The following is a 72,089-nucleotide window of genomic DNA, read 5'->3' on the forward strand; positions in this document are numbered from 1 at the left end:
CCAAGAAACCATTCCGAGGTATTCGCCGCCAGTCGTAATCGGTGATGAAACTAACGAATCTCTCTGCTATCCAATCACCTTTTGCATCGTCTGAAAACAACAATATCTTATTTATACAACCTAAAAGTATCCGTGTTTTACAAGTATTGTTCTTTGTCATATGATGCACATAAAAATAAAACAAAAAACAAAAATTTACAAGGAAAATGACAAACGAAAACTGTGAGATGTACGACCTGTTTTAGAACATCGGGTTGCAGGTCTTTAATTTTGCAATAAATAAGTAAGTAAACAAATAAATAAAAATCTCAGTAATTCGAGGAAACAGTAACAGCCGTTCTGTAAATGTAGTCACGGAACCCTAGAGCTCCCGCTTACAGCTATGAAAGTCATTGACCAGAGACCTTCTCCAGCAACCCTTGTTATCAACCATTTCTTGTACAGAAACCAGCCGAAGAACATTAAACCTCAAATTGTCTGTTACTGAAAACACATTATTCAAAGGTTGGCCTTATTCCACCGCGGGAGAGCGTAGAACATTTATTGACGGCCGTAGTTTGCCTTTAAAACATTTTATTGCTTCTATAAGAACTATCTCATGGTATAATGAATGTTTATAACATTCTGTTTGACTTCCATACAGTTATGAAGACACACTGAAAAGCACTAAAATTTAACAAACATAAAATGAAAATGTCTCTGCGAATAAACTGGAACTATAGCGGTGATAAAGCAGAGGTTCCAACGATTTTGCTATTAACTGGCACTTGGATGTCTAGACTGTCTGGTGCAGAAATTTTGAATACTCCCAGTTGGTAAAGAGCTACACAGGCGTCAAAGAACGTGAGTGGTTAACGTGGGAGTTTACTATGTTGAAAACACTCTCCATGGTCTCTTAGAAAAATTACGTCTCGTAATCGGAGAGTTGATCAGGTATGTCATTCAGAGAGAACACTGGTCGCTGCTGATCAGAGAGAGAGAGAGAGAAAGAATATTAATACTGAATTAGCTGCTGGAGAGTCCCACAACTAGTCTGGCTTATTGTGGACAATAGTGCCCTTAAAGTTGTAGAACCGAAAGCTTGTTGAAACAAGTATTGATAGTAAACTTCCGGTTCATGATAAGCACGTAACTAAAACTGATGGTACGGACAGTTATTCCTATGAGAATGTTCATAATACTGACTTAGGCATTTAGTTGGGAAACCGACTCCTTATTGAATCTAAGTGACATTAGAGCTTTAAAAAACAGGAGGAAAATAATAAACAGTTGGAAAATAATAAAAAAATACATAGTGTAATTTGCTTGAGTAGTCAAGATATACACTGACTAGCGCAAAATTCAGTTAGCCTTTCTCCACTCGCATTCCTACTAACGAGTCGGTATTCCCCCGTAACTCATTTATTCCTTCCATTACTACAGCTTTCTTATCACCGAAAAATATTAGATTATCATCTCCCATTAGATACTGAACTATTCGTCCAATATCCTCGTATACTATATCCACAGTTCCTAAATCTGCGAACCTGTGGTAAGTAATTTCAGTAGTATCCCAAATACGTGTTACATGGGCGTTATTATTCACAATATTTACAAACGGTCTAGCAGATAAGTCGCAATTTCAACGAAACTCATAGTGAATGATGTTATGACAGATAAAAAACACAGAGAGATCCGGTGAACATGTTACAAACTTTCAGGTATGAGAGAGAATAGTAAATCTATCAATATGAGGTAACGGAACCTGTCCCGGAAACGACCCAGTCGATATTTATAAGCGAAAATGGTTGTCATACATCTGACAGTGTATTACAAGTAACTGTACTGTTATTGCTAGGATTGTGTGTTAGGCAACTTTGAGAGGTGGTAGTATGGTTGAAAAAGAAGAAAAAATGTGTAGTAAACGTGGACACTAAAACGCATACCTTACGGAACTGTAAGCCCTTCTTCTTGTATAAAAACTAGAAAAAAAGTCCGGTATATCCGAATGGGCACCATTCCAATAGATGTGTTCCGAAGTAGTGAAGATGAACAAGTGCTCATACCGCTAGAGGTATGCATTTTTCAACCCTTCTTTACTGGACAAAAACATACGTTTTTCATATTAGGTGAATTGTGCTGATACCTACTGTCTGGTACTTCATATCAGCGACCTCAGTAGTCATTGGACATCGTGAGGGAGGAGAATGGGCCCCTCCGCAGAACTCACAGACTTCGAACGTAGTCAGGTGATTGGGTGTCACTTGCGTCATACGTCTGTACTCGAGATTTCCATGTTCCTAAACTTCCCTAGGTCCACTGTATCCGATTTGATAGTGACGTAGAAACTTGAAGGGAGACATACAGCACAAAAGCGTACAGGCCGATCTTGTCTGTTGACTGACAGAGCCGGCCAGTGTGTCCGTGCGGTTCTGGCCGCTTCAGTCTGGAACCGCGTGACCGCTACGATCGCAGGTTCGAATCCTGCCTCGGGTATGGATGTGTGTGATGTCCTTAGGTTAGTTAGGTTTAATAAGTTCTACGTTCTAGGCGACTTATGACCTCAGAAGTTAAGTCGCACAGTGCTCAGAGCCATTTGAACCATTTTTGACTGACAGGGACCACCGACAGTTGAAGAGCGTCGTAATGTGTTATTGGCAGATATCTATCCAGACCATCACACAGGAATTCCAAACTGCATCAGGATCCAGTGCAAATACTATGACAGTTAGCCGGGAGGCAAGAAAACTAGGATTTGATGGTGGAGCGGCTGTTCATAAGTCACACATCACTCCGGAAAATGCCAAACGACGCCTCGCTTGGTGTACGGAGCGTAAACATTGGACGATTGAACAGTAGAAAATAGTTGTATGGAGTGACGAATCACGGTACACGATGTGGCGATCCGATGGCAGGGTGTGGGTATTGCGAATGCTTGTGTAGTGCCAACAGTAAAATTCGGAGGCGGTGGTGTTGTGGTATGGTCGTGTTTATCATGGAGGGGCCTGTATCCCTTATTGTTTTGCGTGGCATTATCACAGCACAGACCTGCATTGATGGTTTAAGCAACTTCTTGCTTCCCACTGTTGAAGAGCAATTCGGGGATGTTGATTGCATCTTTCAACACGATCAAGCACCTGTTCATAGTGGACGGCCTGTAACGGAGTGGTTACACGACAGTAACATCCATGTAATGGACTGGCCTGCACAGAGTCCACACCTGAATCCTATAGAACATATTTGGGATGTTTTGGAACACCAACTTCTTTCCAGGCCTCACCGACCGTCATCGATACCTCTCCTCAGTGCAGATCTCCGTGCAGAATGGGCTGCCATTCCCCAAGGAATCTTCCAGCACCTGATGGAACGTATGCCGTCGAGAGTGGAGGCTGTCATCAGGGCTAAGGGTGGGCCAACACCATATTGAATTGCAGCATTACTGATGGAGGGCGCCATGAACTTGTATGTCATTTTCAGCTAGGTGTCCGGATACTTTTGATGACGTAGTGTATCTCTAGAAATTTCCTACCCCACAATCTGAACAACAGCAGTAACACTTTCGGCTAGGTCGTTTCGAACTAGGACCCTTACCTCAGACATACATTTATCCCCCTTCAGCATCCATGAATGTTTGTAATATCGTCACGTACTAACACGCCTCAAAAGTCTAGCGAAATGCGAAGAGACCTTCTCCGTACCGTCACTTAGTCCAGGGGCTCTCCGTTGAACCTTAACATACTTGCAATGGTGTCGGGGGTGAAGACACCATTAGATGCCAGAAAGGTCGCTTCTGTCGTACAATGGCATGTGAAGCAGCAGTGGGCAGTATTCTGGCAGTATCATGGCGAAGGCGGAATCAGAAGTCAAACAGCAGTAATATTTTTTATTCTGCAGTTCTTCCGTAAAGTGGTGACGATTGTGGTATTAGTAACAGCGGCGTGCTGTACTCGCTGCAGTTCCTACGTAGACAAGGCTCAGAATGGAGCCCAACAGGGTCCCTGTGCGCCCGTCATTGTCAGCAGTAGCCAAGAAAAGCCATCCAAACATAGCCGGCCAAGAACGAACAATTCCCATTTATGAATCGACACTTCCTTGTTGTTGCCCAGAGTGACGTAGCGCGTCGTGGACGGTGTGAACGCAGCTCAAGGCAGGCATCACAAGCAGCCAGTGAGCTTACGCAAAAGTGGCAGTGAATCTCGGCCCTGGCTCGCATATGCCCAGGCCTGAACCCAGGATTCGTGGGGGCGGCTATAGCGCTGGCACCTGTTGGAGACCCGTAACCATCAGGTCTCAGCGTCAGCTTGTAGACCATCGGCCAGCCGATGACGCTGTCAGTCGAAGTTGAAGCTGTTTGGCCTCACGTATTACTGTCGGTAGGCCTGCGGAAGGCATCGACTAGAGTCGTAACTCACAGAAACGGTCGTAGTACGATTACAACAGCTGCTAGTGGCTGAGTGGCGAGTATTTTAGGCCTTCTAGCCAGCTACAGTGGAACAGGGATGTACTGTGTGTTAAACACTGTCATTATTCGCTCACACCAGTGACAATAAGTCATAGGAAACAGCAACACTGTAAGATATGTAGGAGGATCCATCGGGAGAGCTTAACAGGGAACTTTCATGGGAGAATGAAATGAATTTCCAGATACCTCTTTTGCACAAGGTATAGGTAAAAAGCATTTACAATCTGCCAGGAATCGCGAAAATAAATTAGATAATCTAATCTTTATCAGCTACCATAAAACTATTTCTAACACATCAGTACAGTTCCGGAATTTGGCATTGTTGGTGGAGTTCAACACAATGTACGCATGTCGGAAGCCACAGTCACTGTATTAAATCATGAAATGTATTCGCAAAATTTTCATTTTTTAAGTAAATTTTATAGCTGAGTTGGTACCGTATTCGCAATTAGCGAATAGGCTTCTCCGTTTAATGCAGCTATATATCTTCAGTAGCGTCCATTCATTCGGACTTGCATGCACGTCCGAAGGAACATTGCACCGAACTTCACAGATATTGCAGTAATGTGTTTCACGCCAAAGCCAAGGCAACCTGACCATAAAGGTAAGCAAGTCTGTATCTACGCGGAAATCACATACTTGTGCGAGCACTGTGGGAAGCAGACACTGAATAATACGGAAATCTCTATTGTCCGTAAAGCTTGCTCGAATAGCTGAAGCAGTTACAGTGACCGCTCGCGTAAAGCGGGAAGTTCGGATTCAAGGCATGGCAGCAATTTTTATTTGTTTCCAGTACATTGCGTATCTGTGGTGGCATTTCATAATTCGTTATTTACAACAGCCTAAATGGCGCCGATTTTACTGTTGGGTGGACAGAAATAAAAATTTTATCTAGTTTAACCTCGTGGTAAGTACTGTTCCAAACATAATGTAAATATTTTTATAGTACCTGATGTTCAGATGACCGGGACCGGTGCGTCATTAAAGATTTATTTCATCGGCAGCTCTTGACAGTACTCAAACATACTTTACGAAAAGGAATTCATCGGCGGTAGAAGTATTTTACAAAAATGTTGTTCGACAAGGAGCATCGCTCGTCCTTCCCGGATGTCAGTGGTAAGATTCGCGTATCCTATCTGAAAGTGAAGAAGAATTGCAAGATTGATTGATAACATAAGGTATAAGGAGGTTCTGTACAGGATATGTGACGTGAAGAACACGTGGACAGCATGAAAAAGAATATATGAGGCGATGAGAGGATGTATCAAAACATTAGGGAACAATTTCATTGGTACTATAGGGGGTTGCAAAGGATGAAAACTGTACAGGAAGGAAATTATTGGCATACTCGTACATCTAGAAAATAACTGATGATGTTTGGTGGAAGTACTACTCTGAAATGAAGAGGTTAACACAATGAGGGATTCGTCACAGGCCGCACCAAACCAGTCAGAACACTGTTGGAGGCATCAGTCTAATGCGTTTGCCTTCAATCTAAGCGAAAACTCCGTTGAAACGTGATCAATACAGGGAGTTGGGAATTTTTAAATTTAACTATTTGACATTATATATCTGAGGAAAACTGTCAAGCCCAGTGTTTGTGAAAGTGCGTTAGTTTCTGCGTGTAGAGAACGAAGTCTATCTCTTCATTTGCAATGAACGTGTTTCGATTGGGTACAGAGCTGTAGTAGTTAATATTATCCCAATTTGAATTTTTAGCTACAAGACTCATCACCTACAATGTGATAAGGAATCCTAAGTTTAAAATAGAGCTGCACGTTCTTGCTCTCGGACTAATAGTTTCTTAATGAAAATCCAGAACTGTAGCATTGTGGGGGGTGAGACAGAGGAAATACCTGCAGCTCCCAGCAGCTCCTTTGTGCGCCGCTACGACACGCAACGCCCAGAGGCGGCTTCCGCCTTCCCGAGCTGTCTCTGCCACACTCCGGAGAAGCTCTCATTTTCTCACGTCACTGCTCCCTCTTCTTACTCACCCCTTCAGCTTTCGTTTGCCGCGCACTCGAGTTTGGCACCACTTTGCTGTGCTTTTCACTTTCACTCTTCAGGCGGTTAAAATTCCCTCCCGAGCGTCTGCAGTGCTTTGCTCCAGCTTTCCTTAGGATCCGTACGACCAACAAGTTGAAAGTTGGTTCTCTTAACAACTTTAAACGATTCGTTCAAAGTGTTAACTTTATAACTGTATTCCAAGACATAGAGGCGAAGCCAAGTTTTTAGTGTTTTAAACAGGATCAAACGTCATTGGTGGAGTAATGTCTGAATGAAACTGGAGATAAGATTATTCCTTTCTCTGTAATAGTCCTCGGCATTTTGAAAATAACCTATATTCGGTGGTAGCAAACAATAAACTGTATCTGATACTTTCCTTCTCATATGTCAGTGCTGGTAAGACTTGAGAAACAAAAACTTTCTTTCTCGTCTAGTCAGTTGCAAATTAGTTCAACTTCAGTTAACGTTCAGTTATAAACTGTAATTTATATTTCACCTCTGAACCTATGTATTCATCGCGATTCCACCATACTTCAGATACCATTTGTCTAACCTACACAGTCAATTTTTTATTTTTATGCGTGCAAAATACCTGCGTGCCAACTCTGCAATTTAATTTCTCACGTGTATAATGCAATACTACTTTCATTGTCTTTCTGCGCCGCCACAACTTTCTCTGCCACATTCCTTTTCCCTCACGTTGCCACTGTCTCTTCTTTCTTACTTACAGTTTGTTATCTTTCTCTTCAGCCATCACTGTCTCCTCGTCCATAAGTCCGAATGGGTGGTTTGCCACGGGATTTGATCACTACACTCGGAATCTTTAATACATGGGTATAAGGTAAGTTGGCAAATATTTTCGTGTTAAGGTTCGCCGATCTGGGGTAAGGGTCAAAATGGTTCAAATGGCTCTGAGCCCTATGGGACTTAACATCTATGGCCATCAGTCCCCTATAACTTAGAACTACTTAAACCTAACTAACCTAACGACATCACACAACACCCAGTCATCATCTGGGGTAAGGGGTGGTGGGGAGGGCTAGGGAGCGGGTCAAGAGCCCCCAAATCCTATGTATGGCCTCCACTCATCTTTTTATGACTTCCATTGTCTCTTCTCTCTTCTACCCCCACTGCTGCTATCTCCAGCCTTCTCCTCTTGTCTTTTGCGGTCATAGTATCTCATTGATCATCATTATCTCTACTCTCTTTGGCTCCCACTGCTATTGTCGTCATCCATCTCTCTGTATCTTTCACTGCCACTTTCCCCCTCTCCAGCTATCATTGTTTCCTTTCTCCATCTGTCCCACTGGCTCTGTCTCCTCACTCTGACACCGTCATACTCTCTCAGCACAAAAAAAAAAAAAAAAACCGTGACTACGTTCGCATGCCAAAATATGTGGTGAGGAAAGCGGACTAAGAATTGAGACAGCTATTACCCTCTTTTCTGTCAGGGACTTTTAAAGAGGATCATATTCACCCTTTTTGCTCTCCAGCTGGAGAGTTTTTCGACTGGTCCCTTTCTTTTCCCTGTAAGAGCAAGGCTTGCTGCTTATACATGCACTTCATATACATTACTTCGACACACAAACAAGAAACAAGTACATATGATACAAGATTAACACAAATTTGTCTCCCATGCAACGCAACATCACTTTAACTTACTTCGTACAGTACAGCATAAAATGCAGTTTTCATTTGCAAATGCAGAAAATTACACATGAAAAGTAACTTTTTGTATGCTGTAAGCTGCTCACGCAGCCAGGTGGCACCACCGAATAACACAGAGGCAGCACGCCGTCAAGTTTTATTGGTGGAAAAATACGGACTAAAACGCAATTTGGTAAACGCAAAACCCTTGCGATGACCCTTTCCGTGTGATCATTACGACAGTTAATACTACATTTAATTCTCAGACCGTATTATTACGTGCGTGTTTTACGTGCATAAATACGGTAACTTTGAACATCTGAAACTCGGTAACAAATAATGATGTTGAGAATAGTTTCAGTATCCCCGAGAATATCATCTGAAGAATATACGGTAAAAATTTCGCCATTTGGCCATCGCAACGATCAGCATGTTTTGTACCCCTAATTCATGATTTTTCCGGAGTTCCTCAGGAACCGCCCAAGGAGGAATGGTGCTTTTATAAGCCTTCTAGGATCCACCCTACATCACAACTAACGCAAAATAATCAACGGATTTGCTCAATTTGCCTGGTGTGGAGGAAGGGTATAGTATTTGAACTCTGAATTTGTGCTGTAACGAAGCTACATTTTTCGCATTCTCCCTACAGGAATACAAATGTTCGCTAGGTTAAAAGCCATGCCAAACACTTGACCCGTTATCTCTGCGATCAGCAGGCCCCGAGATAATACTCCCTGGAAATTCGCATCTTGCTCGAACTGATTTTTGGAATATATTGGTACCAATCACTAATTCTTATACCTGTGTAGTCATTACATCAATAAAAGCCATAATCGCTGTATTACATATCTAAAACGTTATAAGAACAGCAGCCACATTCCTTTTAGCAATTTCAGTAACACTGGTAGTGTATATATCTTGAATGTGTGGAGCAATGAAATATGACGGGAATTTTAATTTCAGATGTTCCATGCCCCGAGGACATCAATATGTCATGGTTGCGGCAATGAAGTGTTACGTATCGTCGTTACAGTCAAATGTCAATCAAGTACTTATGTCTTAACCGTGATTTCATTGGCACCCATTTATTGTTTGACTTAGTTGATTGTATTTACAGACTTTAGTTATAATAGATGATGTTGTTCCTGATACGATCGCAATCCACGACTATAATGACTTTCTTAGTAGAATTCTCGTCGTGAGTGCAACAAATGATACTTTTCATACAGTAGTGAAAAAATAGCAGCACACCTAGTTAAAGGCGAATTATTATCAAACTATCAACCGATATTTACGTTATTGTACAAACTGCTTAAAGTAGTAAATATCACAATACAGAGATAATGGAAAGCTAAAGGAATTTTTCTGCAACTATAAAAATTCCACACTGTTCCCTAAAAACAGAATGGTGTAACCGGCGACCATTGAAAATCAAATTAACAGTATAGTGACAGTTACTGTCTATCACCAGGTACTATTCATCTGCATATTAATAGTTTGCTTTACTGTCACCATAATAAGAGCATCACATCAAGTATTTACACTATAAAGAATGCCACGATGCCTCGCTAGTTACGTAACGAATGCCATTTTGTTTTTAGAGGCAAATAATATTACTTACAGCTCTTGTGAAATTATTTACCACATAATTAACTTTGTATCACTGGTCTATTAAAAATACGTTCAATGAAAATGAATGAAGTACTATAGTGTTTTATATAATTGTCCTTCACCCCTGAGTGCGGTGTTTCAAAATTCCATCCAGTCATTTAGAATTAGCTTTGCCTCGTTTCATTTGGGGTGATTCACTGACTTCCTCAGTCCAAGCTTGTGCTGCGTCTCTCTCATGTCGTCGATTCAACACTGAATCCTAATGACTCTTTTTGATCGAACCCTCTACGAAAATATTCAAAATATTTAAAACAATATCATTTTACAAACTCAGCACATAACAGCCTCGTTTCTCAGTAATCAAATGAAACTGGAAGATGCTGTGCGGTCGTGTATTTACACATACACTCTAACACAAATGCATACGAGTACGCTTCTTCAACGAAGTGTTCATTTGCCTCATTTGTTCTGGGGTTCTCAGGGTGCAATTTTAGTTTACCACCACTTTGTTAGAATTACCGGCAATGTAGGTTTTCACCATGGAGATCCAGTGTCACTTCCCATTAAGATGATAGCTCTGTACTGGTCACAAATTCGCTTGCATCAATTATAGATCTAAAGAGCTCATCAATATTTCACTGACATGAGTTTAACGCAGAACACCATTTACCTCTTCTATATAATTCACTCTGTGGAATCACTTATCTGTGAGTATGATGTTATACGCTCTACTCGATTTATTGGTGCACATGCATTGGAAATGGTTTAGAAGTAAAAGCACGATTCAAACAGCACGAAAATTACATTGGCTCAACACTTTTATAAAATCAACACATTCACCTCATGTTAAACACATTGACATCATAATAATCATTTAGCAGTCATTTAGTTAGTTACATGTTCCACAGTACATATCAACGACTCTTTTATCTAAATGAGGCAAAACAGTAAGTTTAAAGGATATTTGAATGTGATAAGTGTCAACATTAAAGAGTATATGGTTTCTTAGAAATACTCATGCATCCAGCAGGGAGGAAGCAATTGAAGGAAGCTACTTCGTTTGAATGAAATGTTATTATTGGGAGAGCTGCATGTGAGGTGTATTCAAGGGTTTATGTGGCCCCTTCAAGTTAAAGCAGCTGATCTGATCATATGATTCTGGAAGCGGACTTAGTTAGTCACGTTGAGTTGGCGCTGAAAGAACTTTTCACTTTACTATGAGCCTCATTTGATCTTTGAATTTTGTGAGCGTTGGGTGCAGAAGTATACTCACGTGATTGTTGATGGAACTGACAAACCGAACTGGGCTTCGACCTACCTAATTTAAATCAGCAAAAATGGGAGCAATTAGAACAGCTGTGCCAAGAGTTTCGCGATGTTCTTGCTTATCTGTTAGCGTTGGCAAAGCGTGGTGAGTCCAAGATACAACTGATTTATAGTACCCCAGTGACACAGTCCCATTACAGCCTCGCCCCACCGAACATGAAACTTGCTTTGTCAGACATTTTATGTTATTGACCAAATGATCAAAAGTTTTTGTCATTGCATATTGAACTACTTCCTGAACCACTGACAGCTTTAATAATGACTAATACAGTTCCTTTCACCTCTTGTATTATCGGAATTGACATCGCTGTTCTTCTCACACTGTGATGAATTTAATTAGCAAATGGATGTATTATAATGGTGCCTAACTACCTGAAGAGGTACTTGCATGACGATTCCGTGTCTACGCCACATATTAACCTTATTTCTCTCTTTTGTGTGATCAGTACTTTATTTCTAAGTGCTGATCTGCCCCAGATCCCATAATACACTATTGAATAGAACCAGCAATTTCACGAAGAACAAAAGTAGGTGGACATTGATATGCTCATCAAGAAGCACCTTTCCGTTCAAGTTTTTGTCCGTATTCATCTAGAGCAGTCTATCCTGGATACATACTCGAGCTCATATGCTACATCAACTGTTGATACAACTTTGTTGTGGAGAATTTAACATAGTGCGTTTTATGGAAGAAAAAAAGGAAGATTAAGATTTAACGTCCAGTCAACATCGAGGTAATTAGAGACTGAACAGAAGCTCTGAATGTTTCAAGGATCGGAAAGAAAGTCGGCCATGCCCTTTCAAAGGAACCATCCCGACATTCCTGTAGAGAGTTAGGGAAATCACGGAAAACCTATATGAGGATGGTTGGTTTTAAATGCCGTCCGCTCAAATGCAAGTCTAAAGTGCTAACCAGTGCGCCATCTCGCTCAGTACACATAGTGCGTTTTTTTCAAAATTAACGGAGAGTCTGTTTCCAGAGAACAACTAAACAATTCTTTTAAAAACATCATAACAGTCTCTTGTGTGGCTTTCTCTCTAAAGGGATTTATAAAATAACACTAGCATCGTCTTCAAAATGAACCACACCCATTTGTTGTGTGTTAAGTGCAAGTTTATTTGTATTTACAAGCAGTACGAGTGAACCCAAATTTGTTAAGTGTTGAACTGCGTTTATGATTTCTTCAAAGTCAAAAAATATTCTATCATTTCACTTTGTTTGAATTTTTCAGAAAAACACTTTGCATTCTTCTGTTTGTTATGTATGTATGTATGCCGCTAGAGGGAGTGTTATAGTGGGTTGAGCTGTGACTGATCTTTGCCCCTTGCTAAAATAATTTTTAATTTATTTGAAAAGAACATGAAACATTTATTTGCGCAGACTCGCAGTAAATTTAAGTAAGTCGTGATGCAGTTACACTTGCCAGAAGGACAAATAGTTTACCATTAAATTACAAGCTTACTCTGTGTAAGATTAAGAGAACAATTTCCCAAAACGCCCAGATACCGGAGAAATAGTTTAATACCTATAAAATAGACGATACATGAGGTAAGAATGGTGTTTCGAAATTAACATAAATTAAAATTAAATCCACATTAGACACTTCTTTAGTAATTCATTTCACAAAACTATTCCCGAAAGACAATACAAGCGTTGCAAGTGAAACTCTCTGCATTAGGAATCTGCAAAAGGGTTCCAACAGAACAGCAGATATTTAATCAAATACGGAACGGTTAAATATTGCGTAATAACTTGCTCACAAGTGTGTAATTAATTTTTGTGAGACACGAAAACAATAGTGCAAGGAGATAATTCAGCTTAAAGTTTTAAAATGAAATACAGATAAATCTAGATAATTACACCAGACCACGCAGGATCACATCAAATGGGAGCCTGGAAGAAATACACAAGCTCAGTAATGAAACAAAGCAGTAGGCTCTGCCAGAAATATCGACTCTTAGATAATGTGTATAATAATGTATTTTAATACGACAGTATGCCATCTTAGGCAATTTATAACACTTAAAACACTTGATATGTTACTTTGAAGCCGAAATCATGATGTGTAAGTGTAAATGTAACACTGTAAAGAAACAACAGTGTAATGGGGGTTCAAAACGTTTCTTAATACAGCTGTGCTGTAGAAAGCGTTCCGAAATAGTCAGATGAAGGCTGGTAGTTAAATACTGAGCGGGTTGATTACAGAAAACATGAGCGAAAGTTCAAGTGAATTCAGCCTGATAGGGTCCAAACGAAACGGTAGCTGGCGAATCTGCATATTGTATCTGGAAAGTTCAGACACAGGAACACAAATTAGAGTGAGTACTCGTAATACAGTGTCTGCCGATGAAGCTAACTTACACGCATTACCTACAGCAGCCGACAACTAACTTATTATAACATTAGTAAACACACAGTCAGTAGAAAACAGTCCCATCTTACAGCACTCTCACACAGGCAAATTCGCTGTCTCCAGGTTTTGTTTGAGGAAAACACCAGCCAGCTAGCCCTGAAGGAAACTGCGTCCAGTCACGCCGTGTAGTATTTTGCCATCTCTTCCTCCTTGTTGCAGCTGCCACACTACTGCCGGCGTGCAGTCTAATCCAACGGTCGTTTCCCCTCTTGGTGCCTGCCCGTTCGCCCCCCAAAACCAGACCTCTCGTCCGCTCTGTCTTCTCTCGAGCCTCGCGGTGGCGCCGCGTCGCAGTGCCCACGTCGCAGCGCCGCCAAGGAGCTGCTCAGCCATCACTCCTGCGCCGGTAGCACGGATTTGAAACAACCGCGGCCGCGTGACATCTTATGACGACACAGTGTGATTCAAACAAGCCATGTATAAAGCCATCGGTTCCATAGAAGGTACGTTTTTCTGTGAGAGTAACGTAAGCTACACAGTAAAACTCCTTGGAAAGATCACGAAAACTACCAACTGGCGATATTTTACTTTTGAAGACATGCAATATCGGTACTCGGTGAGTGAGTTTATAAACAGCATTCTCAATCGAGCAACTCTTCTGGAATACAGACTGTGATACGCTATGTAAATGGTTTCTACTTAAATTTTAGACTGATTTACCTATTCTTTTTGGAAGAAGCAGCCAGCGAGTAAAGTGGACCAAAAAAATATGGGTCTTTATTCCTTCCTTTCTTATAAAGAGGTTTAACAACTGCAAATGTTAATCTACTTGGAAAATTCCTCGTCCCACTGAGGACTAATGACATTATCATTAAGTTACAACAATATTTAAAAATTTTGTTTGAAATTGATGTCCATCGTTTGATCTTTCATTTTCTAGAAATGAAATGATCGTATGGCATTGTTGGCTGGGAGTCCCCATTCATGGGAGTTGTGCCGCCGTATTGCAAGTCCTTTTTAGGTGACGCCACATCGGCGACTTGCGAGTCAATGATGATGAAAATGATGATAAAGGACATACAACACCCAGTCCCCTGCCCGGAATAGAACCCGGGCCCCTTGCGTGGTATGCGGTAACGCTACCGTTATACTACGTTAGAATTTTTGTACTTCTGTTACGAGGGCCACCCAGAAGGTAACGCACCGCATTTTTTTTTCTTGAACCATTCTCTATTGAACATAAAGAGAATTACAAACATGAAAGAATGGTGTTTTATCTACACACCCTATTTTTCCATGCAATCTCCATCGCGTTCTATGGCCTTCCGACAGCGCGAAACAAGGGTATGTATGCCCTGTCGGTACGAATACTTGTCCCGGTGGCGGAGACGGTGCTTCACTTTGTGAATCACCTCCCTATCGTCCTCAAAATGTCTTCCACGAATGACATCCTTTAAAGGCCTTTAAAGGCCCAACATCAGCTCGCCGCAAATGTCAGGTGTGACAGGTGGATGGTCTCCCAGACCGCTGCAATTCATGGAGCTCCGCGGAACCGCCTTTTGATGACCTCATCCTCCGTGCCCAGCGACTAACGATACGTCTGTCGGCAGCAGATGCTCCAATGACTTTGCACAAGCGTTTGTTAATATTCCCCACAGCATTTCTCTGCAGTGAGAAATTCAGTGACCGCACGTTGCTTTAACGTACAACATCTACAGACGCCCTTTTGAAACTGTCCCGCAGTTACGCAATCTTTAAGTGACGGAAACGTGGCGCGCTCACTCAGAAGACTTCAAATAATACATAAGTAACGTTTCGCATTCGTAGCGTTGTTTTCGACTGAGGAAACAAATGCGCTGTATGACTTTCTGGGCAACCCTCGTAATTACAGTGAATGATATTGTGCTACTTCTTGCTGCTTAAGGTACTGTGTCTAAGTGGGCTGTTTAGGTTTTTAAGTTGGTAACGCCCTGACTGCGTTGTGTGCAGTCAGTGGCTGGTTGGACTCGTTGTTGGAAGTTATTCGCCAGTGTAGTGTTGGGCAATTTGAGGTAAGCCGCCAGCAGTGGTGCATGTGGGGAGAGAGACTCCAGAGATCCCAGAAGCTAATATGAGTGGACGATATGGACGTGTGTCCGTTAGAAAAAGAAATTTGTTAAACTGGATGTCATATATATATAATGACTTTTGAACATTGTTAAGGGAAATGCATTGTTTGTTCTCTATCAGAATCTCTGATTTGCTAACTATATGCCTATCAGTAGTTAGTGGCTTCAGTAGTTAGCATCTTCTATTTAGCTTGCAGTATTGGCTCTCGCTGTACTGCAGTAGTTCGAGTAACGAAAATTTTTGTGAGGAAAGTGATTCATGATGGGTTTAGGTTTATGTTAGTCAGGGCTATTGTTTTGTAGGGATTATTTAAAGTCAGACTGCGTTGCGCTAAAATACACTACTGGCCATTGAAATAGCTACACCACGAAGGTGACGTGCTACGGACGCGAAATTTAACCGACAGGAAGAAGATGCTGTGATATGCAAATGATTAGCTTTTCAGAGCATTCACACGATTTTGGCGCCGGTAGCGACACCTACAACGTGCTGACATGAGGAAAGATTCCTACCGATTACTCATACACAAACAACAGTTGACCGGCGTTGCCTGGAGAAACGTTGTTCAAAAGGTTCAAATGGCTCTGAGCACTATGGGACTCAACTGCTGAGGTCATAAGTCCCCTAGAACTTAGAACTACTTTAACCTAACTAACCTAAGGACAACTCACACATCCATGCCCGAGGCAGGATTCGAACCTGCGACCGTAGCGGTCGCGCGGTTCCAGACTGTAGCGCCAGAACCGCTCGGCCACCAGCGGCCGGCAAGAAACGTTGTTGTGATGCCTCGTGTAAGGAGGAGAAATGCGCACCATCACGTTTCCGACCTTGATAAAGATCGGATTGTAGCCTATCGCGATTGCGGTTTATCGTATCGCGAAATTGCTGCTCGCGTTGGTCGAGGTGCATTGACTGTTAGCAGAATATGGAATCGGTGGGTTCAGGAGGGCAATACGGAACGCCATGCTGGTTCCCAACGGCCTCGTATCACTAGTAGTCGAGATGACAGCCATCTTATCCGCATGGCTGTAACGGATCGTGCAGCCACGTCTCGATAGCTGAGTCAACAGATGGGGACGTTTGCAAGACAACCATCTGCACGAACAGTTCGACGACGTTTGAAGCAGCATGGACTACCAGCAATGAGACCATGGTTGCGGTTACCGTTGACGCTGAATCACAGACAGGAGCGCCTGCGATGGTGTACTCAACGACGAACCTGGGTGCCCGAATGGCAAAACGTCAATTTTTCGGATGAATCCAGGTTCTGTTTACAGCATCATGATGGTCGCATCCGTGTTTGGCGACATCGCGGTGAACGCACATGGGAAGCGTGTATTCGTCATCGCCATACTGGCGTATCACCCGGCTTGATGGTATGGGGTGCCATTGGTTACATGTGTCGGTCACCTCTTGTTCGCATTGACGGCACTTTGAACAGTGGACGTTAAATTTCTGATGTGTTACGACCAGTGGCTCTACCCTTCATTCGAACCCTGCGAAACCCTACATTTCAGCAGGATAATGCACGACCGCATGTTGCAGGTCCTGTACGGGCCTTTCTGGATACAGAAAATGCTCGACTGCTGCCCTGGCCAGCACATTCTCCAGATCTCTCACCAACTGAAGACGTCTGGTCAATGGTGGCCGAGCAACTGGCTCGTCACAATAAGCCAGTCACTACTCTTGATAAACTGTGGTATCGTGTATCCTGATTTCTCAGGATGTATGCTCCCAAATTGCGTGAAAATGTAACCACATGTTGGTTCTAGTATGGTACGTGTGTCCAATGAATACCCGTTTATCATCTGCATTTCATCTTGATGTAGCAATTTTAATGGCCAGTAGTGTAGTATGTGTCAGTTTAGAAATTATCAGAATAAGCAAAGAGAAAACAGTCTAAGTACGTTCAGTTTTACTCAGCTCTTTCAGTATCAAGTAACGTAGTAGTTTTACCAGCACAGGCTTTCTTTAAATTCAAAGAGGAAGTTTCATGTGGAATGATACTTCTAAATTATTATGTTGCTTCATCATGTGAACCATTTAATCCATGTTTGCAGCTTCATTTTGTTGTGTCCTCGACATTGGACGCAACCGGAGCCGGCGCGCTGAGACAGTTCTGGACTGGCACGACGGGTGGCGCTTTGAAGTTCGTTGCCCACCACAAGCGCGGACCAATAGGCAATCTCCACACCGCCGCCAATGAAATTTTCTTCGTTGTGATATACGGCGGCTACAGGTAGCAACTGGAGGTTTATGTTCGGCCTTGGACTACGACAGTTCTGGTACGGAGTTCCCGTGTTGCGGTTCATAGTGGGGACCAACCTACGAGACTAAGTCTACAACTAGAGTCGCCTATAGCCTCCGCATAGGACAAGTGCTTACCCCAGGGATTGACAGTGTGGCCCCGAGGACAGATATTCTCGTGTTGACATTGTTTTCAGCAATACACGCCTTGACAGGCCTTTGCTTGGATGTCTCTGTCCGCAAGTACATCCAACGAGTTGGTGTACAACTTAGGCAACGTAGTGCAGTAATGTGTGTATTTGTGTGTAATTTGTTTGCACTGTCACATTTCCTCCATCCACCTCGGAGCATCTTAACCTAATACGACGTGTGCTAGCCATTCTACCCAGTTGATCCAAACACATCACATTTATGAAGTGATTGTTAAATTTACTTGCAACTAGTAAATTTTCATGCGTCACATTGCCATTTAGTTTAATGTCAAAAAGGAGAACACTTCTTAATGTTCTGTAAAATTATATTTATTTTGTCACTAAGCGGCTTTCGGCTTCTCAGGCCGTCTTCAGGGGGCAACTGAATGTCGCCAACACAAACAAGATGTGCAACGTACACAGGTACTTTTTGTACAAAAGATAAAAAAATGGAGCATCACTTCCAACACATTTTTTTTTTCTCAGTCATCGATCTTTCGATTGATTTAATGCAGGCCGCCACGAATTCCTCTCCTGGGCCAACTTCTTCCTCTCCCAGTAGCGCTTGCTGGATCTGTTGCAACTGTCTTTCCCTAGCCAACTTCTTCATCTCACAGTAGTACTTTCTGGATGTATTACAACTGTCCTTCGCTACAGTTTTTGCCTTCTACATCTCCCTCTAGCACTATGGAAGACATTCCCTGATGTCTTAACAGATATCCTGTCATCCTACTTTTCAACATTCACCTGTAGTCATACATCGCAAATGATTGGATGCTTTTCTCTTCCAGTTTTTCCACAGTTCATGTTTCACTATCATATACTGCTGTGCTCCAGATGTACATTTTCAGAAATCTCTTCCTCACATTAAGGCCCGTGTTTGATACTAACAGACTTCTCTTGTCGAGAAATGCCCTTTGTCAGTGCCAGTCTGCTTTTGATGTCCTCCTTTGTCCGTCCATCATTTCTCATTTTGCTGCGTAGGTCGCAGAATTCCTTAATTTCATCTACTTCGTGACCATCAATCCCGATCTTAAGTTTCTCGCTGTTCTCACATCTGCTACTTCTCATTACCTTCGCCTTTCTTCCATTTACTCTCAATCCATATGCTGCACTCATTATATTGTTCATTCCATTCAATATATCATGAAACTGTTCTTCACTTTCACTTAGTATGCGAATCGTATCATTGATATCCTTTCACCTTGAACTCCAGTTCCACTCCAGGACCTTTCTTTTATTTCCATAATTGCTTCTTCGATATTCAGATGGAACAGTCTCACACCCTTTTGTATCCGAGCGCTTCGATCTTGGTCGTCCACTCTTGTTACTCAGTCCTAGCTCTTGTACGTATCTAACATTCTGTGTGATGTCTGTTTGTTCTGAGTTGTATCTCCCTACCACTTTTGCGCAACGACGCTCTGAGCGTGTTTTTTAGGGAATTGACTAGTTTGAACCTGGGACCTGTTGCTGGTAAGGAGACGCTAGACCACACATGACATGTAGAGTTCAGAAGAGTTCAGTGAGACTAGCGATGATGTATTAAAATACTTAATGATTTCAGGGTCAGCTCCACTGCACTCCCTGTAAAAGAATCTTAATACTAACTTAATTTAATGGAAGGGGCTCAAGGCTATCCTGTTTTTGTTAGCTGGTAAAATAACGTCCAAAAAGCCGTTGAGTTTACCACTGGAATTTTTATTCTACTTACAAAACATTGTTTATAAATTGTGCTATTGATGAAAGGAAATATTTTAATACAGGATGATCAAATCCAACTGTGTTCAACAAAAATGTGAACGAATATTCCCTGAATGGGTTTCCAAGTTCTATAGTGGATCGAAGGATGACCTGTGCCACATCACATCCACAATCTAGGTTTAAGTTTTTCATAAAAGAGAAAACAATCAAAATGGACTACAGTGACCTTCAATTATCTTTAATAACTTATTTAACTTGTTGTAAATTACAGTGGCTGATGTGGCTTCTCAGTAGTTATATAACAGAAAAATCATCACGTTTCAGATTTTAACTTCTAGTAGCAAATGTGAATACCATGAAGTTTCATTGACGATAGACACTAGTATTACGTAAAAAGGGGGTGTAACAGATGAGACTTCTGCAGTTCTGAGTGAAGCGTTATGCACTCTTATGTGGCATCACGTGCGTTCATTATCTTGTCGGTGGTTAGGCAGCGTCAAGTTGGGCGGGCAGCACAGCTCCACACACCTCGCCGTCTCGGTAGCAACTCTCTAACTTCTCTTTACTACAATTTACTGAAATGGGTTTTAAAAAAGGTATCTGGCTGTGTTTTCAACTGACCAATCAGGGTCTCAATGTTAACCTTAAGCTCCACCTACAAAAATTCTGTCTATCCCATGAGAAACGTTATACTTTTCGTGGCGGGGCAATGTTTTTAGTGTTTAATACGTAACAGAGACGCGTATAGTCTCACGCTAAAACTTCCAGCTGGTGAGGCCCTTTTAGTGTTATCGTAAGATCTATACTGTTCATCTGGAGGGCTCTATCATGGGCTGGGGGCTGCTCTTGGCGATCGACTGGCGATGTGGGTGTCCGGCCCTCCCTTATTGTAGGGCCTTCTAGCCTACACGCCTCTGCTCTCGGCTTCTGTTCTCGTTTCTCCCCTCGGAACTGCGATTGTTTCACGTTGGGAAGGTATGACATGCAGTTAGGCGTTCTTGTGTTAGTCAGTGGTACTCCATTTGCTCACTTGTTGATCGTATTACTTTGGTTAATTTAATGTCAGGATTTATTTGGAGGTATGTGACATACTGCCGGATGTGCTATCATGCCAGGGTTTTCATGGAAGGTGTTGAATTTACCTGATACCTTAAATGTATTGTGTATTAGCCACCTCTCCCTACAGCAAACCACTATTTTTAGAATTTCGAACATCTTGCACCATTTTACACTGTCGATCGCTTTTTCCAGTGTCTTGATTTTTCTTTAGTCTTGCTTCCATTATGAACCGCAACGTCAGAATTGCCTCGCTTGAGCCTTACCTTTTCTGAAGCCAAACTGATCGGCGTACAGCACATCCATAGTTTTCCTTTCCATTCTTCTATATATTATTCTTGTCAGCAACTTGGATGCATCAGCTGTTAAGTTCACTGTGCGGTAATTCACGCACTTGTCACCTCTTGCATTCTTTGGAGATGTGTCGATGATATTCTTGCGAAAGCCAGACTCATATATTCTACACAAAATTGTGAATAATAGTTTTTTTGCCACTTCCCCAAATTATTTTAGAAATTCTGATGGAATGTTGTCATCCCTTCTGCCTTCTTTGATCTTAAGGGGTTCAAAGCTGTCTTAAATTCTGATTCGAATGCTGGAACCCCTGTCTCTTCTAAATCGACTCTTGTTTTTTCTTCTGTCACATCAGACGAAAATTCCCGCTCATAGAGACCTTCAGTGTTCTATTTACATGTATCCGCTCTCTCTTCTGCAATTAACTGTGGAATTCCCATCCACTATTAATGTTACAGCCCATGCTTTTAATTTCACCATACATTGTTTTCATTTTGCTATATGCTCTGTTAGCCTTCTGACATTCATTTCTTTTTCGATTTCTTCACATTTTTCATTCAGCCATTTCGTCTTAGCTTCCTTCACTTGCTATTTATAACATTCTTCAGCGACTGGTATTTCCGTATTCCTGAATTTCACTGATCATTTTGGTACTTCTTTCTTTCATCTATCAAGTGAAGTTTTTCTTGTGTTACCTACGCTTTTCTTTCCAACTTCACTAATTGCCCTTTTTACAGATATCCATTCCTCTTCATTGCCTACTGAGCTGTTCCTTGTTGTGGTATCCATAGCCTTTAAGAACTTCAAGCGATTTCGTCAACCCTTAGAACTTCTGTGTCCCAATGCTTTGCGTATTAGTTCCTCCTGACTACTCTCTTGAACTTCAGCCTACTCTTCATCACTACTACACTGTGATCTGAGTCTGTATCTTCTCCTGTGTACACTTTACAATCCAGAATATGATTTCTGAATCTCCACCTGACAATGATGTACTCTAACTCAAGTCTTTCTTTATCAGCCGATCATTTTCAAATATACCTCCTCCTCTTGTGACTCTTGATCAGCTATTTCTAGCTGAAATTTATCACATAACTCAATTAGTCTTTCTCCTCTCTCATTCCTTGCCACCAGCCTAGATTCTCCTGCAGCCTTTCCTTCTACTCCTTCCCCTACAAATGCATTCCAGTCCCCCCATGACCATTAGACTTTCATCTCCCTTCACATACTGTCTTACTCTTTCAATATCCTCATATCCTTTATGTCCTCATCTTCGGCTTGCGATATGGGCATGTATACTTGAACTATCATCTCGCCTCTGATAAGAACATCCCTATCATTGAACTATTCACTGTAAGACACTCTTTGCCCTACCTTTCTACTCATAACCAATCTTACTCCCGTTATAATATTTTCTGCTGCTATTGATATTACCCTGTACTCATCTTACCAGAATTACCGGTCTTCTTTCCATTTCACTGCTCTGAACCCTACTATATCTGAATTGCGCCTTTGCATTTCAATTTAAATATTTTCTAGCTTACTAAGTACTAAGGAATGACGAGATACGTTTGAAGTTCTCTAACGCTATAGATACAGCAATAAGGAATAGCGCAGTAGGCAGTACAGTTGAAGAGGAATGGACATCTCTGAAAAGGGCCATCACAGAAGTTGGGAAAGAAAACATAGGTACAAAGAAGGTAGCTGCGAAGAAACCATGGGTAACAGAAGAAATACTTCAGTTGATTGATGATTGGAGGAAGTACAAACATGATCCGGGAAAATCAGGAATACAGAAATACAAGTCGCTGAGGAATGAAATAAATAGGAAGTGCAGGGAAGCTAAGACGAAATGGATGCAGGAAAAATGTGAAGACATTGAAAAAGATATGATTGTTGGAAGGACAGACTCAGCATACAGGAAAGTCAAAACAACCTTTGGTGACATTAAAAGCAACGGTGGTAACATTAAGAGTGCAACGGGAATTCCACTGTTAAATGTAGAGGAGAGAGCAGATAGGTGGAACGAATAAATTGAAAGCCTCTATGAGGGTGAAGATTTGTCTGATGTGATAGAAGAAGAAATAGGAGTCGATTTAGAAGAGATAACAGATCCAGTATTAGAATCGGAATTTAATAGAGCTTTGGAGGACTTGCGGTCAAATAAGGCAGAAGGGATGGATAACATTCCATCAGAATTTCTAAAATCATTGGGGGAAGCGGCAACAAAACGACTATTCACGTTGGTATGTAGAATATATGAGTATGGCGACATACCATCTGACTTTCGGAAAAGCATCATCCACACAATTCCGAAGACGGCAAGAGCTGACAAGTGCGAGAATTATCGCAGAATCAGCTTAACAGCTTATGCATCGAAGCTGCTTACAAGAATAATATACAGAAGAACGGAAAAGAAAATTGAGAATGCGCTAGGTGACGATCAGTTTGGCATTAGGAAAAGTAAAGGGACGAGAGAGGCAATTCTGACGTTACGGCTAATAATGGAAGCAAGGCTAAAGAAAAATCAAGACACGTTCATAGGATTTGTCGACCTGGAAAAAGCATTCGACACTATAAAATGGTGCAAGCTGTTCGAGATTCTGAAAAAGTAGGGGTAAGCTATAGGGAGAGACGTGTCATATACAATATGTACAACAACCAAGAGGGAATAATAATAGTGGACGATCAAGAACGAAGTGCTCGTATTAAGAAGGGTGTAAGACAAGGCTGTAGCCTTTCGCCCCTACTCTTCAATCTGTACATCGAGGAAGCAATGACGGAAGTAAAAGAAAGGTTCAGGAGTGGAATTAAAATACATGGTGAAAGGATATCAATGATACGATTCGCTGATGACATTGCTATCCTGAGTGAAAGTGAAGAAGTATTAAATGACCTGCTGAACGGAATGAACAGTCTAATGAGTACACAGTATGGTTTGAGAGTAAATCGGAGAAAGACGAAGGTAATGAGAAGCAGTAGAAATGAGAACAGCGAGAAACTTAACATCAGAATTGATGGTCACGAAGTCAATGAAGTTAAGGAATTCTACTATCTAGGCAGTAAAATAACCAATGTCGGACGGAGCAATGAGGACATCAAAAGCAGACTCGCTATGGGAAAAAATTCATTTCTGGCCAAGAGAAGTCTACTAATATCAAATACCGGCCTTAATTTGAGGAAGAAATTTCTGAGGATGTACGTCTGGAGTACAGCATTGTATGGTAGTGAGACATGGACTGTGGGAAAATCGGAACAGAAGAGAATCGAAGCATTTTAGATTTGGTGCAATAGACGAATGTTGAAAATTAGGTGGACTGATAAGGTAAGGAATGAGGAGGTTCTATGCAGAATCGGAGAGGAAAGGAATATGTGGAAAACACTGATAAGGAGAAGGGGCAGGATGATAGGACATCTGCTAAGAGGGAATGACTTCCATGGTACTAGAGGGAGCTGTAGAGGGCAAAAACTGTAGAGGAAGACAGAGATTGGAATACGTCAAGCAAATAATTGATGACGTAGGTAGCAAGTGCTACTCTGAGATGAAGAGGTTAGCACAGGAAAGGAATTCATGGCGGGCCGCATCAAACCAGTCAGTAGACTGATGACCAAAAAAAAGCTTACATACCACATTCAAGCTTCTGGAATACCACGCCCCGACTTGTAGAACTATTTTCGTCGGTTATTAAATCTTTTTCTCATGGTCACCTTCCACTTGCTAGTGCCCTACCAGAGATCAGAATGGCGGACTCTTCTGGAATCTCTTACCAATCAATAGATCAATACGACTGTTAGTGCACGTTACGATGTAATTGTCATAGCTCTTGCATCCTCATGCCGTCGATCACTGCTGATTCTTCCACCTCTAGGAGCAGTTTCCCACCCCAAGGCCAAGAGAGTGACCTCTTCTTCGCCCTCTTTGACAAGGACGGTGGCTGAATGAGGGTGACTTCCCATGCGGTCACCAATGCTGCCTATTAATCAGAAGTTAAGTGCTTGCGGCTTAGAACCCAGGACTGAGGACGTTTTGACTATTGGTTATAGCAACGTGATCAAAACAACTGTTCGCACGACTTTTTTCGTGAATCACAGCCAAACGAATTTACTACAGAAGCCTAAGAAAAACAACTGCTGGCAGAATTTAATAGAATGATCAATTTGAATGCAAATTTGAGAGCGAGTTCCAAAAAATAGCCATTAAAAACTATTGAAGTAAATTAAATTTAGTATAACACTGAAAGTTTAAGTGAGTTCATAATTTAATTGGGAGAGGCTAGTCCACCGAAATACCGGAGCAAATGTGTGTATCAGAACCCGACCTGCCAGGTACTGTTACATAAAGAAATTCAAACCGAACGGTCCACACATTCAATCAGAAATCGTATAATGTGATAGAAACTCAAACTTTATAAGGACCAAAACTCAACACAAGTAATCTTAGCTTGAAATAGTACAAAGGTACACAAAATCCTGTCTGTAACGGGAGGCCATTAGATGATAACAAAATCAGGAAAAAGAAAACAGAATTCGGCGTAGGACTAGTAGGCTGAAGCTGGGCAGGCACACTAGTTCCTTAACTTAACCCCATTAACACAGCTTACGAATAGCATAAAGCTTCTTCCATTGCAAGTGAACAGTGTGTTTCAGTCGAGATGTTACTGACGAAATGCTGGCCCAGTTCATCAGTTCATGGGTACACCAAATAAACAGAAACACTGACGACCAGTCTTAAAATTACTAGCACATACATACTCAGAACAGAACAACTTCAGACCAAAGACAACCACTGGTTCTCACAAGTTGCAATAAACGACCTGAAATAAGATTTAACTACCATGTGGCAATAGCGACTTGAATCACATGAGGTTTACAGTTTTGAACTGGGTCCTCAAGCAACCTACAGGACTTTGCCTAGTAGCTCTAACAACACCGCAATATCAATTACAGAGAATCACAGGAAAACCAATTAGTAGAGAGCATGGCTTAACCAGCGATCCTGCCGTGTTTATGACAAAATTGGCTACACAGAATAGCGAGCAACACCAACGACAAGATTACATAACAATACAACAACCGTTAAAACGAATAATAAATGCTCATCATAATTTCAGAGTATCCGTATATAAATCAACAGCTGCCCAAATAACAGAGACTGCAATCAAGCGGATGTTTCCACAGTATAACTGTCATTCAGGAAACAACAGGGTGTATTCCACAAAGAACCCTTATGCCAAACGCTCGGAACTGACTGACAGGAACGAACTCTCCGCCACAGCTGACAAACCTTCCTGTCGGAGGAGATTTTCCACAGGGTGGTCTTCAGTGGCCAACCAACAACAATTGGCAATTCAGACTAGTACTGGCTATTCGTCTTAAACGTAACTGCTGCCCAAGATTAGCACTGCCCGCGAAGTCACACCTCCTGATACAAGGAGTCGCTTAATGTGAACCCACTGACTGCTCCCGTAAGCGGTAGGGATGCTGTCCGCCGTGTCGGCGCTTAAATCGCCCGTCAAGAGATGCTGCCTCCCCTCTTGTAGCGGAAACATCTCTCGTTTCAGAGCCACCAGCAGAGAGCTGCCAGCCAGAGGCACCAATCGATAGGATACGCTAAAGAAACAAGCACCCTGCACAGCACAAAACCCAAATTGTTACTGACTGAGGATCTTACGTTGGCAAGCGTGCGCCGCTGGTTTACAATAAACAATATTATACAGCACTATAGAGAAGAACTCTGACAGTTAGGTCTGGAAAAAAAAAGAGGAGCTAGAGTTGGCTTATCAGAAGATGTTTAACAGATCATATTCATGATGTGGAATGTGTTAAGAGAATTAACATAGAACACAACACACACACACACACACCAACACACACACACACACACACACACACACACACACACACACACACACGTGTGTGTGTGTGTGTGTGTGTGCGTGTGTATGTTCTATGTTCGTTCTCTTAACACATGCCACTGCCACATTAAATATATACCTTCAATCTACAATTGGAAACACTTCTAATATTTATGAGACTTTGATTTCCATGGTTCGATACTCAAAGATTTTTATAGCTGTATATTTCTCCACTTTCTGTATTAAACTTAGATACATTAAAGGATAATGCTATGATTTTCCCCTCTAGTGTTGTACTTCGGTCTCTGTTACATGAAAATGGATTGTTGACAGCAAGTATTACGGTGATCCTTCGGGAACTGAAATGGATATTGTTGGAGGGAAGCTACGATCTTTTCGAGAAGCACTGTTGAGAAAATGTAGAGAACTGGCATTTGAGGATGACTGCAGAACTATTCTACTGCCGCCAATGTAAGGTACGAGTAAGGACCATGAACATAAGATTAGATTAGAACTCTTACAGAGGCACGTAGATAATCTTCTTCACTCGTGTAATTTACAATTGGAACAGAAAAGGAAATGACTAGTAGTGGTACAGGGTACACTCCATCCCGCACTATAAAATGGTTCAAATGGCTCTGAGCACTATGGGACTCAACTTCTGAGGTCATCAGTCACCTAGAACTTAGAACTACTTAAACCTAACTAACCTAAGGACATCACACACATCCATGCCCGAGGCAGCATTCGAACCTGAAACCGTAGCAGTCGCACGGCTCCGGACTGCGCGCCTAGAACCGCGAGACCACCGCGGCCGCCATCCCGCACTATAGTTGGCTTACAGAGTATGTATGTATAAGTAGACGCAAGTATAAAATATCTTATTTTCATAGTGTATTAAGAATTAATCAATATTGTCAGCTGCCTTAAGGGGAGCCGGAGGTGGTCAATTCCACAAAATTAAGATTTTCTTTTTCCCACCGAAAATTAATTGGAACATTCCTCTTTAATGTAAACTTTGAATTATTGTTCTACTCGCCCTAGAAGTAGAGTTATTACCATTTTCCCCAACGCCTGCAGAGGAAATGGGCGGCCGCTGAGTGCATCTAACACCCTCTCGTGAGTTCCTAGCGAAATGCATGTGATTTTCTCGGCCTGTTACGCATGCAGCGCCTTATGTTACGCATACAGCGAGTGTGCAAGGGTTGGCTACATTGTTTTCTGTGACAAATGTTACCCGTATTTCCTTACAGCTTACACCTATTTTCCTCAGAATTTCGAACATCTTGCTCCATTTAATATTGTCGTACACTTTTGTTCTGGTTACGATGCCACGTTTTAGCAACCGTGTATATAAGAAGAGGAAGAACGTAGGGAAAAGAAAATTAACACTAATACCTAGTTGCGATACTACAATGAATGAGAGCGCGGAACATCGTCTCTTTGCTGTTTACCGTTTCGAATTAGTTCAGTGTTGCGCCTGTTGTTGGTAGTATTATACTTCTTGTGTATAGCTGGTAATATGCAGTATGTACAAGAATCAGGAGGGAAAAATAAAACCAATTTTTCATGACTTAGCACAGCCAGAATTGTGACACGAATGTCTACACGGGAAGACGCAGAATCCTAATGAGAGCATAAACAATTTGATTTGGAAAGTGATTCCTAAAAGGGTGTTTGTAAGCATAAAAACACTGCACTTTGGCATTTATGATGCAATAGCAATCTACAACCAAGGGAACAGTGTGAAATGTGAAGTTCTGAAGGCATTAGGATTTACAGCTGGGGTGAACACTGTACGAGCACTAAGAAGTATTGAAGAGAAAGGATAAGAGGAGCAGAAAGAAGAGAAAGGCATATGAAGTATGATGGAACAACAGGCCAGAAAAGAAGACAGGAGAGGAAGCTTTTGGAGGATGAAGAAGAAGACCCTGATAATCCATCCTATAGCGCAGGAATGAATTGAGAAACTTTGATAGCCATTTCCCGTAAATTAGAAATTTTCGAATATAAGGAACGTTTTCTTAAAATCCACTCAAGCTAGAGAGATGAAATTTTTATACAGCACTCCTAGTGGTGAAACTTACATTGTATATGTTCAGTAGCTTCATTTCAGTTTAATTATAAAGCAATTATTTGTAAAAATTTGGGTCATTAAAAAAAATAATTGGAAGGAAACTAGAATCCCTCTGTCATAACTGCAATACTAAACCACTCTATATGTAAAAAAAATTCCAATTTTTCTATTTGGTAGTTTATTCACAAATGTTCCTCAAACTTAGTGATTTTAACATGGACAGCATAAGCACCTCCGGCTCCCCTTAAGTGATTCCTGCAAGTTGTTCAAAAATGGTTCAAATGGCTCTGAGCACTATGGGACTTCACATCTATGGTCATCAGTCCCCTAGAACTTAGAACTGTTTAAACCTAACTAACCTAAGGACAGCACACACATCCATGCCCGAGGCAGGATTCGAACCTGCGACCGTAGCAGTCGCACGGCTCCGGACTGAGCGCCTAGAACCGCTAGACCACTGCAAGTTGTGTTTGAATCCTTGTGTGCCACATGTAATTTTATTTACTTTCTTTTCTGCAATAAATAATTTTCGTCTAAGTGAGGAATTACGCCAAAATGTTATGCGACAAGACACAAATGAAAGAATGTATGCTAAACGTGTGAAGTTAGTAACTTCTACATCCAGAAAGTTTTTCTTATGGAAGATGTAGCCGAGATCGTACATTTTATCAGATCTACTATACTGTTTTTTCAGCTTAAGTTTTCTTCAGTTTGTTCTCCTAAAAAGTTACAACTTCCTATGGTGTTCATTATATCCTGTTGATATACTAAAATAAAATGTAAATGTCGTGTGACCAGGGCAAGTCATTCTATTTGACGCCACTTCGGCGATTTGCGCATCGATGAAGATGGAATGGTTATGTGTAGGACAACAACACACAGTCCCTAAGCGGAGAAAACGTCCGACCCAGCCGGGAATCGAACCCGGGCCCTTAGGGTTGATTTTCTGTCGCCCTGACCAGTCAGCTACCGGGAGAGACTGTTGATATTCTAGGTTAATGGGAGACAGGCCCTATTCGACTGTACAAAGCTGGATCAGCGTCGTAATCACTGTTTCAAGTCATCTTATTTGTGCAAAACCAGTCTGTAACTTTCACAAAAAGATCATTTGTTATTATTTCTGTCGTCCTAGTCCGCGTCCCTGTTTCTATTTTAACAGTTTTCAGTATTAATTTGAGTCTATTTATTATCTGTCAGTCTCAAACAAGGTGTGCCTATTCTTGGACTTTTTACAACTTTTCTAAATATTTTACTGTTCTGTTTATAACATGGAAGTATTTCTCAATAATTATTCTTATTGGAGTTTTGTACGTGTTTTTTTTATATAAGTGATTCTAATACTTTTAACGTTCCATAGTGTCTTGAATGGTTACCCATTATTAAATTTAATTATTTTTGTTGTTAAACTACTTTGAACGATGGACAGAAGCTCATTAAGAAAGTTGCTGAAATGAGAGCTAATGTTAGACTAATTGCAGACATCACTCTTGTAAAATATTTACATTTTGTTTAAAATCTCCAGTAGTTTATCCATGAACGACCTTTACGATTTTTTTTCAGTATTTGTCATCTGCACATTAAACTATGTTATGTTATGTCCCTAACATTGTTCATCGTGATCTGACAATCCGTTTACCATAGGGTAGCCATGCTTTTCTCTAACCTCCGCTTGCTATGTGAATACATCTACAAGGGTACTGTTATCTCCAGGCAGTAAAGTTTGTCACCAATACTAAATTATAAGTAGTTAACAGATTTGACGTTAGAAACTTCCAAGGAATTAACATTAAAACTACCAACAACTAATAACGCCTCTTTTCTGTCTGACATAAAATATAAGATATTCTACAGAAAACACTATGAACCATTTGAAGCCTACATGGTAATTTCCTAATTTGTCAGTGGAGACCTGTGTACCTTAACAATGACGTGTATTTCATATCCCAATATTAACTGACACGCACATGTCTCTAGATCGTGCTCTAAAAAGAATTTATTTGAAACTTCCTGGCAGATTAAAACTGTGTGCCCGACCGAGACTCGAAATCGGGACCTTTGCCTTTCGCGGGCAAGTGCTCTACCAACTGAGCTACCAAAGCACGACTCACGCCCGGTACTCACAGCTTTACTTCTGCCAGTATCTCGTCTCCTACCTTCCAAACTTTACAGAAGTTCTCCTGCGAACCTTGCAGAACTAGCACTCCTGAAAGAAAGGATATAGCGGAGACATGGCGTAGCCACAGCCTGGGGGATGTTTCCAGAATGAGATTTTCACTCTGCAGCGGAGTGTGCGCTGATATGAAACTTCCTGGCAGATTAAAACTGTGTGCCCGACCGAGGTCGAACTGCGAAGCTCCTGTACGGCTTGAGACAGTCGGTAGCTAGCAGGCAAAGTGTGCGTAACTTGTGAAGTGAAAGAGACTAAAGAACTGCAAGGATATACTAGTATAACATAGCTTCCGATGCTGAAGTGATTTGGGTTTTTATTCATTTGGGTTATTATTGGTTACCTCTGTGCTACGAAAATTCTACGTTAAGAAAAGAATTTTCGGAGCTAGTTACACAGAAACGGCCATGGATACTTCTACCGCCTCTTTTTTGAGTAGGACAGGATACCGGCATCGCCACCAACTGAGTACCATTTTATTGCATGATATCGTTATGCCTTTTCTTTCTCTAAAATAAGTTTTGTTCTGTGAACTTTGTGTTGAGTATCCGTATTTTCTCTTTAGTCGCTTACCTATGTAGTCTCCTAACTCAAGTGCTGCTATAATTCCGAATATCCTCTTTTATTTATCTGAAAAGGCATTTCAGTAAAGTTTCGCTACGGTTAATAAACTTACAGGGGTAGTAAATTACGTAATTATTCAAAGAGCATATGTTTTGGAGCACTCCATGTATTTTTTATTAAAGGTTGGTTAAAAGTTTCATCAAAATCCAAACACCAATAGAAGTATTCAATTTAATGTTTCCACTTATTGGAATAACAGTGTTTATAACTTCGTATGTTATGCATTTAACAATGTTTGTAATGTTGTGATGTGACAAAACGTTCAGCATAATTCCGGGTCTATTGATGGAGTACTTTCTGGGTCCCCTTGCTAGTAGTAGAGCTATATTTAAGCTTCATATTACAGTAACGGTACACAAGTAGTACTGCTTTCATTCTTATAAGATGTGTGCACTACCGCAAGCAATTAGCTGCAACTGTTCAAACTAAAATAGATTAGGTGTAAGGAAGTGAATGCTGCTTGAGAATACAAAAAAAAAAAAAAAAAAATCAGTACAAATGGTACATCTTCTTGGAAACTGTTTCAATGCTGGTAATTTCCATTAACTAAACTGACAATAGAACCACTTGTCCAAGTTAGTGGTTCTGCACAATTAATAAATTTTTGCCTATTATAATCGTTAGCTTCCTAGTGTTCGGTACAGAGAGTAAGCGTTATTGAGAGCCAGTTGTTACCTAAACGTATTAATACTCCTCCTGTGTAATTTATGTCAAACCACTAGTACATTACTTGCTAAATTGCGCTATTGCCTTGTGTCTTATTAGCATCACAGAATTTCAGTATCATATAAAGTCCGTCTTAATAGTTAACAGCTAGCTGTATAAAACCCATGAAATAGAATTCCTCGTAATTTGCATATTTCCGCTGTACTGCCAACAGGCTGATGTGGTGTATCCAGCCTGTAGAGGCTAGCAGTACACTGGAAGGCGGATATCCAGCAGTGTAAAGGCGCTAAATCCTGAGCATACGCTGCGTAGCACAGCCAGTTACCTACGCTACTGCAAATGGAGTCCTTGATAGCTAACTGGGTACTTCGTCTGAACAGTCTGTGCGTCGGTCAGCAGCTGATACAGGCAACAATAGCTGGCCACACTCTCACACCTCGAGACAATCGTATTACGAGAATCTCAGCGAACTTATAATGACATTTGAGAGTGATAACATGAAACACCTTGTAAGCTCCCCACAGAAATTATTTTATATTTATAATATGAACCATGCGTAACCTCCCAACAAAATTATTATAATTAAATGAAAATGAACCAAGCGTAAACTCCCCACAAAAATAATAATTAAATGAATTTTTTAATATTGTAACCTCTGAACAAAATTGGCTCCCATTTATAATCTGTGTGCAGAAATGCATTCACATTTAATGTTCCCACAAAATTCTTTTCTCATTTAATGTTAAGTTCGAAACAGAAAAATTCCTAAACACCAAAATATTAAAAAAAATTTAGTAACCTGGTAAATTTTATGACGACAGCCACGCTGCGCCTCGGCCCTGTATTCTGAATAAAAAAAGCAAAAATTCTTACTTCAATAAAAACTGCGAACATATCTGCTCTTACATAAAAATTTTTCGGCACAGCTCCGTGCAATGCTAGCCTATGCTTTGTGATTCGTAAAAGGAATAATTACTCATTGGAAAAAATCTTTAAATTGAAATGAATGCTATTTTTTAAAAAAAATTACTTTATATTATAAAAATTATTATTGGGGCATTTTTTTGAAAGAAATTAAATGACAATTAATATACATTACCAGATATGCGCTAGGCTGCTTCTTTACCTTCTACAACAATACTCATCCTCCAGAGTCCTGACCAGAGTCCAGAGCAGAGCAGACAGCCGACACGCGCCGACTACCGCCGACTCACGCAGACTACTCAAGACTACTGTCGACACGCGCAGACAAGCGCAGACTAGCGACAAGCAACAACTAACGACATACTGCTCTCTGGTCAGAGACTCTCCTATGCCTTGCCTATTGCAGGCAGCGCATATAGCACATACCTCACCTCTTACATAACCATCCACTGGGGGGGGGGCAAAAATTTGGCAGCGATGGTGATTCAATTGGACTTGCCATGAGCAACAAATTCTTCCTAATTAACTAAGTTTACAACCACAGAATTTATACATATATATAAGTGCAGAACATAAAATATAGTGCACATGCACTGAGTACAGAACATATCAAGCAAAGACAAAAAATGTGTACACAATGAGTACAAACCATATTAACAAATGACATAAAGTGCACACGCACTGTAAAACTCTTTAGCATTTTTACAACAAATAAACATATCAAGGAGTGAAATAAAGTGCACACGCACTGTAGAAGTCTTTAGCATTTTTACATAGCATATCATGAAGTGAAATAAAGTGCACACGCACTGTATAAGTCTTTAGCATATTTACATAACATATTATGGAGTGAAATAAAGTGAACACGCACTGTAGAAGTCTTTAGCATATTTAGGACAACTGATCATATTAACAAAATGAAAATGAAGTGCACACGCACTGTATATGTCATTATCATTTTACAAGAACTAGGAAAGGAATGGAAAGGATTGCATCATGGTTGTAGCAGATTAGGTTGCACGCAGCTGCACTCAAAGTCGATATCTTTCTACAGAAGCACAACACCAAGTGAGACCATCTGAAGTTCTTTCCCTTAAGTATTAATCAGTGTAGCCAAGACACTGAAATGTCGTATTAATATTCCATGTTATCATTTTGGTAGTACATTAGGTACACCAAACAGTGGGACCAAAATAATATCTCCATCGCTCAAGGTGGTGGACAGCATTTTGTGTCAACACCACGTTCCTGTAAGGTACACCAACGTAGAATTAGTGCAAAAACCAAATATAGTGCTCCATGAGCATGAGGATAGACAGGACAAACGGATATTACAGTAATTTCTGGTAATTAGGTTAGAAGGTGAAGGACATTAAATCTTATGCCAGTCATCATTGATAATTACACTAGTCTATTAACTGATTTTAAGTAATTCGTGGCACTCATCGCCCAGTTACTGAACATTTCTGTACCATTTATGAAGTATTACAGAATATTATTCATAAGTTATCTGTTTACAGATAACATTGGCACTCATTGACCAGTTACAAATCATCAGAAGTCATCATTCAAACAGGAGCTAATTCATATATATGGCATGAAAGTGACATAATATAAATTTAAAGTATAAGAAACAGTGGCATTCGTTGGTCAGCAAGTATTGATTATTACAAAACATTTTTCATCATTCAAGTGACATATGACATATTTAAAAATAATTATTGGCACTCATTGGCCTGTTACTAAACATGTAGCAAGTATTGAATATTACAAAACACTATTCATAACGCATCTGATTGCAGTAATTATTGGCACTCTTTGGCTTGTTACAAAGTATTCATATAGTTTTACAAAAAATTATTCAGAAGTAATCATTCAATAAGTATTGATTACTACAAAACATTTTTCATCATTCAATTGACATATGACATATTTAAAAATAATTATTGGCACTCCTTGGCCAGTTACAAAGTATTCATATAGTTCTACAAAACATTATTCAGTATTATTCAGAAGTCATCATTCAAAACAAGAATTAATTATTGGAATAGCATTAATGCATAAGTCATCATTCAGTATTACTCAGAACTCATCATTCAAGTGACATAGGACATATTTAAAATGTAACACAATGTAACTATTACTCAAGGTCTGTAGTCAACTAATACATAGACATAATGGATTCAATACAACAGAGAAATTTGTATTATATTTAGAACTAGAAATATATCTTATTCTGGTAGCATTATTTGGTTGTATACTGGTAATAGTTGGGACTGGTAACTTTTTTTTTTTTGTTAGCAATTCATTGTGTTGGGATCGATAATTAATTGCTGGGGCATGAAAATATTTTTTTTCTTTTGACTCATTGCTGGAAATAAGGATTAATAACATCATTTGTCATGAGTCAGCTGTAGCAAGGTTATGAAACAAAGGCAGTATATGTGATCACATTTATAAATGATAGACACAACTGGGTAAAAACAATGCAAGTACTATAACAGGTTTAATAAGTAACAGGTTTAGTAAGTATCATGAAAAGCTTCTCCTGGAAAAAATACAAAATGGATTATTGAGCTGAAAGAAGAAATGCATGTTATGCTGAAAAGTAGTGAACTTCGAATTAACGTGTACTCAATATCTGTGTACTGTAGCTGTCTTTCCCAAAACATTCAGTCATTATACTGTGTGACATAAGACATACTGTCAAAAGGAACTGCAACAAATACTTAAATAAGTACATAGCATCTCTTAACTAATAGTAAATATATAAACTTCATCATTATTTTCATCTGCAAATAAAAACTTCATTATCATTACTATCATCCCCTGCAAAGAAAAACTTCATTATCCATATCATCATAGCTCCATTATTATCATCACCTGTAAAGAAAAACTTCATTAATCATATTAGAATATTCTGCATCACTATTCATCATCATTCATTATATTTGCAAAAGAGTCACTTCATTATTCATTATACAACTATTCATAGTATAGAATTTCTTATTTCTAGCATATTTCATCACTAAAACTAAGATGTGTAGTTCTGTCTGACAGTCTGCATCAATCGCCTCGTATTCTGACAGAAAAAAATTAGTTAAGACTGCTATCATACGATGTGTATAGTATATTTTTGTTAATGCTTGTTAATTCTGATCCATTTACTCTTCGTCACGAGGTATTGCATCTTCTTTCGGTCATTCCGAAGGTGAAATTCCCATTTCTGTTTAATGTATTTCTCTTACACGTTATCTCTTTCTGAAAATAATGAACACTGATTAATGTCTTGCATTTAAATCATATACCCATTAAATAAAAGCTGGTTTCTTGTGATATAATTGAGCATACAGCGTAGCATGACAGAAAACGTAATATGTAAAAAAAAATAGACAGTGTTCAGATGCAAAAATGTTCACAGAATATCACAATGTAGCAGCAAAAAAAATATAAAAATAGTCACGATGTTGAGATATCATAAGGCAAAATGTCAAAGTCAACTGGTGTTTGTTATATCTTAAACATCACATAGTGCATACAAATAAAACAGTAAAACAATCATACATACATAAAAAATGGAAAATGTGCACGGTCTGATGTGTAACAATAAGAAAAGCGACCTGCTAACCATACCTTGCCGGGTACTTGCCAAGAAAAAATACGATAATCATCAGTAAGTAGTCACATAAATATAATTGCATAAGTGGTCATAAAATGTGTAAGTTTATTTGGAAAAATGTGCACGGTCTAATGTGTAACGACAAGAAAAGCGACTTGCTAACCTTACCTTGCCGGGCACTTGACAAGAAAAAATACATAATCATCAGTAAGTGTTCATGTGAATATAATTGCATAAGTGGTCATAAAAAAAATCAGGAAATGGTACTACAGTGTGATAAATCATAATGTATGTTCATTCAATAAAAGGTTTGACGTTGGAGACGTGGTGGTTCTCTTTGGTTTTTCTGGTTCTCAAAGTTTGGACATGTACTACATTGGGGTGAGGAATGCTGCGAATTCGATATGGACCTGCATATAGAAGCTCAAATTTACTACATCTAGCTTTTCCTCTATTAAATAAATAATGTGTGCGTACTAATATTTTCTGTCCAATATGAAAGTCACGGCGTGTACAAACCTGTTTTTGCTGTCTTCTCCGGCGCTCTGCGGCACGTTTGATGTTGTTCAGCGCAATGTCAATTATTTCATGGTGTCGTAGTCGACGAGATGTAGGAAAGGTTACTAATTCTTTAATTTTGTTAGGTGGTTCAACATTTTTCAGTATAACAGACGGAGGTAGCATAGTAGATTCATTTGGTATGGAATTAATTACATCCTGGAATGAGAGTATGTGTGTGTCCCAATCAATATGTTTTTTTATGGCTGTATATTCTACACAGTTTACCAATTTCTTTCATTAATCGTTCACAAGGGTTCGAAGAAGCATGGTACCTGGATATATACACTCCTGGAAATGGAAAAAAGATCACATTGACACCGGTGTGTCAGACCCACCATACTTGCTCCGGACACTGCGAGAGGGCTGTACAAGCAATGATCACACGCACGGCACAGCGGACACACCAGGAACCGCGGTGTTGGCCGTCGAATGGCGCTAGCTGCGCAGCATTTGTGCACCGCCGCCGTCAGTGTCAGCCAGTTTGCCGTGGCATACGAAACTCCATCGCAGTCTTTAACACTGGTAGCATGCCGCGACAGCGTGGACGTGAACCGTATGTGCAGTTGACGGACTTTGAGCGAGGGCGTATAGTGGGCATGCGGGAGGCCGGGTGGACGTACCGCCGAATTGCTCAACACGTGGGGCGTGAGGTCTCCACAGTACATCGATGTTGTCGCCAGTGGTCGGCGGAAGGTGCACGTGCCCGTCGACCTGGGACCGGACCGCAGCGACGCACGGATGCACGCCAAGACCGTAGGATCCTACGCAGTGCCGTAGGGGACCGCACCGCCACTTCCCAGCAAATTAGGGACACTGTTGCTCCTGGGGTATCGGCGAGGACCATTCGCAACCGTCTCCATGAAGCTGGGCTACGGTCGCGCACACCGTTAGGCCGTCTTCCGCTCACGCCCCAACATCGTGCAGCCCGCCTCCAGTGGTGTCGCGACAGGCGTGAATGGAGGGACGAATGGAGACGTTTCGTCTTCAGCGATGAGAGTCGCTTCTGCCTTGGTGCCAATGATGGTCGTATGCGTGTTTGGCGCCGTGCAGGTGAGCGCCACAATCAGGACTGCATACGACCGAGGCACACAGGGCCAACACCCGGCATCATGGTGTGGGGAGCGATCTCCTACACTGGCCGTACACCACTGGTGATCGTCGAGGGGACACTGAATAGTGCACGGTACATCCAAACCGTCATCGAACCCATCGTTCTACCATTCCTAGACCGGCAAGGGAACTTGCTGTTCCAACAGGACAATGCACGTCCGCATGTATCCCGTGCCACCCACCGTGCTCTAGAAGGTGTAAGTCAACTACCCTGGCCAGCAAGATCTCCGGATCTGTCCCCCATTGAGCATGTTTGGGACTGGATGAGGCGTCGTCTCACGCGGTCTGCACGTCCAGCACGAACGCTGGTCCAACTGAGGCGCCAGGTGGAAATGGCATGGCAAGCCGTTCCACAGGACTACATCCAGCATCTCTACGATCGTCTCCATGGGAGAATAGCAGCCTGCATTGCTGCGAGATGTGGATATACACTGTACTAGTGCCGACATTGTGCATGCTCTGTTGCCTGTGTCTATGTGCCTGTGGTTCTGTCAGTGTGATCATGTGATGTATCTGACCCCAGGAATGTGTCAATAAAGTTTCCCCTTCCTGTGACAATGAATTCACGGTGTTCTTATTTCAATTTCCAGGAGTGTAGATCGGAGAAATGTTTCTAGCTCGTAACATATGTGTCCATATAGCAGATCGAAACTGTGATCCATTGTCGGAAATTACTTTCAATACATGCCCTACATGAAATAGATAATGTTTTACAAATGCTTTCGAAACAGTTTTACCAGTAGCTTTGCGTAACGGAGTGAAGGTAACTAATTTTGAAGTGAGTTCAACAGCGACAAAGATGTAGCAAAAACCTCTATTATTTCTGGGAATCGGACCAAAAATGTCTACAGCGGCCATGTGTCTCAATTTAACGGGTACAGTGAGATGTAATGGAGGAATATGTGAAGTTGTGTCTGATTTAGCTTTCTGGCAGATTTTACATGACGCTAAAACTCGTCGAATACGTTTCTCCATGTTGGTAAAATAACAGTTCCGTCTCAGTATAAGAAAACAATTTCTGGCTCCGTAATGTGCGTAACTGAAATGAGTATACCAGATTAATTTGTTAACAAGTTCGACAGGAATGCATAATAACCAATTGTTGCTGTCAGGGTGAGAGCGGTGAAACATAATGTTATTGCGTACGGTGTAATGGTTTCTAATGGTAACATTATTCCTATCTTGACAAAGGTGTTTAATTTCTTTCCATACGTTGTCTTTACTCTGCTCTTGTGCTATGTCTTGTAATGACGACGAAATGAAATTCTCAAATGCAACTTGTTGATGTACATGACGCTGAAATTTGCTTTGCAGAAGTTGGTTGCGATGTCTTGCTGATTGTTGCTGAGAGAACGGGATAGTGCGTCTGCTACAATATTTTGTGTACCGGGAATGTGAACAATTGTAAAATTAAATTCCTGTAAATAAAGTTTCCATCTGCTTAATCTGTCGTGTGTAAATTTAGCCGAAAGTAAAAAGTGTATCGCTCACTGATCTGTGTAAACGGTAGTGTGTCTTCCACAAAGAAAATGCCGAAATCTCGTAAATGCCCAAATACACATAATGTTTCAAGTTCTGTACCAGAATAATTGCTTTCAGCAGGTGACAGAATGCGACTCGCAAAGGCTATATTTTTAATTACTGTAGTGCCATCTTCTTCAATTTCCTGAAATATGTGTACGCCTAATGCGGTGTTAGAACTGTCGGTAGCAATGGAAAACTTTCCAGTAAGATCTGGGTGTGATAAAAGTGGTGCGTTCAACAAGGCATGTTTCAAATAACATTTTCGTAAACAAGATTCTGTGTATCTGAAGTATTGCTTGCATTGCTGGAAGATGCAACCTGTACTGTATCTAGTCAAATTCTTTCTGACGTGCTATTATTTTCGGAAGCATGCTGAGGTATTTCCACTATTTGTACTGTTCTGTTATTTCTTCCTGACGTATTACGTTCGGGATGATATCTACTGTCTAGTTCATTCATGATAATATGTTGTTGTGGATGATTCTGCTGCTGATAAGACCGACTGTTATTAAACGTACGCTGAAAATTGTGCTCATTATTTTTACGCCTGTCATGATAGTCATTTCTATACGGTGCATTGCGATAGGAATTGAAATGTGTTTTCTGTACGTACTGATTCCCTTCTTGCTGTGCGTTACTATTTGTTGGAGCTGATGCTATACGTGCATGCGGCAAAACATTAAAGCTTGGTTGACCTTGTACATTACATTGTTGGTTAGGTATGCTAACCGGTTGACTTTCATGCTGTTGCGGAGAAAAATGTCTATTGTTACCAAAATGTGTTTGCGACTGCTGAAAATTTTGTACATACTGATGATTAAAATTTTCTCTGATATTAAAATTACGCTGGTAGTTGTCATTTCGGGAGTGTCTAAAGAGAACTGTCACTTTCGGTAAAATTTGTCATATCAGGTTTTCTTTACTCATTCTTAATTCTAGATAGACCGATAGTTGAAGAGCTGTTGTAATAGATATAAAGGATAGTAGAAGAGAAGGCAGCAGTGCAGAAAATTAAATATGAAATAGCACTACTACGGCTCTGGGCCCTGTGCATGCTACGGCACATATTCATCGAATCGTAATGAATCCCCTGAGGTCTATTACGCGCTACAAATAAATTTTAGCTTCTGTGTTACAGGCAATGCCGGTGAAAATTCAAAAGAAAATTGTTGTATCCAATCCAATGGGTGAATCTGTGTTCTGTCATTTTTAAATACTTTAAATTTTCTCACTGATAGAAAATGTTTGTAATCAAAATTATCGTCTCTGTGCGTCTGAACAGGTCCAGGATTGTATGAGAATCTATTCGTCTGTGATTGTTCGGAATCTAAGTCACGTACTCTCTGTAAATTACCTAAATTATACTGGCTGTGTGAGTGTGACAAATGTTCGGAATGTGCCGTATGCTGTGACGTGTTATTGACTGAAATATTTCTTATCTCTGTCACCTCTTGCTGTAAAGTCGACAATTTTCTACGTAATGTATTATTAAACGAATCTATCTCATTGATCGTCTGCTGTAAATTTTGGAATTCAGGTGTTTTATTAAACGAAATCGGTGAAGTATTCTCTGATTTGCTGTCATTATTACTTTCAATAACATCAATACGACTGGCCAATTCATCATATTTTTCAGTCAGTATTTTTACCTGATCATCGTTTTTAGTGTCACAAGCATTAATTTGCTTTTGTATTTTACGTGTGGTTTCGTTCAATTTTTTAACGTCAGCTTTAATGACGTCGCAATCCTGTATTAGTTCTAAATGTTCGAGTCTGTCGGTCACTGTCTGCAAGTCTACTATGTGTGTATCTGTTTTCGATTTAAGATCGGAAATTTCATCACGCAATTCGGTATTCAACTGTTTGATGGTATTAATTTCTTCTGATACTGTAGCAATATTGTTGTCTACGTATGTTTTTGCTTTCGTAAACAATTTACGTTTATCTTCCTCTCTCTGTGCAGTAATTGTTTCCATGACTTGTCGTTTTAGTTTATTTTGTTCCTGCATGAATTTACGGTAACGCGCTTCACTGTTTTGTAGGTGATGATTAAAACGTTCGTCAATTTGACTGTTCTGTTGGTCAAATTTCGCGTCTACTTTTGCATCCAGTGTGCGTGAAAGTTCTGCTGACATTAATTTAAACTCGTCGCGTAACTGTGTTGCGTTTTCAGAGCATTGTTTACCGACTGCACCAATTTCGTCTCTAAGTAATTTAGTTGTTTCTGATGTCTATTATTTAATTCTCGTGCCACAGATCTAATTTCTTCACTACTGTTCCTAGCACAAGCCTTAATTTCCTCACGTAATCGTTCCTTAGTATCATGACACTGCGCGGCAACGGCTGTAATCTGTTCACTAAGCTGTCTGGAATTGTTGTCTAATTTTTCATTAAGGTTGTCATGTTTTTCATTAAGTTGTTTGAAATTTTCATTAAGTTGTTTAAAATTGTTGTCTCGTTCTTTCTTCAACTGTTCGGAATTTTCGCTTTGTTGTTTATTCTGTTCACTAAGTTGTTTGAAATCTTCATTAAGGTTGACTTGTTTTTCATTAAGTTGTTTGTTCGATTGATTAATTTGTAGCAATAATGCCATAACTTGATCCCAGCCAAAGTTAGCAGCTCTATTCGCTGTACTGTGTGATGGTGTATCTGCAATTGTCACGTTTTGTGTATCCATTTGGTTATTCTGTAATTCTTGAAAATGTTTGCCAAACGGACGCGCACTGTTAGTCACTACTGGCTGTGTTACAATGTACTGTGTTACAATGTACATTTTACAATGTGTAGGGTGGACATACCCCATGGAAACTATATATAATTCTATTTTAGGTATGTTACATTGGATGTATAATAATGTCCTTGTTTCTTATTCTGTTTTCAATATGTCTTTGTTTTTGCATGTTTGCTAATTGATGTTGTTTTCCTTAATGTTTATGCATACAGACCTTAATTTGGTGTATTTAGCCACCGTAACTGCAGGTTTATTAGATAGGTGCAGGGCTGAAATCCCACAAAACTTCAGTCAGAAGGATGGACACACAAAAATCTGTCAGTGAGGCTGTCATTTCTGAGTATCTGAAATGCGGTTGGGAGCCGGTGTTGAGTGGAAATGTATTGACCCATAATCATTTTATTAACGTTTCTAAAAACACCAATGAATTTATTTTTAAAAGCAAACATCAAAGAATAACATTAACCGAAAAGACTAAATTTGAATAACTCAATTGAGAGCAAACACCTCAACTCGGCAACAATATAAAATCACTTTATTTTAGCAAAGAATATTAAATGAAGTTAAAATAAAACGTTTACATTACTATCAGCAAACCATATGATCGGATTATTATGTCACAAATACCAACCATCGGCTACTTTCAGTAATTACCAAAACGCCATTGCCTTCGAAGTAGACAAAGTGACTGGCAAATGTGGTTCAAATTTATGATGATACAGACGGTGGCAGGGGCAACGCCAGCAGTAATAATTACTCCTTCTCTACTAACATAGGATGGCGGTTGTCGCTACCACAGTACTAGAAGCCTTCATTAAAAGTTTCTATCATGGTACTCAGGCATCGTTAACAAGATCATATTTAAAAAGAGATACGATCACCTCTTCTATTTTGTACAAAAACATAATACAAATTCTTCTGTAATTTTTTTTTGTAGTTGCAGACAATTTAGTAAACAGCTCGATCTCGTGATGCTAGCCAAAAGGTAACTATAGACATTTTTATGTAGCTACTTTCAACCATTTTCACTGACTATAAAGTACAATTCGAAAATCAGAAGAATTACATCTGCATTCTCTACCCTAGGATTATAAAATCAGTGACAGCCAAAAGCCCACACACAATCTGAACTCAAGTAGAACCAGGCAAAATCTTCATAAATAACACGTTTATATATATAACAACGGGAAACCAGGATACGGTGTCAAAATAGCCACCACACGATGCAAAGTGACATGCACACTAATCGGATGCTCAACGTGATTTCTCGTGAAATCCAGCGCCATTGACAAACGCTTGCTTAGAGAGAGCCAAGAGAAGGATGTAACAAGGATTACTCGTAGTCGGAAACCCACGGATATCATCCAGCGTACGCCATCGCGTCCGGTACTTGCAGAGGTCAGCCTGGACTCCTACCCGGCACAATGAACACAAACAACTTACAACTTCAGTTGCAAAGGACACCCGGAATACTGTGCGTCCTGCCGAAGTAGCCACTAACGAGCAATGATCACTGCTGCGATCAAGACTCGGCCCCGCCAAACCCGCAGTGAGGAAAGGCACCAGTCTTGCCAACGGACCACCGCAGACGCTTGGCAAAAAGAAGCCACCTCACTTGTACTCTCCGCCGCCCGTGTCACACTCTCCTTTTCTCCAGGTCGCCGCAGCCCTTAACTACCTTCTCCTCCAGCCTCCCTCTACCGGCGACAGTAACACGCTGGCGCACAGCACAGTATCTACTAACCAGTACTTCTCCACCAGTAGCACTCCCGCTCAGGGAAACAGGCTGTACCGTTGGTTAGCGATGACTCCATTCGCCCTGCTCACCTAGGCACCTGGTTTAGTCAGCCCCTGGAACTGTTGCGGCGCCCAAAGTCACACGTCAGCGACGCTGGCTAGCTTTTTCCGCTTCGTCGACCTCCTGAGTAAGTGCTCTTGCACTCTGACTACGTCTTCGTAACTACATAGCGCGTAGTCACCGCAGTGACGGCGCTTCTCTCCGTCTGACGTCAGTTTGCTGCATTGGCGCAAGGCAGTTCAGTGGCCCAGTCTAGGGCGTGGCGCAACACTGAGTATGTATTTTCGTACCCTTGCGAGAGAAACGTCGATGACCTGCTTGACATGTGCTGCGTATTTGCACTGTGCATTCACCACGCGGTTGGAACATGGGAAGTTTTTCCACTTGCAGCGCAACACGTGTGTCAGCTACAAATCCAAATTGTGGGTTTAATTTCGAAATCGTTTCGGGGAATTGTCGTCACTTATCAAATCTTTCATCTGTAGCAATAATATGTGGAAAAAGAACTTTTCTCTTCATCTCCTATAGATCAATATGAACATCCATGGCGGTAAAAGATGAGAAATTTCAGTATGGAAGTGTATCACCTGTTGCCGTCCCTCCCCCCTCCCCCCTCCATCCTACCAGTTTCACCAGTGAGTGCCACTGGAGCAATGGGGGAGATGCAGGCACTCATATGATATTAATACATTATACACTAAACACAAGGAGATTTACGGCGTGTGAACTTTAGGCGGTTACCGAAAACACCAGATTACCGCAGCATACATTTAGAAGCACATTGTGCATGACGTGAAAGATATGTGACGAGGTCTTATTGTTTAGGGATACGTGTATTCATCGCGCTGTAAAGAGCCAGCATGCCCGTGCATTATGGAATTCTTTGTGGGTCGATCGATGTAGCGTTTTCCACGCGGGTCCACTAGAAAGTTTTCCGAATGTTACGATAATGTCAATGTGGACAATTACAGTTGCTGAAACTGGATAGTAATCATCGATCTTGGAGTCAATCCAGTCGAGAATTAACGTAAAGCTGTTAAAAAGTGTTCTACTTTCCATATCCTTATTCTATCGTATTTTTTCGTCATTTCAAAAACAGTTTCACCCACAGTATGCAATACGAAAAAATTAAAGGCGAGGGATAACACGCAGTCACATCGATAACATGAACCTGAGACCATAGAATTTGGTGCTGGTATTAGACCTCCTCTACATATTCACCTTTCAATGCGACCCTGCCAACCCTACGATAGACGCCCTCACGGTGACCTTCTGTAAGCGAGTCATCTACCGTATGGGTAAACGTTTTACTCTGAATGGCGAATATTTGCCTGTACGTACATCTCTACATTTTAACTGTTCAGAAAATATTTCAACTCGAAATTCACCCTGGCACCATTATAGAAACGCATGCTATTGGACGGTTTCTTCTTTCAGGGAAGAAGTCACCGGGAACCATGTGAATACGGAGGATCGGGGAAAATGTGATACTTCAACAAATCAAGATATCCAAATCTCTCCTGCGTAGAATGTGCAGGGACGTTGTTTTGACTTTCACGCGACACTTCGTCCTTACAGCCCACTGTAACCTCGTCAGAGCTTTCAGAGGTATAACTCCTTCACGAAATGCCCATTACAATCATTGTTAATTAGTACCTTAGTTGATGATGGGTCTTGGCATTTCTCGACGTGGGTGAATCACCATGTCTTTTTCCTTTCCTTTTTGTCTCGGGGTCACCGTTATACATCCAGCACTCGGCTATGGTCATTAGACAGTTGTAGAAACCTCACTATCGATCTGACGCAGCTGCAACATTCGTTGTTCGTAACTGAGTCTTCCGATACACTTGTACAAAATGTTTACTATTGAAGAATTACACAACCCGGTTTCGGGGTGTCAGCCCCATTTTCAGGTGTAACTGCAAATCAAAAATGAAATCATAGAGCTTAATAGCTACGAGTAGTACAAAAGGCAATAAAGTCAAAAAATGCATAGACTAAAGGAACATTTCTAAAATCAGTAACAAGCATACATATCCAAGTTAAATTAAAAAGCAGTACATCTGCCGTGCATCGTCCATCAGAGAGGAGTGCAGAAAAGTGACCACACTAAAAATTCCTATAAATTGTGCCCAACGTAGACTACATATTTCAAACGCCAAAGAGGGTTCAAATGGTTCTAGGCGCTATAAGACTTAACGTCTGAGGTCATCAGTACCATAGAACTACTTAAACCTAACCAAACTAAGCACATCACACACATCCATGACCGAGGCAGGATTCGAACCTGCGACCGTAGCAGCAGCGCGGCTCCGAACTGTAGCCCCTAGAACCGCTCGGCTACATCGGCCGGCTTTTAATAATCCTTACAAAAGAATAGCTCTGAGTAACAATAAACTATTACCAGAGAGGGCCTAGAGTTCTAATAAACACAAACAGATTCGGATTGGAGTAAGACTAAAACCAAGCCATAAATAGCTGCACTTAAGGAAGGCCTGCCGATGACAAGTTTTCACGCCACTGTCACTGCTAGGAGTGTCTGCTACATACCAATTACTCGCCTGCAGTAATGTCCTTCATCCACAAATGACACTGGCAATGAGTAACGTGGTTACAAGCTGCGCTCAAGTAACCACGACGCGAGCAGCACCCCACTCTAACAAGACAAAGTTTAAAGCGACGAGAACATTAATGAGAAGTTAAATGTTACGACACGCGTACAAGAAAAGACCACCTGCATGAAACATAGTGGACCAAGTCCAAAGTAACTGTAAAAGTATTAAAAAAACTGAATTAAATACAGACAAATCAATAAACACCAAAAGATACACAGGTCGAATTTGTATTGTCAAACCAATCTGAGTTTGTGTTTTTCTTGACTTTATTGGTATCTCTCAGAAACTTCGACACCCATTTAGCTTGCAGCTAATCTTGCTCCTGAAGGAAGGCAAACGCCAGTTGAGGAGTGTCGAAGGGGTTGCCTACTCTCTGGCGCTAGTGCAACTACAAGGCTGAATGAGTATCGAAGTTTCCTTCATGTACATGTTCAAAAAAGGTGCCTAAGTGCTGCCGAATTTCGGGGTCTTACTGTGATCCTTTGCCTTTAAATGCACATTTTAGTTAATTAACTTTTCAAAACAGGGATTCACAGTCATGTGAAAATTTTTTAAAGACGTCATGCTTACCCCAGTGCCTGTTAAACTTTTTATTTCCGCTATAGCAAATTCGGCTTTAGGCCATTATCAGGTGCAGATGTTTTGGCTTTAGGGCATGTCAACGTTAAGGGTCACCCTGTATAAGGTTGACATGTCTTAAAGCCAAAACATCTGCACTTGGTAATGGCCTGAGGCCGAAATTGTAATAGTGGAAATAAATAGATTAACAGTCACTGGCGTAAACATGATGTCTTTCAAAAAACTCTTGTTAATGTCGCCCCTCCCCCCTCCGCACTTGATCACACCACAGGAGAGTGCGAAACAAGATGGCTGAAACTGCTTAAACACCCTTTGCTGCTTCGGATCACGTTCAACTTTCGTCGAATGGTTTAGAACGATCCTTACTTGTCCCACCCTGTATAGCACAACAAAAACTGTGGTCACACTACACTCCAAAGGGATCAGATAAGGTTCGACAGGGTTGCAGCCCAATGATGTCAGAGTAGGAATGAAACACTGAGGGGTGGGAGCAGTGTCTAACGTTGTCGAGAACGTCGTCCTGTTGCTCATGTGTGGGTTCAAATGGTTACAATGGCTCTGAGCACTGTGGGACTTAACTTCTGAGATCATTAGTCCCCTAGAACTTAGAACTACTTAAACCTAACTGTGGTGTCACCGCCAGACACCACACTTGCTAGGTGGTAGCCTTTAAATCGGCCGCGGTCCGTTAGCATACGTTGGACCCGTGTGTCGCCACAATCTGTGATTGCAGACCGAGCGCCGCCACACGGCAGGTCTACTCTAGAGAGACTTCCTAGCACTCGCCCCAGTTGTACAGCAGACTCTGCTAGCGATGGTTCACTGCCTACATACGCTCTCATTTGCAGAAACGATAGTTTAGTATCCTTCAGCTACGTCATTTGCTACGACCCAGCAAGGCGCCATATTCAGTAATTAGAATGAATTCTGAACAGACAATATTGTGAATCATGTACCGTCAAGAGCGACGTTCGTCATTAATGGATTAAGGTTATCAAACTAATTACGTCCGCTTTCTAAATTCTAATTCCTTGTCGTGTTCCAGACCTCACGCCAGTATAGTCCTTCCCTCCTCACGCCAGCCTGCGTGAGCTAAAACTCGTGCATTTCGGCCTCCACTAGTAACACGGTGTTGGCTCTTCTGCCAACACAACACTAACTACCCTAAGGACAGCACACACATCCTTGCCCGAGGCAGGATTCGAACCTGCGACCCTAGCGGTCCCGCGGTTCCAGACTGTAGCGCCTAGAACCGCTAGGCCAACCCTTTCGGCTCATGTGTGGGAATCAACACCCTAAGGCAAGGGTTGATTTCACTGACGCCTTTGAAGCCACCTCATGAAGCCTTTTGTTGATTCTCAGCGGCGGTAAGCCTGAAATATTTTCTTCGGCCACCCAAAAAAGCCACGTGATTTCAACACTGGGTGTCACTGTTCTGAGTTCAATCGCAGAGCACTAAAAAAGAAATTGTGAAATGCGGGTAAGACTGTGTGTATCGACCTTCGCAAACTGGGACACGTCCGCGGTGGTGATGGGGAGAACTGAGGTGAAATTTGGTGCCATTGTGACACCATTAACCCACTTTACAGCTCACATGAACTTCTGAGATGTCGATAACTTGAAGCGTCGCCGAGGACGAGGAAGACGTCACGGGGTGCCACGCTTTTTCTCCACTACAGAGGACGGTTGTAGGCACCAATGAACCAAAGGTAAATTTTATATTTCGCAGTCGGAAACAATTATGAGAAAGTGAACCATTAATGTGTTGAGCAGTGTATGTTGCCTAGGATATAAATTAATTATGAGACTGGAAAATAAAGTACGGAGAATGTTTAAGAATTTAAATAATATACCTCTACTACTACCCTGGATAATTAATTTCATGTGGCTCAATGGTCTCATGCAGGTCTTGCAATTTAATGCGACTTTGGCGTGCAACGCATCTAAGCTACACCAATTATCCAACCGCGTGAAGGGGGCCTCTAGTTTACGAGGAATCTGAAACACATACCGTTTCTGGCGAATCTTCACAACGGTGAGAGATATAATGATAGGTCTAAGCTCAGAGTGAAAAATCGAAAAATCCGTATTCCGACGGCGTTTCGATCCGTTGACTTCTCGGTATCAAGGCCCGGGCTTTACCGCTTTTACGCCAGGCCCGACACTGAATACGGTGAATTTCTGACGTATAGATATGAGGAGTTATTCCAGTGTAACATAAGCGGATTGTTGCTGACATCTTATTGTCTTTTCTTGGAGCAATAATGCTCATCAGCACTTGCATCATTAAATTCATTAATTGCAGAGAAGAAATGTAATTCTCCGGATACAGGAAACATGCCTTTGAGCGACTATTAGTCAAAATTTCATACTTTTCTACAGGCTTTTACTGTAACTTTAAGTAGCATTCATGACTTGTTTCGATTTACTAATAAATGAGACTATATCTACTACATGAATTAACATAGAAACTTGGTGTGGGTTTCACGTTACGTATAGAAACTAAAAGATCACCTTGGTGATATTTGTAATTTGGCCACTCAATTGGGTGCCACAGTTTACTTGTGCCGTTATCTTACTCGTCTGCTCGTACATTAGCCAATTTTTGAATACAGCTACAACATAGTAAGAAAACTCGGTTCAAGATAATGTTTTTGTGAGGGGCCATTAAGTTGGAGATGCTGGACGTGAATTTCATCAATAGTACGGAACTGCTCCTTCTACATTTCGCATCGGCCGTAAGGTCTGTACGAATCTCCCGATGTGTCATTTGCCTTATCGCCTTTTCTCACGGCAAGCGATTTTTTCTTTGTAAGAGTGAAGGGTTTCGTTTATGCATCTCTCATTCCGGGAATTTCAGTGTATTGGGACACTAATACCGAAAGCAGTGACTCCTGGAACTGCAGGCAATCTCGCAGAAATATGGCACGAATTTCATTATTATGTGGATTTTTTTTTTCCAAAGGAACGAGCCATTCAGCCCTCGAAACACAGGATACGTTTTATTACTACGGGATTAGACAATATTAGTGTAAGTCGTACTCAGGTACTATGTGAAATAGTGTTAAGTAAGTATCGATTCGTCATAAACTAAGTTTTACAATTAGACTATCCTAAAACGAAAAAAAAAGACATCATCGGGTGGATATTCGTCGTGAGCTGTATAAAGGGTGCGTTGAACGATTGTGAAACATAGATGAAACCTTTATCCTAAACGTAAGTGTACAAAGATAGCCCAACGTTTTATGTACATCAGTGTAGGAGAGATTTTTGTAAAATTATTTTGGTTTTTTTGGAGATAAATATGTACTTATTAGTACTGTGCGCAAGTTAAAATTCCGCCAAAGTTTCTATCTTCAAGTAAAAGGTACAATTTCGTGAGATCAGATAGATAATTTTTGATCCTTACGGTGCTGTCAGTCCCTGTAATGAAATGTTCCAGTATGTTGCATGAAATAAAGACTGAATAAATATAATGTTTGTTGCTTCACAACCCTATGTTTGACGGTCAACTGCTTCAGGATGAGAACGGTGGAAACAAAAATACTCAGAAAATTTTAAACGTTAGAACGTGCCTTGCACAGTGAACACAAGCTGTTGTGATTGAAATTCGAAATAAAGGTCTAATTAGTGCACTGATATTTGTAATTAGGAAAGTTACATTCACTGAGTTTATTCATGCAGCTCAGCGTGCCTAACTAGTTGAAAGCATACACATTCGAACCGGATATCAGGCCTCTGTCTTTTTCACAAATATTAGGCCACTAATAGAAAGGTAAATTTAGTTCTTCATTGGTATTCATCAATGTCAAACTATTCCTCGGAATAGATCGGACACGGTCACATAGTTCTGGTGAAAATGTTTAAGCTATGTGTGTGTGTGTGTTTTGAAAGGATTGATTACTTACATAGGTAGTGATAAAATAAGCACAGATACTTAAATGACATTCAGAATAGAACGAAGTAAGGTGATATGAGTTGGACATGCAGGAAGAATACTCATACACTCAACAGGCATAAATGCAGCGCAACGGATGTGACTGTGGCCCAGTGTTAAACTATATGCGAACCCAGGGGCAGGCGTACTCGTAGTCAAAGTTGCAATCGATCGCGTCTGACAAGCACAAGGGTGGAACGCCCTATTGCGCACCAAGCACATCGTAAGGCCTTTAAATCTGTACATGGGTGAGTAGGCTGTTTAGGTTTTATGATGGTAACACCACGTACCGCTTTGTATGAAAATCACTGACTGTGCTGTGTGCAGTCTGTGCCTGGTTGGCATTAATGAAATATTGTAGTGTTGGGCAGTTGGATGTGAACAGCGCATAGCGTTGCGCATTTGGAGGCGAGCCGCCAGCAGTGGTGGATGTGGGAAGAGAGAAGGCAGAATTTTAAGAGCGGACGACCTGGACGTGTGTCCGCCAGAAAGAGTAAATTTGTAATACTGGATATCATCACACACATATATATATATATATATATATATATATATATATATATATATATATATATATATATATATAATGACTTTTGAACACTATTACATTGTTCTCTATTAAAATCTTTCATTTTCTAACTATGCCTATCAGTAGTTAGAGCCTTCAGTACTTAGAATCTTTTAATTAGCTGGCAGTAGTGGCGCTCGCTGTATTGCAGTAGTTCGAGTAAGGAAGATTTTTGTGAGGTAAGTGATTCATGAAAAGTATAGGTTATTGTTAGTCAGGGCCATTTTTTGTTGGGATTTTTGAAAGTCAGACTGCGTTGCGCTAAAAATATTGTGTGTCAGTTTAGTGCTGATCGGAATAAGTAAAGAGAGTAATGTCTGAGTACGCTCAGTTTTGCTCAGCTGTTTGAAAATCAAATAACGTAGAGGTTTATCAGCACAGTAATTCACTAATTTTTTAAGGGTACGTTTCGGATGTTATCGACTGTTTGCAATACTGTGTCATCCCACATCATCGATCGGTGACTAAAGAAATACCCGTCCCATGAACAGGTAGCGTATAGAGAGGTGCCGAGGTCGAAATGCAAATACTCGTCACTTTGAGTTATCCGATGTGTCGCTGTTATACACTGTCCCAAATGGCCACTGTCGGTATGAAGGCCACCTATTGAGAGACTCAATTGTTCCAGTGTGTCGGAGAGACATTCTGATGTTATTCATGGCGACATGGTTTGGTGCAGCCATATGGTGTAACGTCAGGTCAAGGCTGGTAGTAATTGAAGTAGCTGCGACGGACATCCTGCGTTATCTTCTATTTCCTTTCATGCGAAAGAATGATCGTGCCGGTTTCCAGCAGAAAAATTTTCGTTTAACCAGCTGGGATGTCAACTCTGTCCTGGTGCCAGAGCCCGGGATATCAAGGAGCATTTATAACAGTTGTGAGCAAGCTTGCCTCAGAAGGGGACACAGTGGCTTTGCGACCTTCTTACAAACTGAATCCTTGGGTGAATCCATGACAGAGGGGTGCAAAGTTATGCTGAGTTCTTTGTAGATTCGCTCGATATTGCAATCACTGAAATAACATAACACACCCCGTCAATCAGTAAACTCATTACGTTTCCTCTTCTGCTTCTGTGTACCTCACTTTTTTGTCAGCTAGCTTACGATGGCGCACGGATAATTTGTAATTCACCTCGCTATTTGGGATTTTGTCTCAAAGGAATTGACTGAAATTAGTCTGTTATGGAGACGAGGGGTATTCTTTAAGAAAAACGTGGTCTCCTGTTGTAATATTAAAAAACGACCGTATTTAACGCTTAAACCATTCCCGGTAGGGGTAAACACTTCATAGCGATTGATCGCTCTCGCAGTCTTACACACTTGGGGCTTCAAAAAATGAACATATAAATAGATTTAGTGTTAGAAAACTCATCCCTTGATATTGTATTACATGACACTTATTATATAGTAGCACAATTTCACTAGGTACTATCTAGAGGAGCAGTATTTTCAATTATATTTATTATATACATACAAGTTATTGTAGATATAATAGTGTTACAGACTATAACTGAACTTTAAATATTAGTAATTGAGATAACTATCAAAAATGGTTCAAATGGCTCTGAGCACTTTGAGACTTAACCTCTGAGGTCATCAGTCCCCCTAGACTTAGAACTACTTAAAGCTAACTAAGCTAAGTACATCACGCACATCCGTGCTCGAGGCAGGATTCGAACATGCGACCGTAGAAGCAGCGCGGTTTCGGACTGAAGTGCCTAGAACCGGTCGGCCACAGCGGCCGGCAGATAATTATCAAGAAATAAAAATATTCTTAGAAAATGTGCTGTCAAGATTTAGCGAATAGGCTCTTCACCTCTCCGATACTGTGTGAAGGCAACTGTATGATCCGTTTGCAAACCCGATAAGAGTAACCGTCAGTTAGTACGACAGAGGTAATCCCTTCACAATATTATGGAATGTCCTAACGGAAGGATGTAACCTCTTAGTATTGTCATAGACGCATGGGCGGCGTGTGTTTTAACGGTATTAGCGTTGAGCAACATTATCTGAATTGATCAGTCCACGCAATACGATTATATTTCTACGAGACGACGCGGACGTCGACAAATCCCCTCATCCGGGGACTTGGAGCACCACCACGACCACGAGAACGCCACAGACGGCCAGTTGCAATGCTAGATAGGTGAGGCACTGCAACCTTAAGAAAACGACGAGATAAAGCAAGACGAAAACAAAATAAATTAAGATCTTAACACAGCCCACGCCCTTCCCGCAACACACACAAAAATAAAGATGACAAATTTCCCCCACAACTTACGATGAAGGCAATGCCTAACGGTAAACCCTTCTTAAATAGCTGCCAACAGCCTTCAGAAGTGGAAGTAGCAATACGATTATTTACGTTTCTGTTTGAGTTCGTGCGTAGCTGAAAGAGCAGATGCTGCTAACGCACCAGAACGATGATCGAAGAGTGCGCGGGTGTACTGGCGGTACACAGCGCACGATGGACACTATGGAACGGCGGTACACACGAGGACTGTGCGATCATCAATTACGCCAACAGAAACTGGCGAACCACACCAGAACGATGTTCTGAAAATCACCACTATTTTCTAGGACTTTTTTGTAAGAGTGGTGCAGACTCATCGCCCAGCTGGTATGGAAATCCACCTGCCACAGACTTATAAACAGGCCGAAGCGTATGCGGCGATCGGAGCTTGCCTCCCCATATTGATTCCTGCGCAACACCAGACACAGTAATTGCGACGTAGATGATACAGCCTATATTTTTCCATTTTATTTTCTTGTTTACTAATTTCAAACGTTGCTCAATTCAGAGTGGAAATTATGTAAATTTCCTCTAGACAAGTACTTGCAGTCTAGGCCTAACGCATTATGACAGTCTCGGTCACAGACCTGTCCAAGTGATGCTTCCCCACGCGGTGAATTTTCCGCGCGCCAGCCCCAGGCGGTGGGGACAATGCTGGCGGCGCGCGCACTGTGCAGTGCGTCAGGGCGGCAGGCCCGCGCTGTCAGCAGCGGCCCGCGCCGCCAGCACTTTGCGGCTGTTTGCGCCGCGGCTGTTTACGCCGCTGTTTATAATGCGCCGGCCAGCGGCCAGCGGCCAGCCGGCAGCGCCAGCACACCGTTATCCGGCGCCGCAGGCCGCGGTCCTAACTGATGTCGGCTACGCGCCGCCACGTACACCACCCGCAGCGCTGCCGTGTCAACCAGCCGCGTTAAACATGTACACCGCAGGCCCGTTTTAAAAGCTACACCCAGGTGTAGAGGTCGCAACTGCTAAACTCTGTTTATTTTCTGTGCGGTCCTTCTCATTACCTCATCATTAGGAGCGGGGTGCCAGCTGTTACTACGGCGTTCACCCAACCTGATGTTTATCACTTCCATTAACATTATAATGTTTATATATAATTTTTGAGCCATTAAGGTTGGATGTAGGCAATCATTTTAAGTATGGGGAAAATAAACGCAATGAGTATGGACTACAGACTAACATTCCTGATTGGAAACCTACTCCAGAATCGAAGATTCTTCGTGGATTTTCAGGGACAGAGAAGCCGGTGCAGGATACAGAAAAATGGCTTCCGCCAAGGAAGCGTATTGGCCCCTACACTTTTTAATACACACGGTGTTACAAAAAAGTACGGCCAAACTTTCAGGAAACATTCCTTACACACAAAGAAAGAAAATAAGTTATTTGGACATGTGTCCGGAAACGCTTACTTTCCATGTTAGAGCTCATTTTATTACCTCTCTTCAGATCACATTAATCGTGGAATGGAAACACAGCAACAGAACGTACCAGCGTGACTCCAAACACTTTGTTACAGGAAAAGTTCAAAATGTTCTCCGTTAGCGAGGATACATGCATCCACCCTCCGTCGCATGGAATCCTGATGCGCTGATGCAGCCCTGGAGAATAGCGTATTGTATCACAGCCGCCCACAATCAAGACATCACCAACAATGCCTGCCCAAACGTTCACGGAAAATCTGTGTTGTTGACGTGATTGCCGAACTGCGTGCGGATTCTCGTCAGCCCACACATGTTGATGGTGAAAATTTACAATTTGATCACGTTGGAATGAAGCCTCATCCGTAAAGAGAACATTTGCACTGAAATGAGGATTGACACATTGTTGGATGAACCATTCGCAGAAGTGTACCCGTGGAGGCCAATCAGCTGCTGATAGTGCCTGCAACGCTGTCATGGTACGGAAACAACTGGTTCTCCCGTAGCACTCTCCATACAGTGACGTGGTCAACGTTACATTGTACAGCAGCAACTTCTCTGACGCTGACATTAGGGTTATCGTCAACTGCACGATGAATTGCCTCGTCCAATGCAGGAGTCCTCGTCGTTCTAGGTCTTCCCCAGTCGCGAGTCATAGGCTGGAATATTCCGCTCAGTAAGACACCGAGCAATTACTTCGAACGTCTTCCTGTCGGGACACCTTTGTTCTGGAAATCTGTCTCAATACAAACGTACCGCGCCATGGCTATTGCCCCGTGCTAATCCATACATCAAGCGGGCATCTGCCAACTCCGCATTTGTAAACATTGCACTGACTGCAAAACCACGTTCGTGATGAACACTAACCTGTTGATGCTACGTATTGATGTGCTTGATGCTAGTACTGTAGAGCAATGAGTCGCATTTCAACACAAGCACCGAAGTCAACATTACCTTCCTTCAATTGGGCCATTTGGTGGTGAATCGAGGAAGTACAGTACATACTGACGAAACTAAAATGATCTCTAATATGGTAATTAAGAGTTTCCGGACACTTGTCCACATAACATGTTTTCTTTATTTGTATGTGAGGAATTTTTCCTGAAAGTTTGGCCGTAACTTTTTGTAACAACCTGTTTATACTAATGACCAGCCCCTCCCCCAACGCACCTAAAGCTTCATATATGCAGACGATTGCGCCATTACCGCTCAAGCAGACAGCTTTCAAACTCTGTAAGTGGCGTGAATAAAAGGACGCTATGTGCAAGAAGCATGAAGCGCCCTTTGAATGTATCCTGATAGCTAAAAGAGCCACGCGCACTTTGAATAAGAAAATGCTATTTGACACTGAAATCAATATAAAAGATAGGGCCGCCACCAACTCTAGCCACACGACAAAGAAGAGGTAGCACTGAGTCGGAAAATTACTTAATTTATTAATAAGAAAAACTCACAAAAGAACATCAATTGTAAAGTCATTGATAAAGAATGGGATGTAGTCATTAATATGACCCAGGCATTCTTCCCGTGAATCAAATATTGAGTAGAGTAAATAGGGCGTGAACACCATGCGTAAGTGCAGCCTGCAGCAAGATTCGTGAAAACACGATCTATTCCAGAGCGTTTGTTTCAGATAAAAAAAGGGACACTAATCACTACACCTTTGCACATGGAAACGCTATAGGTGGGCCAACAAGGAAAACTACAAGGTAAATGGCGAAGGTAACGGTGACGTAACATCGGTACACAAGATAAGATTGAAGGCAAAATTATTTATTCCTTAAAACATTGATGTAGTGCATCTATAGACTGCTGTTGCCTGTTAACTATGTACAATTGCTTGTGAAATACTATACGTTTCATAACAGACTCGCGTGCCCACTCGGTCCGCGGAGACAATTTCTATGGACCGTGGCCAAATTTTAATCACATGAGACAAAGAAAATTCACAAATACACAAAAATTACCAAGATCCGGAAAAGATTAGAAGCATACACACACAGTTGTAGGCACATAAACATTCACACTGAACCGAGGGCACTTCAACATATGCAACTCCTTTGTGCTGCGTTCCTCTCACGGATCAAAGTCAAGACTGCATTGGGAATCAAACTGAAAGTCTACAAAAGCCTTGCATTCCCTGCTGCAACCCAGCAAATATATCTTTATAAGACGAAATTCGAGACCAAAAGCTAAAAGCTCCCCTCTCTATGTGACAACGCGCCACGCGGTCAGTCCAACTCACCCTTCTTCGACAGGAGCACAGCTGTGTACGCTTCCCGTACCGGCGGCAGACTGCCTCCCGCTTCTCCAGCCTCTTCCACGCTCCGCGTGGACCGGAAAACCCCACGATGCCAGTTTCGCCACCAACCTAACGCAGGTGGCTTTCTCACAAGTAGCGGAAACCTCTTTGCCGACTTGACCACTACGAGAGTTGGCAATGAAAGGTGGCTACAGCACCATTTCATCACCCCAAACGTCCCGGAGAAGACTGTGCCGCGAATTTTCTCGCCATGCTAGGAGATTCGCCAACAGTCTTCGAAACAAACATACCCTAACGAGTAACAATTGCAACAGTAAACAGCAGCACAAAGGAGTTGATTAATCTCTTATATCCAAGTGAGCATTATCTGACCTCAGTCAATAATTGTGACCTCATGCAGTCCGCAAAGCAAACAGAACAAATTAAATTAAGCGTGATATACTACGCTAACATCATGTCATCTGACCTACTACGACCACAACTATGAGATATTATTTTAAAATTGCTTAACCAACTATCAAAAGCTTACATAGAGACATAGGTGAACAGGTACATAATATATATAAATATATAAACAAATACAATGATGCAAAATCATTATCACGAACCAAAGCAGTATCATCTGGTGCTGACATATATAAAAACATGCAAGTGAAAGTGCAAAATACAATATTCACAACAAATACAGTGATACAAAATCATTAATGAACCCAATGGTATGACAGCTGGTAAATAATCACCTATGGAAAATAAGACATGAGTACAAAAACACATCCTGAAATCAACTCGTTGACACGCTGTCATTTTTCAGTTTCGCCACATGGTTGTTTCACTGGGTATTCTCTTTAGGTGCTGGGGTGGGCGTCTCTTCTAAAGGCGACTTGGAGGATAAGCTACTAGGGGACCACAACACTGAACTGGGGAGTTTGCAGCGACGTTGATTGTAACGTCCGTTGTAACCCAGGTTGTTCATCCTAGACAGCACACCGCGACGTTGCCTCGTGCCCGTTTCCACCCTCTGCGTCCATACTGTGGGATGGTTCGGCGTTGCAGATTTGCAGGACATCGCCACTTGTGGGCCCTGCCTCATCATCGAGAAGGCGGCTTGGCGGTCGTCGTCCGTGTGTTGTGGAGGAATGTGTTTTACCGACACACGCCCCCGTCTCCCGTCGTGTCAATGGGGAGACACGCGCTCTTCTGCGTCGCATCGAGGTCGACGTAAACTCGTGCGGGTGTCGGGCTTGAGACCCGCTTATCACCTCTTTGCACCGTCTCAGCTGATGCGTCAGTGGTGGGACCCGCGTCCCTCCGGGCAGTGGGCGTTACCTCACTGCAGCAGCCGTCTGGACTAGCGGCGATCAGGGATCGGCGGCCTCGCCTGGTGTGCGTCATACTTTCCCTTACGCTCGTCAGATGACTAGCGCATGGGGTGGAACGCCGGCCATCAGCTGGCGCTGCCGTGGTAACACGCCTGCGGGCTCCGGTGTGTGCCTGCGCCTGGGGGAAGACCAGCATCCCCTCCCCTCTGACGGGGAAACAGCTGTGACCGCTCGCCGCATCACTGCTTCGCCGTTGATACCTCCCGGCACGCCGATTCCCGCTCACGCCGCGGAGAGTTGCGCATAAGCTGATTGTCGCTGTTGCCACTCGAGATGCCTGGACGCGGAAGTGGACGCAAAGCTGCTGCCTTGGCGGAGTTGCTGCTCACGTTAGCAGGAACATCCGGCAAGAAGAAGAGGAAGACTGTATTGCAGTGCTTTCGCTGCCAAAAGCTTGGCCATGTGGCTAAGCACTGCAGCGGAGTAGTCGCGTGCTTGAAGTGTGCGCAAGCACACGACACACGTGTCTGCAAGAAGCAGAAGGACGTCCCCTGCACCTGCGCCAACCGCGGTGGTGCACACGCGGCCAACGCCCGTTCCTGCGCCTACAGAAGAAACTGGCGCGGACCGGAGAAGAAGACGCAGAAGCAAGTGACCACCACACACGAAGAGGTGGTCACTTGCACAGAAGACGTCGTCACCAGGCGTCTGAATGACGCCGTACAAGACGCCATGTCCGCCTTCAAATCCGCCATGGCGGAAGAGAGGGCGGCCATGCTGGCGGAACTGGGCGAGGCTCGGCGTCAGATTGCTGAGCTGACACAGGAGCTTCGCTCAGCCAAAGCAGCTTCCGCCACAACTGTCGACACCGCCACCCAGGTGACTCCTCCACGGGAGGATTTCGCGACGGTGGCCACGCAGACAGACGAGCCTGCCGAAGGGGAGGCGACACAGCACAAGGACACCGAAGCAGCAGCGCAAGAAGGGGAGTGGGAAGAAGTCCCATTCCTCCCGCTTCCAGACATGTACAGCGCAAGCGCTGTAACGCAGAAGATCGCTGCATCGCTTCGCGATGGCACGTACCCCCACCACGACAACCCTTACCCTTTCCTTCCACCTAACCGTCCTAAACCTCCAACCCCACACCAACCAATTGGGTATCCAGAAGGCCTTGTCGGCCTTTCTAGGGAGGATTACGATCTGATCAATTCCTACCCTATCTTTACAGAGTGGCAAATGCGCTACATCATCTTCGCTCTGGCCAGCGGAGAATACGAAGAAGCAGGGCACACTGTACCCAGCACCCCAACCGAGGGAGAGCCCTCAGCAACAGCCAAGAAGAAGAAGAAAAATCGTCACACCGACAAGCACAGGAAATAGGACATCGGCACTCCTTGCCAGTACAGAACCAACCACCAGTACAGACAGAAGACTCTACAAGATTCCCAGGGGAGTAAAGGCCAGCAGGCCACAAACTTCCACCCGAACCTCCTCACAGTGAGGAAGTCAGAAAAGGAGTAGCAGCAGGGTTCGGCAACGCCTGCCGGTGGACCAAGTCCCGTGCTTTCTGATGCGGAGGCTCCCTAGGCGGCCTTGCACCCACTTTCGAACTGCGCTCACAGGGATCGTTACAAAATATCATGTGTACAGATTACCACAAAATCTTCGGAGTTTCTCACTCCTGATCAATACATGGAATAGTGCCCAAAATTAACTTGACAAAAAGGGCCTTCTTAACATTACTAATAAAAAAACAATGAAGAGATTTAAATAACCAATATTCAAACAACAAAAAATCCTTTTTATAAAATATAGCTCCAGCATTACATCTGCTGTCAAACATTCAGGGTAGATGTTGTACAAGGTTTGGTCAGGATTTGGATAGGATTTGGCGCCGCTGCTAGCTACAGACACAAAACTCTACCTGCTCCTAACTACGCTCTCACACACAATCTACACAGCTCGTACTAGTCACCATCACCATATAGCCCGACTACAATTCCCACATATAAACAAAATATTCCTTTCAACACCAATACCCATATCGTTGTTCATTGACTGCTCCTCCAAGGTTTGCAGAACATGTTTGCTGATCTGTGAAAAATTTCCGAGACTTCTTTTCTATGGACATTGCATAATAAAAGTTATGATTAATGAGACACAGAAGGTTCATTCAAGTCACATCTGGAATGGTAAATGTTTCAACATCTATTCATCAGACTAATGCAAAAGGTCAGTGGGCATAAAAATGAAAATAAAAATCATCCTATCCTATTAGCAAACACATAAACACTTCGTCCTATAAGTACATAAAAAAATACTGTCAAAAGAAATCCATTGTCCAGGGCCATGAGTACCAACTTACTGCTATCATAAGATACTCATAATGATTACACACTTACTCACCACATGTCCCCAGGGGTCCTCACCTACCGTCATGTTATTTTAGCTTGGAGGTAGTCGCATTGATTCTCTATTAAATATCAAGCTGCTTGAGTTTATAAGCTGTTTCCATATACATCTTCTGGGGTTTCACACCCTGGTGTCCTCAACCGTACCTAGTAGTATGTGACGGCAAGTTACACTTTCCAAATATCTTATAAGATGGCAACTCTGAAAATCAAACACTATTAATCTCCCTTCATACACAAGTCCTTCACCTACAAGTCACCAAGTTGCTTCATTAACATCGCAGTACATTTGAAAAATCTCACTGAATCATGCTCACCTAAGGGGAATAAGAACACTAAAACTGTAATCTATCATCAAGAATTACCTTACGACCATTGACTCGCCACGCCAACACACCCGATACCTTTTTAGTCATCAAAGAACGAAAGCCATCTTACTGTAATAGGAAACGCTTCATATGAGCCTCATAATCATTCACATTCAGATGTTTTGAAACTGCACAACACTACTCCTTTCTGCTGACAAGAAGAAATAACCACACACATATTGGGGGACCCTTTACAATACACAGAAAATATACACTTTAATTTTAATCACACCAGTGTGAATCAAAACATTGGAAAATTTGCACTGTAATTTTACTCACGAAAGAATGAGTGCGAAAAAGCATATGGGCAATACGTCATACCGACCTCCGAGGGGCAAGATCTTCTGCTTCTTATTCAATGTAAGGTTTTACGTTGGAGATGTGGTGCAGGCCCTTCGACTTTCGAGAGCGGAGTGTTTCTACTTCAAGCGCATTCGGATGTGGAATCCGCTTGATTCTGTACGGCCCGTTGAATAAGAAGAAGAACTTCTTTGACAACCCAGCCCGTTTATTAGAGAGCTTGTGCGAGCGTACAAGTACTTTCAGGCCCACGTGAAAAGTTATATTCCGCACCTTCTTTTTGTAGGTTCTTATCCGAGCCTCGGCGGCACTCTTCATATTTTTCAGGGCAAGCTCCACAATTGCAGATCTTCGTAACCTGGGTTCTACTGGCCAGGGAACCACCTCTTTTATTTTACTCGGAGGCTCCTTGTTTTTCAGGACCAGAATCGGTGGCAACGTCGTCGAGGAATTTGGAAACTCATTTAGTATGTTCTGGAAACCGGCTAGTTTCGTGTCCCACGTCCGGTGGTCACGGTGGCAGTATAACCTACACAGTTTTCCAATCTCCTTCATCCACCTTTCACAAGGATTTGCTGAAGGGCAGAAAAGGGAGATAAAGATCGGATTCACTCGCTTTCTCCGAAGCATATGCTCCCAGTGACAAGACCTGAATTGTGGCCCGTTGTCCGAAATCACACGCTTCACAGTGCCAACCTCCCGTAATAAATGATTTGCGAACGCGGCAGCTACTGCCTTCCCGGTGGCCCTACGCAGCGGGGTGAGGCAGACGAATTTTGACGTCAGCTCTACTGCCACAAAAATGTACGCAAATCCGTTCCTAGAACGCACTAGCGGACCGAATAGATCTACTGCTGCGAGATCCCTGATTTTATTGGGAACGATCGGGTGTATTGGTGCGGCAAACGACACAGTGGGCGGCTTGGCCTGCTGACAGGGCTTGCATACCCTAATTACTTTACGCATACGCCGAAGCATATTATTAAAGTAACAGGTTTCCCGCAGCTTCTCCAAGCATTTCCTCGCACCAAAGTGACCGTAGCTCAAATGCACGTACCACACTAGCTTGTTCACCCGTTCCTCCGGAATCGCTAACAGCCACCTGGAGTCATCCAGAGCTCGCCTCTTAAATAGGATGCCATTCCGGATAATATAATACTGCCTGATGGCCGCGTGGGATTTATCATGCCATTTCTCTTTGATGTCACGCAAGACTTCGTCCTTGTCTTGTTCCGCCCCGATATTGCCTAGTGACGTAGTGACATAATTCTCGAATGCCACATTTTGAAGGTATAACACACTGAAATTGTTTTCATCAATAGCGTTATCCTCAGCATGGGTGAGCCCGATAGGCATCCGAGATAGAGCATCAGCAATGATGTTCTTGTGCCCCGGAATGTATCGTGAAGTGGTATTCCTGGAGGAACACCGTCCACCGTCCGAGTCTACCGTGATTGATTTTGGCGCTCATTAGGAATTGTAGTGCTCGGTGGTCACTGTACACCCTGGTCGTGCGCCCGAACAAATAGTAACGGAATTTCTTGAATGCCCAGACAATCGCCAGGGCTTCAAGCTCCGTGACAGAGTAGTTCCGTTCACTCCGCGAGAGCACACGGCTGGCGAACGAGATAGTTTTCCAGGTGGACGGGTCCTTTCCACCATCCGTCTGGAACAACACCGCTCCCAACCCCGTCAGTGAACTATCTGTAATTAGGCAAAACTCCTGATTCAAATCCGGATGGGCGAGCAATGGAGCGTTAACGAGTGCATTCTTTAATTCTTCAAATTCGCTCTGTGCTTGTTCGTCCCACATCCAAACGGTGTTCTTACCCGTCAGTGCACATAAACGAGGGGTGGACAAAACATTGAGATTTATAAATCTCTTGTAGAAATTGCAAAGCCCCAAATAACCCCTGAGCTGACGCTTTGACGTGGGCGTTGCGCACTCCGCAATTGCTGAAATTTTTTCGGGATCCGGATGAATTCCATCCGCCGACACAATATGACCCAGAAACTTTATGCTTTCACGCCCGAACTGGGATTTGTCCAGATTCACGGTCACCCCCGCTTTCTCGAATACTTCGAGCAATCGATTTAGAACCCGGTTGTGTTCCTCCCATGACTTCTCTGCAATTAGAATGTCGTCCACATACACAGTTACGCGCGCTCTTAGGTCGTCAGGTAGTATGCTATTCAGGCCTCTTATGAAGGCGGCTGAAGAAACATTCAACCCGAAAGGGAGACGTTTAAACTGGTAGCAGCTCCCATAGCAGAGGAAGGCAGTGTATTGCCTGCAAGACGAATCGAGCATAATTTGCCAATAGCTGTTTCGGAGGTCAACGGATGACAAAACTTTCACGCCACGAAACCTTTGCAGCAGTTCCTCCAGTCCTTCTGGCCTATCTGTCTCAGACATGATTACCGTATTTATTTGCCGCGAGTCCAACACCAAACGCACGGACATGTCCCGCTTTGGCACAACGAGTAATGGCGAGTTGTATGAACTCCTAGCTCGCTCTATTATACCCTGCTCCAGCATCCTACTTATTTCGGCTTCCACACTGCTCTTGTGCACCAGTGGGATGGGGTAGGGCTTAACAAAGAAAGGAAGATGCTCGCGCACCGTAAAGCGGTACAGAAATCCATCAATTGCCCCCGGTGAATCCGAAAATACTCGGGAATGGCTTCTCAGAACGCGACACAGTTCCATACGATTCGCTTCCGAGGCTCCCGCACCAGCAATACACCTTTTCACCGCGCTCGTGAAAACATCGTTCCTACCATACTCATTAGGTTGTGAATCTAGGTCACTAATCAGATTGACCAAAACCTCCTGCCCAGGTCGCGACTCAGTCCTAACGTGAAATTTCAGACAGCTCACCTCAGACTCCTTGCGCAAAACACATTCCTCGAAAATTAGACTGACAGGGTTGCTCCCGACAATGATAGTCATAACACCGCCACCCACGTCGATTACGGCGCGGTAGGCCTTCATGAAGTCAGTCCCCAATATCATCGCCACGCTCATCAGCGGCACCACAAAAAAATTGAATTCAAACTCATGTCCTTGACAGACGAAGTTTACTCGAGTCTGAACTTTAATTTTAACACTTTTTCCATATATCGCGCCCATGACTGTAGTTCCTCTCACCTGGAAACTTGGCGAACTCCCCGTTTCCTCAGACTTCCGAAACGCCGCCTCACTAATCAACGAAAAGGGGCTGCCTGTATCGAGTACACATCTAAGACTGACTCCCCGAATTTAAACAGACATGACTGGGTTTACCGCGGGCCCACCAATACTGTGGTCCTCCCTCAACAAATCTTCCCTAATATCGTCTTCCTCTATCAAATGCACATCAATATCACTGGTCCTCATTAAGTTGTCGCCAACCGAGTCAGCCGCTAGTCATTGATCCCTTTGATTAGGGTCATGTGGCGGATTGTGACGCGGGTTTGCGGGACGAATTTCCACCCAATGGCGGACCACCCGTACTGTTTACAGCACCCCTGTTGTTGCTTGTTCGATAATTATTCTGTGGTCGGTCACGACTACCGATCCTAGGTCCGATATAATTACTCCAATATCTCTGCTCATTACCATATCTTCTAAACTCCCGGGGGTGTCTTTGATGTACTCTCGGCGAATGATGACGATTGGCATCGTTCGTTCTGCCCGCGTTCCGTGAGGAATCGCGACGCTGCCAACGCTCGCGCGCCCTGTAACTCTGAGGCGACCCGTTACGTCTGGAGTGCCACCTGTCTCTACGGCTGCGGCTTCGCTCGCGCGGCCGCTGCTCGTAGGCGCTCTGACCGTAATTCTGCGTGGTGCCATTCGCATCGCACTGAAGCTCTAAAAGGAAATTGCGAAACCCCTCTACGTCATCCTTACATCGTCCTGCAAGGATAACGTGCAGGGACTGCATTGGAAACTTTCCCAGGCAAATACGAATAATTTCTGCAGGTCCATAAGGATCGTCAAGATGTTCATTCGCCTGCAGCATGTGCTCGAACATCTGCACAGGGCTGGAGAATTTTGACCTGTTTAACTCTGGTAGCATAATGAGTCCGTGTTTTACACGACTTTGCGCTGCCACTGACCAATATATCGACAGGAAGTGTTGACGAAACTCCCCAACAGTGTAGCAATTGCGTGCAATTGACCTCATCCGCGCCGCTGGCTCACCTTCGAGGTAGCCACACATATACTCCATCTTGTGCGCACTGGGCCACGTAGGAGGAAGGGAGAACTCGAACTGCTGTAACCAGGCCCGCTGGTGAATCCCCGTAGCCGAGTTACGGAAGACTTCAAACTTCCTCACCGTCAGAAAATGTTTAAAGTCAAATTCGTGAGTTTCCCTTGGCGAACGTTCCTGAGGGGATCCGCGCCGTTCCCACCTGGTACGAGATCCGTGATCATGACGATGATCAAATTCGCCATCGTTCCCGGAATCATCGTCGGAATAATGGCCCTTTCGTTCATTTCTTTCAACTTCATGGGCCTTTAACCCTTTTAGGTGAAGTTCTAAACGGGCAATGCGCTCACATATTCCCTCGGTAACCCCTCTTTGTTGTATTTTTATTTCACACTGTCCACGCCAACATTTCGTTATCGACCGTATTTCGTCTGCATCCGCTGATGACGAGGTAATCGTTTCCCTATTATTGTCAGACTTACGCGCCACTGCATCTGAGATCCTGGCTATTTCTTCTCGCATCTCTCGGTGGGCCGTGTCTTGTTTTGTTTGCGTAAGCCCTTGCTCTCGCTCGAGAGCTATTATCGCCTGGCTGAGGGTTTCTACCTGCGCGCTAAGGTGGACCAGGCACTTAGCCGCAGTGTCCTCTATTCGGGACACAAGAGCCGCTTGGTCACTCTGGCATTGTTCTGCTAACGCGCGGAGATCCCTGGCGGAAATTCGTCCTACTCGGGACTCAAGAGCCGCTTGTTCACTCTGGCATTGTTCTGCTAGTATACGTATATTCCCAGCGAACCTTTCTTCTTGCTCCATCACCTGCTTGCTAATGACTTGGTGCCCCTCTTCTAAGGTGGAGATGCGTTGGTCAATGATCGCCAGTTTCTCCCCAACACCCTGTACTATTTCACTAGTCAATCTTTTATTCGCTTCCTCGATATGCCTCCTATTTTCTTCTGCTTGTTTTTAATTCACTTCCTCGATATGTATCCTATTACTGTCTAGTAATTGTCGTAGCATAGCCTGTAATGAATTTGCATCTATCGAATGATTCGAAATCACTATGGTGGGCTCAGGCTGGACAACACTTGTACTTGCGTTTTCCGCGTTTCGTTCCTGGTCAGACTCGACGATTTGACCTCGTCCTTGTTCAGGGTTATTGTCTGGCAGGTTTTTCCGATCGCGGCTCCCTGAACAGCTACGCGTCTCCATCATAAGGATAGTTACTCCGTGCTCCAAAATACAACAAGAATAATGCCAAAGTCTCCTAATGGACTCACAGTCCCCACAAAGCACCCAAGATTTACTATATGACACCGATACACGCCACAGGACAAGAGTCAACCCACACTTGTAACACAATTGAATACTAAATCACAATATCTATACAGTAATACATATACAAGATAAAACATGTAAGAAAATGCACACCTATATCATAAATTCACGTAAATTCTGTATCACAGAAAGACAATATACCAATTAGCACATCCAACCAAAAATAACTAATCCTCACTGCGCATCAGAAGATCTCTGGTTTACCGAAATCCTAGCAGGGTCGCCATGTGTAAGTGGCGTGAATAAAAGGACGCTATGTGCAAGAAGCATGAAGCGCCCTTTGAATCCTGATAGCTAAAAGAGCCACGCACACTTTGAATAAGAAAATGCTATTTGACACTGAAATCAATATAAAAGATAGGGCCGCCACCAACTCTAGCCACACGACAAAGAAGAGGTAGCACTGAGTCGGAAAATTACTTAATTTATTAATAAGAAAAACTCACAAGAGAACATTCATTGTAAAGTCATTGATAAAGAATGGGATGTAGTTATTAATATGATCCAGGCATTCTTCCCGTGACTCAAATATTCAGTAAAGTAAATAGGGCGTGAAGACCATGCGTAAGTGCAGCCTGCATCAAGATTCGTGAAAACACGATCTATTCCAGAGAATTTGTTTTAGATAAAAAAAAGGGACATTAATCACTACACCTTTGCACATGGAAACGCTATAGGTGGGCCAACAAGGAAAACTACAAGGTAAATGGCGAAGGTAACGGTGACGTAACATCGGTACACAAGATAAGATTGAAGGCAAAATTATTTATTCCTTAAAACATTGATGTAGTGCATCTATAGACTGCTGTTGCATGTTAACTATGTACAATTGCTTGTGAAATATTACACGTTTCATAACAGACTCGCGTGCCCACTCGGTCCGCGGAGACAATTTCTATGGACCGTGGCCAAATTTTAATCACATGAGACAAAGAAAATTCACAAATACACAAAAATTACCAAGATCCGGAAAAGATTAGAAGCATACACACACAGTTGTAGGCACATAAACATTCACACTGAACCGAGGGCACTTCGACATATGCAACTCCTTTGTGCTGCGTTCCTCTCACGGATCAAAGTCAAGACTGCATTGGGAATCAAACTGAAAGTCTACAAAAGCCTTGCATTCCCTGCTGCAACCCAGCAAATAAATCTTTATAAGACGAAATTCGAGACCAAAAGCTAAAAGCTCCCCTCTCTATGTGACAACGCGCCACGCGGTCAGTCCAACTCACCCTTCTTCGACTGGAGCACAGCTGTGTACGCTTCCCGTACCGGCGGCAGACTGCCTCCCGCTTCTCCAGCCTCTTCCACGCTCCGCGTGGACCGGAAAACCCCACGATGCCATTTCCGCCACCAACCTAACGCAGGTGGATTTCTCACATGTAGCGGAAACCTCTTTGCCGACTTGACCACTACGAGAGTTGGCAATGAAAGGTGGCTACAGGACCCTTTCAACTCTTGAACGGAATCTGTCAGACACCATCGAACAGCTTGCCACCCAACCCAGGGAAAACCCAAACCTGCGCCTTCCACCTAAAGAACAGACAATCTGCAAGAACACTGCAACTTAACTGGGAAGGAGTGCCCCTGTAACATTGCGAAACACCAAAATAGTTAGACGTCACCTTGGATGGAGCACTCACCTATAACAAGCACTGCATGAACACTAAACACAAAGTAGCCGCCAGAAACAACATTGTGCGCAAACTAACTGGAACTACACGTGGGGCACGGCCTGGAGTAGTGAGAACCACAGCTGTTGGTTTGTGCTATTCAACAGCGGAGTACGCGTGCCCGGTGTGGTACAATTCTAGGCACGCCTCGTAAGTGGACAAACCGCTTAATGAATCCTGCCGCATCATCACAGGCTGTATCAGACCAACCCCGACTGATAAGTTGTACTGCCTAGCTGGCGTGGCCCAACCAGATATTAGAAGGAAAGTAGCGGTCAGGAAGGAAAAGACAAAGGCGTTGGCCTGACCTGCCCACCCGCGGTACAAACACCAGCCAGCCGGCTGTCGACTAATATCTAGAAAAAGCTTCCTGCACACAGCAGAAAACATCGTCGGCACACCGCAGCAAGTGAGGCTGGCAGTGTGGCGAGAAGAAAACGCGCACCTTGAGGAATGGTTAGTCCCAAACAAAGCCGGCCGGTGTGGCCGTGTGGTTCTAGGCGCTTCAGTCTGGAAAAGCGTGACCGCTACGGTCGCAGGTTCGTAACCTGCCTCGAGCATGGTTGGGTGTGAAGTCCTTTGGTTGGTTAGGTTTAAGTAGTTCTAAGTTTTAGGGGACTGATGACCTCAGATGTTTAGTCCCATAGTGCTCAGAGCCATCTCAACCCAAACGAAGAACTCCCTCCCGGCCATATGGAAGAATGGACGACATGGAAATGTCTTAATAGGCTGCGCTCTGGTGTCACACGATCCAAAGATAATATGCGCAAATGGGGCCTCTCAAATGAACCGGCGCTGGGTGCCTGTGGACACACTCAAACCACCATCCACCTCACGCAGTGAGTGCTGTGCCCAAGCACCTGCACCATGAAGGATTTGATAAATGCCACCCCGGAAGCGCTGAACGTGGCCAGGTTCTGAACCAAGACTTCATAAAATAAAACACTACTTGACCCTGCTTATATATCTGTATACTTTTATACTTATTTTGTATTTGTTGTATACTTGATATGTATGTGTTAATCATTCTGATTTCATGTACGATGCTTCTGACAAGATTGAATAAATAAATTTGAAGTATACAAGAAGTCTCCGACCCTGTTTTTATCGTACTTCCAACTCACTACGTTAATTTAAGTTACTACTGTCACTGAGTTGCTGCTTTGCCTGACCGTGACCGGCGGTAGCAGCGCGTATCGATATATCCCCTCTCGTAGTATCTTTGCTCGACTGCTATTACTTCCCGGTCGTTGTCTGTGGTAAGGGAGTTGTGGTCGGGAGTTCGGGTCTGCTAGTCAGTTGGAACGCGTGTGGAGCGCAGTCCGGACCTGCACGACGGGGAGTTCCAATGCGGTACTAGTGCAGTCGGGTTGTAGGAGCAGCGAGGTCTGCGTCGGTCGGTCATCCTGCCGGACGACGCGTTTTGGCTCGCACATCATACATGAGTCGACTGTGTGTGTGTGCATCGACTCCCGATTTGTCTTCATGCGTGCTTAGTTACTGTTGGGTACCCAGGTCTTCGTGCAAGTGTTTGTCAGGTTGTGTGTGTAGTTGGTGTTATTTCCACTGACGATTATTTTAGACGTTGTGGGCATTCTGAGAGCAGTCAATCGGAACGGGCGCGGAGGAGAGTTCACGGCGGCAGTTCGGATCGTGAATTGGGCCCTGGCAGTCAATTGCAACGCAAGTGGAGCGCAGCCCGGGCCAGCCAGTCGCCGGCTTGCTGCAGCAGTGAGTCCTGCGTGGACATCGTCCACCCGACCATTGCCGCCACGCATCACTTAAGCCGGGCCAGAGTTTTGGTGGATTTTTGGTCCGTCGGTTGGTCCTAGGACATCTCCGTGCGGCGTGGTCGACTGGGCCGCTGGCGGTCTCTGCGCAGTGTCGGAGTCTGTCTGGGGCTGTCCGATCGGTATGAGCATAGTCGCTCGCCGACCCTGACGTGAAGGTTGATTGGATTTGAACATTACGTTGTTGGTTGGGGCGTTGCTGTCGTGGGGGTTTTCCTGTGAGTAACAACGAGTGAAGTATTCGATATAGCCGCCGTCATGTGGAATTCATCAAATTAATTTATCAATAGTCAAGTGTACCAGCTGAATTTTGTGCCTTGTAGCCGTTAGTGTTCTGGTTACTTGCCCTGGCCGCTAACGTAGTTTTTAGGCAGTG

The sequence above is a fragment of the Schistocerca nitens genome, chromosome 2, assembly GCF_023898315.1.
Source record: "Schistocerca nitens isolate TAMUIC-IGC-003100 chromosome 2, iqSchNite1.1, whole genome shotgun sequence".
NCBI classification, from domain to species: Eukaryota; Metazoa; Arthropoda; class Insecta; order Orthoptera; family Acrididae; genus Schistocerca; species Schistocerca nitens.